The sequence below is a fragment of the Acanthopagrus latus genome, chromosome 8 (genome assembly GCF_904848185.1).
Source record: "Acanthopagrus latus isolate v.2019 chromosome 8, fAcaLat1.1, whole genome shotgun sequence".
Taxonomy (NCBI): domain Eukaryota; kingdom Metazoa; phylum Chordata; class Actinopteri; order Spariformes; family Sparidae; genus Acanthopagrus; species Acanthopagrus latus.
The window spans coordinates 7,856,768-7,928,856 of record NC_051046.1 but is presented as its reverse complement, the minus strand read 5'-3'; the positions used below and the strand labels follow the sequence as shown (position 1 = coordinate 7,928,856).

The window sequence follows — 72,089 nt, the reverse complement described above, 5'->3', positions numbered from 1 at the left end:
GCTGGAAATAGACAAGCTCAAAAAAATGATGCCAATTCGCTCCTGTGACATTGTACATTCCATATATTAGTCTTTAGATAGAGTATTTTTACGTTAAAGTTCCCACACTGACCGCAAGATTTCCATGTCTTTTGATTATAAAGCTGGTCGAGGTCCTATATGAATAATGTGAAAGTATCAAAACACTTAATCCATGGAGAAAAAGCACACAGCCTATATTCAGAAAATGTGCCTTTAAATGAGCTGACAGGACTTCCGTTACATTGCGATGTCACAACGAGACAGTCACCGCCCTCAGCCACGCCACCAGCATGGCCGTGGTTCCAAAAATACTTGCGAAAATAATGCAGGATCAAGGTGGACTGTCCCTGCTCAGGCCTGCGAGAGCTGACCAACCAGAGCACATTGGCTTTGAAGCCTTAAAGAGACAGGCACTTAAATGGAGCTTTCAGACTGCAGGTGAATAAAGGTGAGGCAGCAACGCACAATGTGAGAAAACTAATTGGATTTTTGAACATTAAAGCATGTAAACATTTTTCAGTAGACAGCCTTAATAGAGGTATGAACTTCAATATGAGCATGATGTGGGGCTTTTAAGTGATTTTTGTAATTACATCATTGTAAACTGGGCTCTGCGCTCCCTCAGAGAGCCTTTTTGCTGATCGTAAACAAACGAGGTGGGAAAAGGGGAAGGCAAAAATGTTTAAGAATGACATCAGAAATGATTATCCTTCTTAAATCGGCCGACAATATGATGCATTACCTCAATTAAGCTCATTTTGGGGGGTCGGATGATTCGCAATCCATTAAGCAATATGCAAATGGATGTGTTTGTTTGGGGAGGCTGGGGAAGGATGGAGGCAGAGAGGGAGAGAGAGAGAGAAAGAGAGAAAGAAAGCAAGAGAGAGAGTTAGACACGGGAAGAAAAGGAGTATTCGGTGTAATTGGCCAGGCTACTATCCTCCGCTGTGGGCCTAATGAGGTACACACACACACATATCGCTTGAAATGTCAGATATAAACTGCGATGGCTGTGGGCCCTTAAGTATGCAAAAATGCTTTTAATGTACAATCAATAAACCTTGACAGGGAAGCGTTTGAGGGTATCGAATCTGGAATTGTGAGAAAAAATATAAAAATTGCGTGTCTGTGTGTGGGTACATTAGGTGCAAGTGATGGGGACATAACGCAGCACGTCGAGGCCGACTTCTGTGTAACACAATTAATCACTCCATTCATGCCCCGACAAAGAAGTACAAGCCCGCAAAGAAAAGAAACGGTGCGAAGAGAGAAAAGAAGGGAATCAAACTCGATTTGCAAATAAAAAGGTCCCATTGAGAACATCACCTGGCCGCCCCCCTTTTGGACTCCCTCCCCGCCTTTTTGCGCGGAGCGAGTAAGTGCACGACCTGTAATGAGCTAATCCGTGTGCAGCCGTGGTCAGGCCTGCTCAGGGAGACTGTGTTCTCTCAGGCTGAACCATCATGGTGCTGTCGCCCCTCCAACACTTAATGACTTTCTGCTCCGTGGACAACTTGGGCCAGAGAGATTACACATAAAAAAAGACTGAGGGAGAAGGGGAGGACGGGCGAAAGACAAAGAGAACGAGCGAGAGAGAGAGAGGGAGGTTAGAGGGGTGAGCAGTGAAGCATGCCGGGTTCTCTGGGTGGTATAAATTGGTTCGGACGGCATGTTGATCTTGATTACTGATCGGTTCTGTTCTGCCCCCTGCACCGTCCAGCCAACAGTAAACTGAACACGTGGGCTAAACTTCATCTCGCCCGCAAATCGATATTTCGCACCTGAGAGTTTTCAGAAGCAAGTCAGGCAGGAGGGCTGAGCCTCTGTTGGCAGCGGCTCATAAATGTCAGTCTGCCGTGAATCTCCCAGAGCCGGTCCCAGGGAGCACGGCTTGTGTACATCATCATCTATTCATTTATGTAGGAAAAGATAAAGCATCGGTGCCTCTTCTGTGCCATTTATTATGCACAGGTCAGCCCGAACAGCTGAGAGTTGTGGAAGCAAGGGGTGTGACTTTAGGGCGACTTTTGTATGGACTCAACAATCGAGCTGTAAAGTCTTAATTAGCAAGATTTAGAGGTTGCTCGGAGGAAGAATTTTCGTTGACCCGTTTCCAGTTTTTGTGCTAGCCTAAGCTAACCGTCCCTCGGCTATGGATTCATATTTAATGGACACACATGAGAGTGGTATGATCTTCTCATGTAGCGCTTTGCTCTTGAGAAAGCGAATGAGCGAACCACGCACAATGTTGTCTTGGACAAGACTGTGACTAAATTTCTACACAATGTCGCTTTGATATGATATGATATGCAATAGGAGGAGCACCTGATGTCTTTAACAAAACCAACTATTATCAAGTGTTGTAGAGGTCAGGATGACAGTATTTTCTTTCAGCTGCTATGATTTCTGAAAGGCTTGGATGCAGTGTGAAATGTAAATGAAACGACCGATTAATGGCTGTAAAAAGAAAATGACACCATCTGCATAGAGATTGGTTCCATATCAACCTCGCTTTCACAGCGCGATCCAGCCTGCCCATCCAGCTCGGAGAAAAAAAAAAAAAAATGAAGGACAAATTCCGGCACAAAGGAAGCACATCTGCTGTTTCCGACCGAGACAGGAAGGGAGGCGGTGTTTTTTCCTGGTTGCTATCCTCAGGTAATAGTGGGACAACCAGAATAACTGTGGAAACTCGAGGAGCTAAAGAAGGCGGAAGTGATGAGTGAACAGACGGGCATTCGCTTGATTGAGTTTGTCAAAGTCTGTTCCCTCGCTCATATGTGTGTTTCCTCCTACCACCGGGACTCGAGATGGTTCCTACCCGACACTCTTTCTGCTAGATCTGTAAGTAACAAAACCTGCCGACTTATTAATACCACCAGGTTTTAAACTCTGCCTTGTCAGAGCACAACGATCAGAATTTTTTAGGTCAAATTGGGATTCTTACTCTGTGTCACCACATTGAAGCGCTCGGAGGGAGGAATCTGAAAAGTTCACCAGTCGCCCAAACTTCACCAAACTTTGAGAATCTCTTCCTTCAGCCTGTGTGATCCATACAGCGTGTAAACTGCAGAAAGATGAGGCGAGATTACACCAAATGTTTGTTGCCAGGGAGCAGGTCACAGTCAACAAGGGTCTCCTTGTAGTGCGGAGATGCTGCGGATGCGCTAGCGCTGTCGGACGGACGAGGAGGACTCAAAGGCAGAGCTGAAGATGTCAGACCTGCCTTAATGAATCTCTCCCCAACAACAGGATGCCAGCTGCTCTCAAAGTTCCCCCCGTTGTCAGAATCTTTTCACCGAAGTTTGCAAAGTACAGCGACTCCTCACAAAAAGAAAATATCTGATTCTCTGAATCGTAGGGTGCCGCCGTCGTGTGGCATCGCGTCAGATTAGAGCTCATAACCCCCCCCACACACACACACAGCCGACGCCGGTGTAATTTCAATATCAGATGGCTCGGTCTGATAACAATACCTCTATTATGCAAACAGATGTTCCTTACAGAAGTGGATCCAGACACAAGCGGCACTGTAAATGCAAACGCTTATGAAAATAAATAATATAAGTCGTCTCTTCCTCGCCGTCCCCTTGCCTCCTCTCGCCTCTTGGGCCAATTACGGGCCGAGTGGAATTTTTGTTCTATCTCGGTGCATCTCTCTTCCTCTGACCCCTGGGCTCATTCTCATGCTAAACTACTTTTCATTTGCTAACGACGTGGCACGGCTTCAGTCGGCCCGTCTGAATATGTATGGGGGCTGCGAGGTAGAGAACAGGTTTTATGGAGATGCGGTTCCATCACTGTCGCTCCCGCTCCCATAGTCTGCTCCATTACCGATGACCCCACATTCAGCGCATACAGTCGACGGAAAAGAGCGCGGTTGAGTTTTGTTTGCCGGCTCGGTGTGCGTATATGCAGGGGTCTATCTGAATGGGTCCCTCCTGTGTATGCGTGTGTGTGTGTGTGTGTGTGCGTGCACATGTTTGTGTGTGAACAATAACCCCTCATTTAGTCGCCCCTCATTCGGTCATTACATCCACTAATGCAGAGTATGCATGGCTCCACTCATAATAGCACTTCTCTGATATGCAAAACGGGCTCTCCACTGCACCTGGCATCCAGACACACACTTCGCATCAGCAACAGTCTCCTCACCCTAATTTGCTTCCTGTTCAAATGTAATAGGAAACCACTCATACAGGAAAATGGTTTGTTTTGTCTGCCTTGATAATAATGTGTTACGGGGGCTTTTTGCTGAATGTGGCAGTGCGTGTCTGTGTGGAACAAAGGCTTTGTTGAGGTGCAGACAATGGGGAAATTGGAAAATAGGAGGCAGGCTACAGATGGGGGATAAAAGTGTGGCTACAGGTGTGTTAAATTTTGCACATGCAAGCATTGGGATAATTATTATTATTTTTTTGCTTTTGTGTGTGCCGGTAATGAACGAATCAGTGTCACAGTCATGCGAGTAATGCAGGAGGATCTGCATGACAACCCATCGCTCGGGTAAATGTATTAACTTGGCCAAATCATCCTCAGTACATGTGATAATTAATCATCCGGCGACGTTTCTATTACCCAACACGTCTTCAAGTGTGTGAGTGTGTGTGTGTGAGAGTGTGTGCGCTCATGTACCTGTGTGCGCGTCTTTAGGTGTTTGTGTGGGCAGCAGATAGAACAGAAGGTGTGAAAAAGCGGATGTGACCGCGGGCTGCGGATTATGACAGTCAAGTCTGTCTATCCGCGCCTCCCTTTCTCTCCCCCTCTCCTCTCCTTGACTAAAATCTAAATAACATCAGTCGAGTGTTTAAAGTTTTTGGCAGCGGCCATGTCCTCATTTCGCCTCCTAATCGATTACTAATGCCTGGCAATAAGAGCTCCGCGCTGTGAAGTCGCACCTCGGGGGGGTGGAGAAAGGTTGGGATTTATTAAAGAGGACCGTTCAGATGAAAAGAAACATCTGAGTGAGGGAAGCGTGTATTACTCCAAATAACTCAAAGGGAAATGTTTTTTTAGAAAATTCAAATCCCCTTCAAGATTTGTTTAGGTTTAGCATCAGGTCTATCATAAGCCTGGGTATAAGTTTAGCTTGTCTCCCTGTGAATCCAGAAGAAGTGCGTTTAGGGTTTCTGGTTTCGCAGCACTGCATGCTCTCTACTTTTCCCCCCAATGAGTCTGTAACAAGGTACGTGTTGGTTGGTAGCTCGGCTGTATGTGTGTCATATTGCAAAGGAGGAACAAACCCTGCATACCTATCTAAAAAAAGGTTGGGAAGGGACACATCACCATGACAACACAGGGAGGAGTAGGACGAGCGCCATTAAAAAAGATGGAAGCAATGTTGTGTATCCTGTTATCTCATCCCCGCACAAAAACATACATTTGTGTGTATGGATAAAAAGGGGGGGGGGAGAAGAAGCGTGCACATGCGGAAAAACCACACGCGCACGCACTCATTATCCCTCTGACACACACACACACACACACACACACACGTTTTCTTTTTTTTTTTGCTAATCCATTTATTCAGACCTCGCCTAATTTGCCACAGCGATGACAAACTGAAGTAATTTCCTGCACATCTTTTTTTATTCCAGTTCAATGAACTCTTAAACAATTCGGCTTGAACTTTGATTACTTGCCGCTCATTTGCATACTCTTTAGCTTTCGAGCCGGCGTGTCCTCCTCGCGCCGGTAGTGGGGCCGAGGTGACCTTAGGAGGGGAAAAAAAGTAAGGTGAACAAGACGGGCACGCGCTGCACTTTCTTCATGAAGAGATTCAATTTGTCTTAATGAGGAGCGGCAGAAATCATCAACTGCTTTTGTTCTAATCACTGAAATCACTCATCATTTCACAGAAAGTTTACCTCGCAGCGTCGTCCTGTTGTTGTTTCCGGCACACACTGTGTGCCGGAAACAACAACAAGACGCCGCAGCGTGGCAAATTTGACGACGGTTATCAGTGTGAGCCAAACATGTCAGCAGAGGCAGTCAAAGTGAGATTTAACACACAGATAATGGTGACATCTGGTGGTCAGTCGGGAGAATCATGGAGCCTCGTGTGTGAAGTTGAGCTGACGGCGAGCAATGGCACCGCTCACGTCTCCGTTTAACAAGTTTGTTCCCCAAAGGGGCGCGCAAGACTGCTTTGGGGGTTTTTTTGTGTTTAACTGGCAGGCGAGTGAACCTCTGTCTCGATTTCACTACATCTTTTATCACTCCATGAACACAAACACATGCACACACACACACACACACACACACACACACACACACACACACACACACACACACACTGAGAGTCTCCAGCTCTGGGAATGCTGGCTTCCTCTGTGACATCAAATTTAGTTAATCAATCCGGCACAACCCCAGCTGTCCGACATGAAGTGTTTCCCAATTATCTTAATGTGATTTGCTCCCTGCTGTTGGCTGCGACACTACTGATTACGATGTAATAAGATGCTGAGTGTACGCACACACACACACACACTCACACACACACACATATATATAAAAAGATGTCTGTCTTCTGTACTCTCCTGTCATCGGATAGCCAGTGTAAGTAATGACAGGACAAGCTGTGACAAAAGGAGGGAGGGAGGGTGGGGGGGCATAAACCCCAGGAGAGGAGGGGATGGTGGGATGGAGGGACAGGATGGATGGAGGGATAAAAAGGCAGACAGACACAGAGCCTTTAGGCCCTGGTTGGAGCATACAGCACTGCTTCCACTGTCATCAAAACCGGCAGAACGGCAGGGCAGACATCATCCTAACTACGCGGTGACAGGGCGGACGAGACGTTAAATACACATTAGGAGGCGCGTCACAGCCCCTACAGGGAGCAGACAGACGGATGGAATAGGAAGAGGACAGAAGGAGATGACAGATAGGTATATCAGTGCCTCAGCCTCAGAGGTCTTATGAATCCCAGCAGACAACGCTCCCTCCCTTTTGGCTTAATCCTAAAAAAAAAAAGTCGGGATGGCGGAGAGGTAACGGTTCTGGCGCCTGTGCGACTTTGTGATGACAGTGTGAATAAAAGAGATATAACTTGGGAAGCGGCTGTGTCCGAGGCGAGGAGATGTGAACGTGCAGCGAGGAACAAACGGGCTGACAGCAGAGCAGCGGGTCAGCTGTCAGCAGGGCCACCTCGTGACGAACGAGGGGAAGGAGGGTTAAAAGAGGCGGAAAAAAAAAGAAAAAAGTTGTGGCTCCCCTGGGTGTTCTTTGAAGAACACAGCCCGGGAGATAGTCTGACCCCTGGAGCTGCAACCACCCCTCCGACCCCGAGCTTGTAACCTGGGCACCTGGAGGAGAGGGGATGGGAAGCGGTCGCTGCGGAGACGGATAACTTCGCGAAAGCTGAGAGCCTCAGATTAACTACACAACAGTAAGAAAAGGGAAATATAATGGAAGAAAGAGTTCATTCATCCATTATGTATCAGCCACTCTAGTGTATATGGTTATTATGCAGATTTAGCACAGCACAATATTATTAGTGCAGTGCTATTATTTGATCACAGACAGTACGCTTGTATGCCCAGGCTTCGTCTCTGCGTTACATTAAACTGGGGAAGAAGTAGAATTCTTTATTTGTGTGTGTGTGTTGTCCACAGGGTGCCGAAACCTCTGCAGCATTACGACACAAGATCTCAGCCTCGGGGGCTTTTGAAATCCACCAGACGCACTCCTTCACTCGGTTTGTTTCTGTATCTCTCTGCCCTCCATGCACCGGGCCTGTAATCCTCCTCTGATTTCGTCAAAGAGCTCGTTAGAAAAACCTCTTCAGTCTTTCCTTCTTTTTTTTTTTTTTTAAACCTTAATTATTTGTCTAATTAATTTCCGGCTTCCTTTTCTTTTTTTTAATGAAAACTGTGATTTGGTTAATTACCACCGCCACTGTGGATCAGCAAACAGCTTTTTTATATCAACCACTTGAACTTAAGCCACACTGTTTGGAGCATTTTCTGGATAATTGCCTCTTCGTTCAAGTATCACATATTGTATCGCCAAAAATGAACCACATAACAAACTCTCCTAAAAACATGCAAATGCGTACCATATAGCTTATTCCAGATGTTGAATTCTTATTGTCACATCTGTCAGCGTCGACGCTCACCTGATTCATCTCCTCCACATGTGTTGCAGATCTTGATTTGGGACTGCTTGCCGGTGCAAGGACTATCTGATCTTATGCCTAACTGCCATTATAAAGTTAGAGCTCTGACATTATAATGGTGCTCCTGTCCCTGTTTTCAATTTCACACTCAATGGCTTCCATGTGGTAGGGCTTAATTGGGGCATCATCAGGGGAGTCTTTGAAATTGTATGTCTGTGCGTGTGCATATATAGATATTGTGTGTGTGTGTGTGTACAGAGTCCCACTGTTTTACTGTCAAAGAAGCTTTGCAAAGAGACTTTAATAACAACCACAAAAGCCGGTCTTTTAAAGAGCTTTTCCCTTCGTGAGCAAACTTAGCATACTTCTGAAAAGACAAAAAAAAAAATTCCAACATCAGAGTCCTTGGATCAAAAACAGAAAACCCCTTTAATGAAGTAAACATCTGGAGGTAAAACAACAAATCAGTGCGACTTCAGCTGTAATATGCGCACCATTTTTAATCCCTGGTTATCAAGAATAATGCATAAATTCATATCACACTTTATAATCTGTTTGTGCGATATACTGTTTACTTGACACTACCACAGGTCATTCTGCAGCAAAAAGAAAGAGTGCAAGAGAAGTGAACCCTCTTCTAGATTTTTGCGAGCAGGGGGAGATATAGTTGACTTAACTGCTGCTGATTCTGTTTTCTTTTACTCTTGTGCAGCTGTTTATAGAGAGTTAGGTGTCTTTGGCTTTGCTTTCAGCGCAGGATGAGAGAGGGTATCAATAAAGTATGTTACAAAAGGTCAAGTTAATGGCCCATTTCTGCTGTCGGTGGCTCGGTGTGCGAGGAAATGTGTGCCGTCAAGTCAGTGGAGACAATGTGAAGCAGTGCACTGATGGGTGCTCTAGATGAAAGGGAAGCAGGAGAATAAAGGAGATATATTATGCTCACTTCAAGGTTCATAATTCTTAGGTTTACATGCTGTAGTTGTCAGAAAAGACGTCAGTTTTCTCACTTTGTCTGGTGCTGCAGCTCTGGATTCCCCCTCCGTCTGAAGCACTTTGTTTTAGCATCTGTCTCTTTAAAGCTCCTCCCCTTCTTAATACCCAGCCTGCTCTCATTGGTCAGCTCACACATGCCTGACCCAACCCTGCTAACAACAACAGAGTAGGTGGGTTAATTCATGTCTTATGTGTCAAGCCAGATGGTGGCTATAAATTATTCAGATGTGTGACATGGTGACATAGTGTGATGTCACAAAGTCACTGAATTAAAGGCGGGACTACTGAGGAGGTATTTTAATAAGGCAGAGGAGGAGCTTCTGTTGCTGCAGGCTCTCTAACTTTCAAGATCTTTTACATGCAAAAGAAACTATAGAAAACAACAAAGGAAATTAAAAACAAGAAAAAGCATAACAAGTGTTCTATAAGTTATACTTTTAATGGTGCAGTGTGTACTCTATCTAGAGTGTTTTAGTCACAGAAATTTAATATAGAATATAAATGTTCATTATTATGTTTTCATTAGTGTACAATCCCCTGTTATATGATAATGAACCCTTTATATCTACAGAGGGAGCAGGTCCTGTTCCAAGGGGCCGCCGTGTTTCTACAGTAGCCCAGAACAGACAAAAAAACAGCAAATCTAGAGAGACCCCATCATTTTCAGGGTGAGGGGTATTCAGTTGGTTGCAAGATGCCACTTATACACACTGGAGCTTTAAATTTTTAGGTAAATCTGTCATATGGTAAAACAGTTTCAGGGTTTTGAACTGCAAATGCTGGACCTTTTCACGCCCCTTTCCCCTCGGACAGCTTGAGTCCATCAGTGGACTTCAAAATGTACGGAGACAAACTTTTGCAGAAAAACTGACTAAAATATGTGCGTTTTATTGTGTGCGGTTTTGCTTTGATAAAACATGTATTCTACAGTGTTGCAGGTGTGCGCTCTGAGTTTGACTGTTTGACCTGCCAGACTCAGCCCAGCTCAAAGACATCAAACACATCAACCTGAAGCTCTATCACTAACTACACATCAAAAGGTCTCAGTTCTTTCTGGCTCCATCTGTCCTTTCATTCCTTCCAGTCACTCCCCGAGCCCGGAGGGACTGTGTCAGCTCTTTGGGACGGGCAGTCAACAGACCATTTCCTTTTAAAGGTAATAATAAAATTCACTGGTCTAAGGAGGACAGCGAGTCCATGAAAAACAGGTTTACAACATTCAATGATAGAGTCTACAAAATGGCTGCAGTTAAAGTCAGCAGGGGTGCAGCTTAGAGATTTTGTCAACAGCCCAGAGACAGAACACAATAGAGATCTATAATCCTCGACATTTCCAGCTCGGGGGCCCCCGAATCATTCGAGCGCACTTTCTCGTAATCAACCATCACTGCATTTCCCTTTGTTACATACAATGTAAGTGATGTCTCCTATAAAACTTTACCTGATGGCCATTTCAACCCTTAAACGAGGAAATTATGTCACAAACCACAGTCTTGATAATAATAATAATAATAATACTCAATATTTAACTTTTATGGCTCAGTTGTAAGAAATCAGAGCAGATGTGATGCGCAGACACAGGCCATATGGGCAGCCAGGTGGCTCAGGATTTATACTGTAGCCAGGGGCAAAGAGCACACAGCTGCTTTTGATTACCTTTAAAGCTTTGACAAATAGAACAGTGCAAAATAAACCAAGTCATCAAACTAAGAGGGAGTCGCAGCTTGTGTTGCTCACTCTTAGATATTATTTTTTAATTCTGCTTTTCTGTATCTACATCCATAAATGTCCCAGTTTGCAGGACTAATAAAGGAATTCTGATCTCTGCACTTGTAAATGCTACAATATATATATGTATGTATGTATTTGTATGGCTGTGGATCAGGGGTAGAGCCAGCATCTTGTTATATAAAGGTCGCTGGTTCGATTCCCCTTGTCTGCATGTTGAAGTGTCCTTGGGCAAGATACTGAACTCCAAACTGCTCCTGATGTGCTGGTTGGTACCTTGCATGGCAGCCACCGCCATGTATGTGTGAATTACTGCAAGTTGCTTAGGACAAAAGCATCTGATAAATACCTTAAAAGTAAATGCAAAGCTAACTCTTTCCTGGTTTCATGCTACTGTACTTATTAGTGAGTAGTCAGAAGTGTCTTATCTAATTCTTGCCAAAAAGGTGAAAATGTATTTCCCAACTTCTTGACCTGTTACTTTAACCCTAAGGTGCTGCTCATATGCTTGAACAAGCTCACACAGCACAAATTATGTGCTTGAAGTACGTTTGACATATTTTCACAGCATCTAAAAAAACAATGTTTTACTGACATCAGGCTGGCTGGAAGAAATTCAAGAGCGATTTAGGATTAGAGGAGTTTAGACAAGATGGCTTTTTGGGGGGGATTCGACCCATCAGTGCACAGAAAGGGTAAGTGACTAACATTTCATACATACGTGGTATTTTGACAGCGTGTCCCACACTTCCTCAGACCTGTACAAGAGCTGACGTTAATGGAGACGCTATGAAAACAGTCTGCTCCGTGACTTGGACTCTGTCACACTAAAACACACGAATGTACACGGTGGAGGGGTATGATGAAAGGAGGACGTGTCACATATGATGATACGGAACATTAACCGCAGCTACCAGCGATGTCCTCAAGGAAGAACCTGACAGAAACAGCTTAAAGAGAGGGAGAGAAGGGCAGACGGAGGGTTAGGGTACTTGAGAGTAAAGTTATAAACAGCGGGAGAGTGTGCATTTACAGACCTGCCGTGTTCTTTCATTTGGCCAATGCGTCAGTGGAACAGGTGTGCTGTATCAAGCTGTATGACTTAACATGACCGCTGCAGTGTAATAATATCCAGAGCTGTACCCTGAAAAATGCAAGCGTCTTACCCCTGCATGTATACGTGTGCGAGAGCATGCATGAGAGCACTCGTGTGTGTGTGTGTGTGTGTTCGCGAAGGCAGGAAGCTAATCAAATGAAATACATTCCTTATTAATGTGATTTATTACTGCTGTGTAGCCAAAAACCTGATATTGCCGACCGTCAGCAGAGGGAATGAATCTATTTCAATTCTAACTCGCGACACATGCCACAGGCCCCAGGATGTGTTGTTTTCCTCTTTGCTGACGGCCTGTGTTCTTGTGTTCTGCCCACGGGGGATTGTGGGATTGTAGAAAGTCTGCTCTAGTTTTACTCGGAGTGATAAATGTCGACACATAAAACAAAATATGTTTGCGTTTATTTAAGATTAAGAAATACAAAGCGAAGGCTCAACCATTTCAGCCTCATTCAGGCGTGATTCAGGTGGCCGCGTCATATTAAGCGTTTATGAAAATAAAAAACTAAATTCACCATTGAAAGTTGAATGTAGAGAAATCGATAGAAAAGTATGAAGAAACAATACTGAAATGATATCTAAAACATTTCACCTTGGTTCCCGGTGTTCCATTGTCAGACTGGGAATCTGGAGGAATATCAGCGCTGTTGGCGTTTGATTCTACTGCACATGGTTGTGGCGAGTTCAGGCTGGTGGCACGACTTGTTTCGTCCTCCCTGTGGCCCAATTTTGTAGTCTTACTAAGATTCTGTTTGCCTGTAATTTTCCCCTAAATCTTTGTGCCTAAACCATGGGTAAAAAGGCTATGTACAGTACTTAAATTATTTATTTTTATCTCTTTTTTTATTGTTTTATACATTAGGAGTCTGCACGAGCAACTAAATATGCTCTATTCTGTGTCAAACTCCCGTCAGACATAGACTAAGCAGAGCAGTGATAGGAGCAACTTCTGAAATGTGTTGTCTTCCGGCATTTGTAGAGAGCGGACACAATCAGCTCAGGCGGCAGTTGTGCCCGTCGGAATTAAGCCCTTACTGTGTCTACCTGTCAATCAGAACATTGTCTCTAATTGGACGGTGCCATATTGTCACCTTGCAAACAAGGGGTCAGACTAAATTCGCACAACGCAGCGATGAAGGTCATCTCACAATCACAAGATCATCAGGGAGGGTCACTCAAAACATGCTTCTCATAATAGGTTTTTCCTGTTACTGCATGTCAGTCATGATGAGGTTTCCTGCCCGGATGGGTCCAGATTTTAATGAAGCAAAAACTGTGCCAGTGGTTACCATGGCAACACAAATGTCTTATCTCATTGCCCTTGCTCTTTTACAAAAGTTGGAAAAGGTCAAATTGTACGTACGAGCAATTCCCAAAGTCAGAGATTATGTGAGATGTTGATATGATATGTTGGAAACCGTTAATGCTTTAAACACACACACGTACGTACACATGCAGAGGCGACCTCGTGCCAGACACCTCGTGATTGATTACCAGCCTCGGGCTATCCCTCTGTCTGAACTTCCTGGTTTTTAAGTCTTGTTTCCTGCGAGGATCATTGCTTTTTTTGTGATGTGATTAACTCAGCAGAATGAGGTCATGATTCATGCTGGGGTCTTCAAACAGGTCGAGGTTAGACCAGAGACAAGAGGCGGTATCCCAGGTGGTCTGGCTTACAGGGGAGAGGGGGCTGAAAGGTGGGGCTAAAGGGGGAAAGCCACAGGGTTTTATGTCACGGTTTAAGGTTATGGTCTGGTTTCGGGCTGGAGAAATGGAAGGCTGGGCTTTAAAGTGCAGTTCACGTTTTTTAGATTGTTTAAAGGAGCAACAAGGAACTTTCATTTTTGGTTGAGCACCATCAGCACTTGTGCTGTGATCTTAATGATTGTATCTTTTCTCAGCTGTGAAAGACCGAAAGTCATCCCAAGCACACCTTAGGACTGTAGGCTTTTTGTTTAATGGCAGAGATTTAGAAAAAACTCATTACCACTCTGTTACCACCACTCTGTTCACTAAATATGAAGCTTCAGCAGGATCTGGTTAGTGTAAGATACAAGGTTTGATAAAGCTCTCCTGGCTGTGTACAAAGATTGAAAAAAACAATATTGGCCTACAAGTGAACAAGAGATGCTGGTACTTTCACCAAGTTTCTGGTCTTAATACTAAGCTAAGCTAGCGAATAGGAAGGAAGCTAAGCCACCATCTCCTGGCTGTAGCTCCGTATATCCTCAGAATCAGCTTCTGTCTTACAGATAAACCGTGTGTGTTGGTCGACCACCACATGTCCGTCCATTGCTCTCTTGAAAACCAGTGCCCTCATTTGACCCTGTTAGCCTGCTAATTGAGTCTCTTCCGTTAACAACCATATGGCATTGGTTTCAGTTGCGCTGCTCCAATCTAATGAGCTATCCCATGTGGAAAAAAACAAAAAACCTTTCAGATTTATAACCGGCCCCTTCCAGTGATTCTAAGGAGTGACCCTGCGATTTGAAAGGTCAGAAATGTACTGCAGGCTCGCACAAACTCAAGCTAATGGCCATTACCGCAAATGAAAAGCAGATAAAGGGTTTCATTTTGCAAACTTTATCACTGCTTTACCCCTTTTATCCTCTCCTCCTCTTTCTCTCCTCTCTATTTATTGTCCATTCCTCCTGTTATGGGTGTCAAAGTCGGCCGGCTCAGCGCCCCCGGACTCCCAAGTGCTACACCACAACACACAACCAGTCTTCACTTGCGGCAAAAAGAGTTTTTCATACAGTGGGATTACAGTAATATGATTACAAAACAAGCAACTTTTAAAGAGTTACAGTGCCAGGTAAATAAACACCGGATTAAAGCGGGTCACATTCGGTTTGACTCCATAATGCACGTTGGCAGCGCTGAAGCTTTAGCTGTTCAGGTGTGTTCACACCGCATATTTTCGAATGGCTTTCCACACAGTACTCCATTCATGTAATCAGCCATTAGAGATTATTGTTGCATGACACAATTAGGTGTTACCAGCCTGTGACGGTGTTGCATTAACATGGAGCAACGGGTGCCAGACAGTGAAATTCCATATTTAAAACACCGGGCTGCTGCTTTTATCGCTCCCATACGCCGCCACACACAGAGAGACTTGGAGGCTACAAGTTGCTTCCTGTTTCAGCACCAACACCCTGCAGGTTAATAAGCTCCGCGGCGGATGGAAACCCCTGCCACTACTCCTAGCATATATCCCTGGCTTGTCCCAGTGCCACTTGTACTTAACAGTGAGTCATTGTACCAATCACTCCTCATTTCCTTTCCAGTGAAGGCTTTGGCTGTGTGGCAGCAGTCGGAGTGCAGTATCCAGCAGCATGACACAGCTCTCATTATGGCCTAATGGAGGTGAAGGTGTTTTTATGGTTCAGTCTGGCCTGCTCAGCCAGTCAGGTGCCACACAAGACTCTCTCAGAGGGCCTTATTACAAACATCCCTCCACATATACATACAGATACACGCATACATACACACACACACATACAGAGGCAGACACACACACACACCTGTAATTACTCAATCTTGCCCCTTGGACCCTTCAACCCTGCACTTTGTTATGTGCCTCCACCAGGGGCCCCTACCAAACCTCTCTGTAAGTGGCCTTACTTTTATTGAAACTCCTAACTGCTGCGAATTGTTTCCAATTAGTCTAAATTGGTCAGTTAAATCGCAGGTTTATAGTGAAAGTAAGTGACTCACTGAATCACCTCGGCTTGGATTGTGACCACATTAGCATTGAACTTCTCTATAATGATGCTGAGGTTCCTCAATAAGCACAATGTGTTGGTAATTGGGTGCTTAACTGCTCTTAATTGTTCTCAATTGTTCGAAATACTGTAACAGAGTGATTTATAACTTCCAGCAGGTCCAGCCAGCACCAGACATTTGAACGTTGAGCGCTCCCCAAAGTGTAGCAGCAGATTAAAACCACACTCGAGGTAGACTTTTGGGATATGGAAGTCACGCTCTACTGGCACGCACATTATCGTCAATACACTCCTCTGAGACCTAATGAAAGTCATGTAAATGCATTCCATTGTTATAATGAATAGGTGCAGAAATGCAAGCCTAATCATAACTGGCTGAATGGGGGAGTCAGTGGTGCGGTAAAGAAGATTAGAAACAACAGCAGAGCTGATGGTGTATCAGTAATTTGATCATATAGTCTAACTTTGGCTGCCGTATGTTGGCATGTCTCTTCTAACTTCCAGAGAGGGGATGGCAGACGGTGACGGAGGCACTTTAGCTCTTGATAATGTTAAATAAATCACGTAGTTTCTGGCCTATATTGACAGGATTCAACAACATGATTTTCTCAAGACAGAGGAAGCTCATTCTGATGGCCCTCCAAGCTGGAATGATTTTGTAGCACTTTGGCAAGAGCAGCGAGGTTATCGTAGAATCCATCTCCCTTTTCTATTTCGTGCTCTTTCCCCCCCCTCCCTCTCCGTCTGCCCCTACTCTCTCGCTCTTTATGCTTGAGTGACCACAATTACAAGCTGAAGCCAGCACAGGATGCGGCAGTGATTTAAAATGATTCATTTAGGGAATGCAGAGAGCCGACGCACCGACACACATACTCCCACCGCAGCCCCTCATCCCACCCACATGCACTAAAAAAAAGGCTAAACGTAGAGCTGCACTAAAACTGTAAATATCCACAGGTATTGATTGAGTGTGCACAAAATCTTCGCCCTTTTTGTTCCTGATTAACAATGAAATGTGAAACAGTTCTTGGTTCTCAAGGCTTACCACGTCCAGCCTCACACTGTTTACTCTGGCATGTCAAACGCTGGCACCATCTTTAAAGGCGACCTGTCTCAATGTTTGTGAATGTGGGACCACCCCTGGGGACGGACCCCCGCCTTCCCCAACCACCCCCGACTGAGTGAACTGTGATGTTTGATAAGCTGTGAGAACTCTGCGGTGAATTCGGCCTAGTTGGGCCACAGGCATCGCTGTGTTCCCATCTACAGTCCTTTCTCTCTCTGTCTCTCTTTCCCCCCTTGGGTTTTCTCTATCTATCCTACCCCCAGCGTTTGATGGCCTGAAAGTTCAGATATGAATCACATGTCAACAATGTAGCAGCAAAAAAGAAAAAAAAAAAAAACAAAAACGGAAAAAAAGCTTGTGGAGACGGGGAGAGAGAGAGAGAGTGAAGCCTAAGCGGAGGGAGAGAACGAGCCAACGGTCCCCACTGGCACACAACAATTAGGCCCTCTGACAGGAAGTGGAGTGCACATGCCTCCTGTCTCCGCTTCCTTTCCTTGCTGCCAACGTTTGACCCTCACTGATACCGACAGCCCCCCGACACGACCGGTGAATAACATCCAACGTCAGGGCTGTTGACTGAGCGCTCTGTGTGGGGCTCTTGTGTTTCTGCATCTGATTTATGCCATGTTGTGGAGGCGAAAAGATTCCAAAATCATGAGGCGCGTTGGAACGTATCGGCTGTCATCTTCGGCCAGAGATAATAGGATGAGCCAATGTTTTAACCACCCCGTAGAATTTTTGGATTTATTCTACACAGTGAGTAACAGCTGATCGCGGGAGGAGAGGCCTCCCTGATAAAACGACACACAACGCAGCTGTGCATCCTCACACAGACACACATATATGCTCACAAACTCACACAGGGTGGTGATCGTCTTGGTGGTGGGGGGGGGGGAATCTGTTAAACGTGTTTTGTTTAAAGACTCACAGACCGTCTGAGGCCGCACGTCAGCCTCCTCCCCTGCAAGTCTAATTTACACCTCTATCAGTCTCTCCTTCTCCTCTTAAGAAGTACCACTGGCTTATCCGATGAGATCCACAGATGTTTATTTCACCACGGAGGAATGCGAAGGCCCATCAGGATCTCAGACAGGACGTCAGCTCAGCTATTTAGTCTGGACACCACGCCAAAAGAAATGGACAGTTTTGAAGGGGTTTGTCTGGATTTGACCTGAAGCGAAGTACCTGTTTTTTTTGTTTTTTTTTTGACATGCTGAGAGGCAGTGTTCGGGGTTAACATACACCCTCGAGTACATCCACAATAGACAAGATCCTGTCAGTTCTGTGGAATTGGAAAAGCTTGAGTCAACACCTGTGATCTGTGAGCGCACCCCGTATCCCCCTCATGACTTTTCCTTTGAATAACTTTCATTTTAACCAGTCATGGCAAGATAACAACCGTCCATTTCCTAGGACAGACACTCCCTCCGTCATGATCGGTACTTTCCTCCTCCTCTCGGCTGCACAGAGAAGATAAAGTGATGCTGATGTTGGCAGCTCCTCACTTGGAACACTACCTGAGTGAGACATTTGCGGTTTCCCTTCGGTTATTTCCTGCGCAGAATCGTTTCAGACAGAGAAACAATTTCGACGTCTTTAGCTGTCCACAGTGGAATAGCTCGTTCACCAGCACAGACCAGAGATTTGCTAATGATTAGAAATAAGAGATGCAACAGGAGAAATAAGGAAAACACAGTAAAAGTCACATGTGTTTTTTCTTTCTTAGTGCGCTTTCCAACCACATCACCTTTAAAACAACTGCACTGAACAGGAAGTTATAGTTTTACAATACTTTATTCTTCTTGTGTGGGTAACAGGGATAGATTTCCTGCAATTTCTGTGCCTAAGTGTTTGATTTGAATGTTTTACTTTCTCTCCTTTTCCCCTCGAAGCAGACTTTTACATTTCACACAACAACACGCCCTCTCGACGTGTCACACTTTCCCCGTCCTTCTCCTCTCCCAGCTGCTGTACATCCCACCTGTTTCCACTTTCAGGTCACTTCACTCCTACTGTAGAGCTCGTTGCACCGTAAGCCGCAAAGCCGGTTGCTCCTGACGGAAATAAATAAATAATCCCACGCTCAGACACTCGACAATCACCAACAATCACAGAACATAAATAAACAAGATGGAGACACTTTCTCAGCGGGTGCTCGCTCGCTCGCTTCGCTACAGTCTCAGTCTAATGGGCCTACGTGTTTAGTGTTTACCTTTGGCAGTATGGCTTGGTGAATTTTTGAAATGTATGTGTTCGAGTGTGTGTGTGTGTTTATTTGGAAAAATGCAGTTAATTGGGCTGTGGGTTTAGTGTTTAGACTGTGCGAGCGCGATGTTTGAAGCGGTGACTGTTTGCCTCCCATTTAGTCGGGGAAACGCACTCGGTGGTGTTTTGTTTGGGTCACAGTGCGAGTATTAGAGGAGGAGAGAACACCAGATGAAGGCGACACACAGAATGATTTTTTATGCCTGAGATAAGCGGGTGTTTGTTTAAGAAGTTGCATAACTTTTGAAAAAGGTTTTGTGGGAAGTTACAGGGAGGAAATAAACAAAGATGAGGTGATAGAGGAAAGGCACTGCAGCGCATTTGTCGTAGCAGTGATTGAAATCGTACTTGAGAAGTATTTCACCGCTGGAAAGATACAAGGTGTTATTACCTTTTTTCTCAAATGGCACAAAACCATCCATCCATCCATTATCTGAAACCACTTATCCTTTTCAAGGTCACGGGGGAACTGCAGCCGTTCCCAGCTGACGTTGGAGAGACATCCTGGATAATTTTTCTCTTCAGTCGCATATACCACTAACATTGTAGTGATACAAAGTGGGTCATAAGTTGACAGAGTTGGCAGATGCCGCCTGTTTGAAGGTCTGTTGTATGGGACTTAGTGGCAACTAGCAGTGTGGTTGCAGCTTGAAACCAAATCCTCGCCTCCGATCCCGCCTCTCTAGAGCCAGTGTTTGCTGTGTCCATTCTGGGCTACTGTAGACACATGGTGGGCTACATGGACCAGGACCAACTCACTCTGCAGATATCAAAGGCTCATCCTGAGCTTATGAAAATGTAACAATTCTTATTTTACACAAAACTTAAGAATATATATTTATTCTCTAGACCTTATCTGGACCTTATCAGGTTATCTTTTTTTTGCATTTTCTAAATGTATTTAAGCAGTTTAATCCAGGAAGTGACTACAACTTTCAAGCAAACTCTGACACACTGTCTAACTTAAAGATACCTTTTAAAGATACCTTTATCCGTGATGCTGTACCAGACCTTCGTCAGGCATTATTTCTTCTTTTGCCTGATGAAGGTCAAGGACTGAAATGTTGAACAGTGTATTGTTGCAACTTTTGGTCAACTTGTTCTTCTCCTACGCACCTGGATCATGAAATGGGTAAATACAACTCTCAGATAAAAGTTTTAAAGTCAAAACTTGATGCTCTCACAAAGTGTGAATACCCCAAAAAGTACAAGCTTCTCTAAACTGTTAAACACATGACTTCATTTAATGTACTCTTCATTACAACTTCTGATGCTACACTTTAACATCATGGTGAGCATTCATCAAGACAAGCAGGGAGCATGAGCGGTTTGCAGCGGAGCGCCCTCTAAATCCACGCTGAGCGGTGAACACCCTCCATCTTAGCAGCCACACACCGCAGAGAGGCAGTTACAGTTGGATCTATATTTTTACACGGTGACACCCGCAGTGTGAAAAGCAGCCCGGCGGTGCTGTGATATAGTGCGCTGTACTAAAGATGTCCGAACGCAGGCCATCATTTAGAAGTATGGCGACAGCTGTTTGAATGTGGGCCATACAGTTTTATTGTGTTTGCTGTCATTCGTCATTTTCAGGGTACATTAAAGAGCTTTATGGTTACCTGTGTGGGAATCACAGCAGGAGAGGGGCTTAAGATAAGCCTGTGTATGAAGGTGTCCTCTAAAAACCATTCATACGCCACCAGACAGGGAAAGACACACAACCCGGTGAATAAGATGCACGACAACTTCACGTCGTCATCCACCTCCTTCTTTTAAATGTGTGTTCATTTGATCTCAGCGTAGGTTCTGTATGTTCTGATTTTTCTTGGGACACTCACAGTCCCTCCATGCTTGTTGACATGTCTAGTTGAGAACTAATTAATGATCCTTATCCCTAATCATTGATAAGTAACAACCATTGATAATTGGCTCCGCTCTGGTTGTTTTAGAGCACTACGAGCCTGGTGGCAGCTCATGTAATCGAGATTAGTTAATCAGTTCAAGTCTATCGGCACTAAAGCTTGGAGGCCTGCAAGTGTGTGTGTGCGTCCCAGGCAGAGTAGGAGCTCCCCTGGTGACCGGGCCTGGCTGACTGCCTTCTCGCTGGAGATCTTCACGATTACTGTTGGAAATTACTCACAGATTGCGCTGCATGCTGTACCCTTTGTGTTATGGTGCACAAGGCTCTCTCCCACATGAAAACCACAGGCATGTTAAAAAAAAAAAAAAGTCTTCTTTTTCTAAACAACTGACGACTGCGAATCTACTAATGGAACATTAATGCCCGAGTTTAGAAGGATTTCTGCTCTCTCACCTCATTTTCGCAGAGTCTTTCATCCTACTGGAGGCCATAACTTAACCTTCAGTGTTTTACCAACTGACAAACCTGAAGAAGATGGGACGGGGAATACGGACCCAACACTGTGAAGTGATATATTGGCCACTTACGTATCCCAAACACATCATGCACCAGTGAAAGTGTGCCCAATTTGTTAAGAGCTAATCCCTTTGAACGAGGGAAGGTTTTGCATCCTTGCTCCTCTTTGACTCCAGATAAGACGTCCTCCCTCCTCCAGCGTCCACCATCTTCCACTGTTTACATTTTAGCCACACTGTCACAATTCACGGGGGGGAATAATCAGCAGTATCCAAGATGGTGTATTCTCCTGAAAGCCACTCGCTGCTGATCTCACATTTCTGCAGCTTCCCACCTCATCCAGACTGAGCGGTTGATCCTCCTTAATGGAGGATCAACTGGATAACAACATTGTAGAAATGACTGAGGATTAAAGGGGCTATTCTTTGGTTCGCTTTATCGTGTCTCGCATTGCCAAAATCCTCTCCATTCACTCGCACTTCATATATCAAGGGGATACAGACAGGCACAACACAAAACAAGCAGCCATTTCATCAGGCGTTCACATGGGGAGGAAGATAATAAGCATGAGCGTGTTTTCCCATGTGCCTTGTGCACAACACTGTATATACATTCACACACATTCTGTGTATAAAGCTTGAAGCCAGAAAATTCACTTTAAAATGAAACCCTAGGTTTGTTCCACCAAACACTAAAATGAAACCAAACTACAGTATAATCACAGCTGCAGCTCAACCACGATTTTCATGTTGCTGTACGACTCTTCTGTATTCTGAGGCTCAGCGGACATTTTTTTTCTCTCGTCAAGGTTGAACTCGGCTCAACAATAGATGAGAGACAAATTTAAAATGTATTTTTGCTCCTGCCTCTAATTGGAAGAACGGAAGACTCGCTGGGCTGACGCGGTCTCTGCTCCTGATTTTTTAAATAACTTGGCAGCTGTGTTGGGAGCGTTGCCAAAATCTTCTCAAACTATTTGCCAAAAACTGTTTCTCAATTAACCTTCAACGAAAAGCAGACAGTGTTCTGGCAGTCAGCCGCACTCTCTCTTTAATTTAAGTCAAGGGTTTTCATTATAGTTAGTTAGTTGTTAGTTATAGTTGTGTTGTGATCACTGCTTCAGTCAGGCAGATTAACAGGAGTGAAGATATATTTCTCAAAGGTAAAAAGCAATTACGTTGTGCCACTTACGTTTAACCAGCCAACATGTTAAAGGGGTGAAGATGCCGAACATGAACTGCATCATCTCCAGTGTGACTCCACCTCTGTGCCCGTCTCTCTCCCTTATTTCCTTCCTCTCTAATTAAGACATAACCTCACTGCAAAAAATAATAAACATACTGTTGCTTTGCAGTTGCTTATTTTAAAGCCAACTGGATTAAATCACACCAAAAAAATGCTTAATATTGATTAATACACAAACGCAAATATAAGTATGTAATTGATTTTTTTTGTACTTTTGATACCTGAGTACATTTAATATCAGACACTTTAAGACTTTTACTCAAGTACCATTCATGTTGGTGACTTTCACTTTTGCTCAAGTATGACTATTGGGTAGTTTTTACGATGCAGCACACACACACACACACACACACACACACACACACACACACACACACACACACACACACACACACACACACACACACACACACACAGTGGTTAGCACAGCTCTCTGGAGAATGGGCAGGGATGGGGTGGATGCTGGACAGTGCACTGTTTTTACAAAATTTATGTCATTGGTGTTGCTCATCACTAATGCTTTTACAGTGTGTGTGTGTGTGTGTGTGTGTGTGTGTGTGTGTGTGTGTGTGTGTGTGTGTGTGTGTGTGTGTGTCTGTGTGAGTGTTTGGGAGTTGTCCTGAGGAAGTGCACACCCTGACATCGAATATCCCACTGGGTAGGGAGGACACCGTTTTAACCCGTTAACCTATAACCTAATCCTCTTAGTTACCTTCGAACTGGTCACATCTGCTGAAGACACACACCCAGCAGGAGCAGCAGGTTGGGTTAAACCACCACCAAGGCACACCAACACATATCCCATTTCTATTTCGGAGAGGATCTCTCTTCTGGGCCCGACAGCTCAGCTCTCATCTCAGCTGAACGCGCCCTCTGTGAGTACTTGGCTCTGACCTCTCCACAACTTCTGCTAAAGGAAACAAAAAATCTGTGCACACTTGGACGGACTCCTGTCTGTGCGTGCGCGAAGGACAACGCCAAAGAAATCTGTGTTTACTCCAGAATCACTGGGACCGCACGCTCCTGGTTAAAGGACAGACGGCCAAGGCATCCCACCCAGCAGGATCTGCAGCCTGAACCCAAATACAGCTGTTCTTTCCTCTCACCGGTGGCGCCCGTCGGGGAGTCTCAAAGGAGCAAACACCAGGTTCAAAAAGATGATCGGCCCTGGCCTCCTCCACACGCACAGATCCAAACAATCATTATAAGATTTCCTTAGTGCCAGGACACGCGCTTTGCTGATAAATTCAGTTTGAGTCACTCCCATTTATTGGAAAAGAAGTCATCCGAGGCTCTTAATCTCTCCACCCTATTATATTATAATATCCTTAGACTTATATCCAGGTGGCAGCTGGCGAAATTTTTCTTTTGCATTTTCATTATGTAAAAGTCATCTGTCAGATGGACGTGTCAAAGCACCCCGCTGGTGCACCGCACCGGTCTGTTCAAATAAACTAAAGTACAGATCCTCAGCTTGGAACAGTCGTATTGGTCTGATAAGGTTTTAACACAAAAAAGTATAATTACCACATTGAAATGACCCTCACGGAAAACTTTTCCATCAAAGTTTTCCATCAAGACATTGTACTTTAGATTCATTCTCCAGTCAGTGGCCTCGACAAAGACACTGGCTCACATCTGGAGCTGGAGCTGGTCCCCGGGCGATGTCGTCGGCTGACCACTGCTCCTCCGGGAGGTGCTAAATGCAGAACTACAGCCTGGAAGACCGTAAATGTGATAAAAATAAAGATTCTTCTTCTCCATCTTCTTCTAGTTCTTCTATTAAATCAAATCAAACTCAAATCAACCAGTGCACTGTGGCTTATGTTATCTATAACATTCCTGTCATGCTTCCACACCACTTTCTAATAAGACCTCCTTAATAAAGGGTTACAGACTGTAATTAATGGCTTTATTAAGGTTTGAACAGTAATCCAAATCCTCCTCTAGCATTACACTTTCTTTTTTTTCCATCTCTCATCAACCTCCAGGAAGAGGGCTGCAGAACATCTGGACCAGGATCCATTTATCAACAACTTCTAAACAACATTAACAACCGCAGACTTGACAGATTATCGTAAGCACGCCTTATTAATGCCTCTCTACCCGCATTTTACTGTAATCCCCTATATGCTTATCTCATTAGGACATATATCTACTTCTACTTTGTTGGTTTTTTTTGTGTAACATACACTGTTACAAAAACACAAGTGTGTTGGATGTGCTGTGACCTGGCTGGAGCAGATGCTGGGGGCCCCTCCCCTCCAGCAGCAGCAGCGTTCAATTGGGAGTTTGCCACCGGTGAGCTGCCACTCAGCTAACCAGCCATCCAACACACACACACACACACACACACACACACACACACACACACACACACAGAGAGAGACACATAGACACACACAGAGTGCACCGAGAGTTCAAGAGCGCCAGTGTGTGTTTAACTGCAATTAAGGGGAGTGGAAATATCTGGGGGAAGTATTCAGTTTATCCATCCGCTGTATAGGTTCTGGTCGGGACGCGGGTTGCGCAAGTGTCACAGCGCTGTCCGCTTCTCTCTGCGCGTCCGGCGAACAGAGCAGAGAGGCGCTGCTGCCCACAGCATGAGAGCAGGCTGCGCAGGTAAGAGCCAACTCACTCACTGCGATCTGCTGCATTCATGAACCGAGATTACTAAATGTTAGCGGCAGTTTGTTTTTTCGTCTCTTGTATCTTTTTCCACAAATACTGTCTTGAATATTGGGATGTTAAGTGTAACCGAAGAAGTTCAGAGGACAGGCTGAGACGCGCGAGAAGTTAAACACGAGATGATGCTAAATAAAGTGTTACATCTTCACCAGCTGCGTCTCAAACCTCTCCAGTGTTAGTTATACAGCCCTTGGAGACGGTTTGTTGCAGATTTACGCGTCTCTTTACGCATGCGTCCATCTGTGGTGTTTTTAATATTTCAACTTTCTCCCACTTGAAGTTGTGGAAAAGTTTTTTTTTTTTTCAAAAAAATCACAATACAAACTGCATGTTTCTTCAATACAAAGTTATTAGTCATCTTAAACAGCTTTTCTCGAGCTTTCACTTTACAAAAAAGGATTGCGAAACGATTTTAATGATCATATGAAGAATGTGGTCAAACCCATTAAGGGAGTGAAATCCACTAGAATCACTGGAATTGTAAACATGCACAGTCTCTGTGCAAACACTAAATGGATGATAGTGATAGTGTCAGAGTGAATAAAACCACATCAGTTATGATTCATCTATTAAAAGTGGACCTCACTTGTGCTCTGTGCAGGACAAACTCTACACTAAACTCATTTCTCATGTCGGTTTGCACCAACTGGACAATTTCTCATACAATTACACTGCTCATATTGTACAATGTTATGTATATATGAGTCTATTATATCCCCTACCTTTGTATTATAATGTTATTATTGTTTATTCTAATATTACTGTCCTGTTGCTGCTGCATGCAGTGCAGCTGAAAACCCAAGTCACAGCACATAACTGTTTTATTTTACACTGCTGAGAGATTCATAGAGTTGCAGAGGTATAAAGTAGTTTATATTGGGGGGAGGAAAGGGGGTCCAAGTCCCCTCAAATTGGATGTGACTCGGACTGCTTAATCAGCCGAGTCCTCATTCTGCGTATCCACTCTGCAGATCTACAGCACATTCAACATGTCGACGGTGAACCTACTTGTTTTTTATTTTTACTTGCGGCGCTCACTGCAGCGTTTCTGTCGCCTTACTGTGCCGGGACATTAACAGTCCTGCGGTGGGTTTAATAGTGTTCTTCGTTCCCCCTGCCTGCAGGTTTAACAGTCTCAAGGACCCGCTCTCCACTTACCGCGGTTCCAAAAGGTTTATCTAACTCCTTACAAGGAGCTTTGGGTTGAGAGGGTGCTGTGAGGGAGAGAGAGAGGGGAGGCAGAGAGATGGGAGTTGTGTGGATATTGATTTCTCTGGCTGTGTTTCAAGGCTTTTGATCATCAGTATGACTGAGGTGAATAAATTACACCCGCTACAGCTTAGTTTTAATTTTACAGCTGCTGTATTTTATTTAGTCTTTGTGTGTCAGATATCCTCGTTAGTTTTTATCATCCTCAGCCGACCTCCTCTTGTTTTTCAGTTAAGGTGAAGTTGACTGAAAGGTTCGTCTTAGTCAAGAAACCTGTAACTATTTTCGTCAAGTAGGAGTCAATAAAAAATATTTGATATACTCTTGTCTTTAGTCAGTTGAGTCCTCTTAAGTCATCAGGTTGCACAGAATTTTTTCTCCGTCAACCCAGTCTTCAGCTCTGGGTGCCAGGGTCTGTCACCGGATTGGAACATATTTGATTGCTCACTTATTAATTTTGGTTTCTTTTCACATTTCTGGTTAAGTTTCGTTTGGTTTAGACGACAAAGTTCTGTTTAGGAAAACTTGATTCTGGTTAATATAGACACTTTCACAATGATTAACATGCGTTGGAAATGATAGATTCTCCGATGTGCAGATTTTTCCTGTCTTTTTCCCTGAGTGACTAAACTATGACATTAAAAAGACATAATTGGTCAGTTTCATTGACTCTTGTTAAGGATGTTTGAGGACCAGTAACAACACGACGCTATCAGAAACAAATCAGGTGAAGTTTTCTTCTTTGAACCTACATTTAGGCCTAAAATGTGTTCATACTGACACATGCACAGTTTAAATATGTCTTCGTCTCTTCTTTGTTGTGGAAAAATATAACATATAAAGTCAGAGTTGTTCCTAACAAAACCCTCCTTTAAACATTGTACAGTTCTTAAGTCGCTGAGGATGTGTGTGTGCCAGACATAGTTAATGGAGTGTGCTATATGTACAGGCAGAAACAGGTTCAGTCGGGCTGCAGATGGGGCTGACTGAGAACTGCTGCTGAAATCACAGCCCGGAGACGTATACTTGTGAGTGCACTTCCGAAACCCATGCTTTGCAGATTAAACTGTATCATCACTCATTTATGTGAGTGCTGTGGTGGAGGCTGTGATTAGGAGAGTGGATTTGATAATATGTTATAATGTGAGACTGGTTGAAGGGCTTTTCAGCGGGCTGTTAGGGCTCCTTTGTTCGCCGTATCGATCAATTCAGACCCATGCTGTACTAACCCCCGAGCCTCATGGCTGCCTTTACTCGCTCAGGTTCTGTTTGGCGTGCCTGGACTGATCCGGCATTGCTCTAAAAATCACAGCGCCGGTGTTCAGCTGTGTTTTGAATGGCCTACAGCACCATTCCTGCGCTCCGTGACAACAACGCGCGGCTCATGTGCCGAGGCTTTTTCCTGGACGGTGATGAAAACTGAACACTGAGAGAGTTCTTTCTCAAAACTCAACAGGTTTTCGGGGTGCAAAGTGTTATTAAAACATACTTGTAGCCATGCTGCGTGCTAGTTTCACCTTATATGGCGATGCTTCTGGAATCCCTTAGCGCAGACGGACAAAACAGCCGGGGCACCTTTACTGCAGTTAGTGTGTTTCAGAGAGTCTACGATGGCTAGGTGCCAACGACTCGCAGACAGACGACCCGGCTGGGTGAGCCTTTCCTCTGCACTGTGCTACACTGCACTGGAGCCAGTGTGAATGACCGGTACCACATTACGAAAGCCTTTCCCGGGTCGGAGAAGGAACAATAGAGCTGCTGCCCACATTTGTAGAAGGCTTAAAATGCTCTTGAGAAGAGTCGGTGCATAGCACACATGGGTGTACCACTGTGTCCCCGGGACATCCAGAGACAAGTGAGAGCACTTACAACTGTCAGTTTTCATGCCCCATTGCTCCCATCTGCCTACCTCAGGCTGGTATTAGCTTACACGCACATATGCTCATACAGGCAGACTCTCATACACATTCAGAGCAGTGCAGGCGAGTCATGCCCTGGTCAGCACGTGTTGGGTTACTTGTTTTGTTGTCCCTGTCGGCATGTTTATCTATATGGCGTTGTCTCGGTTACACGGCTGCCGCTCTGTTTTGAACAGCCTCTGGACTTTGTTTCCACTTGTTGTTTTTCCGTTTCCTTCTCTTCTCCTCTATTGAAAGGAGTTAAAGCGCGGATCCAGTTTCGTTTCCCACGCCCACTTTCCCACCTTTTCCATTCACCTTCGGTGTGACGGCGGGCCTGAGCCGGCACTGTCGCAGCCGCGTATGGTTCAGTGGTCTAGCTGTGGGCCACGTCTCCCAGAAACTGGAGGATTAAACGGCGAAAGTTTTAACATTAAGCGAGTCTCCAACAAAGGCAGCACCAGCACCTCTGTCTGTCTTCGGTGTATTCGGTTACCATACCAGCAGTTGCGCAGAGTATTCCCTTACTGGCGTTTTCAGATAACAGCTTGGGGAGGGGACGAAACGTGGACAGGCAGGACCTCAGGGCAGGAATTTTATCCATCTCCCTTCGGTTTATCCCCGCAGACAACAACGGAAGGAATTCCACAGGAATGTCCTCTCGTCTGGGCACCGCCATTCACTGATTTCATGCAAAGCGTGGTTGTCATGGGACAGCCGTCATTTTTAATGCGGTGTTGTGAATGTGTTTATGTGATGCAAAACAGGGAGCGAAAACCCCATACAAGCACTCGTAGGAGGGCCGTGGAGCTGACTGTCAGGAGTCCACTGTTGTTTGGTTGTGTGAGAGGGGCTTTCTGCAATCAGGCGGCCCGTGGAGTTCTGATTTATTGGATTTATTAGAAGGCGGAGCGCTGCAGGAAACACAGACTTTCCTAATGGCGAGGGATCAAATGCTCCTTGCTCTAGTCCTCAGAGAGGGATCAGATATCCTTACCTAGCATGCTCTGTACCGTGCATTTATTCATTACTTCAGGGTTAGTGGCTGTGGCGTTTTCAGCTTCAAAGCCCATATCTGTCTTTATCACCATGTTTGCATGATTAAATTCGGTTCGTAAGGGGATATTTTGGCAATTTATTTTGCTTTGGTTTTTTGGAGTGATATGTAATTTCCCAGGAGATACACACATGCTGCGCTGATAGTGTTTCACCCAGATAAGGTGGAGTAATGTTTGTGTTTAAAATCTAAAATGAATCACAGCTTGCTGCCTTGGTGTTTACTTTATGACCTGGGTAAACAAATTACTGAAAAGAACATCAGTAAGTGATAATATAAGAGCTGCCAAAAAGGCTTTTTTAATGTGTAGGTTGAGTTTTTTAAAAATGTTTTTTATCTCAGTCCAGAACAATCTTACATGGCCGCGAGGATCACATGTTTCATATTTACTTGCTCTCTGGCAACAGTTAATTCTCAGTGTACAGTTAAACACGGTGAGATCCGGAGCAAGTGTGTGTAGTGTTAACGCCGTCAAGGCAAAACAGTTTAGACAGGAGTCAGAACATATAGACGTTGGACCCGTCAGATCAATATTGCTTGTGTTTATTAGTGGACTTTGGACCCGGAGCTGACAGTGCTGCTTTGCTTTGTTTCATCATGGAGTCTTTCAGCTTGTTATGCGAAGTTAAATATATGATCCTGTCTCTAAAATATACAGCACATCACAGTGCCAGGACTTAAGGAAAAAAGAATGGTGCTTGTCTGTATTTGAAAAGTGTTGTGTTTCCCCTTTATCGCCGCCTTTAACTGGAGTTTATAACTCTCAGAACAACTTTACAGTGTAATGCTCCTTGTGTCTGCTTCATGGTTTGTGTTTTCACCAAACACAAATGGTGTGTGACCCGCGGTGGCTGTCCTGTATTTTCCCTCTACGAGACGTGAACTCGCGCAGACTCACTGGGGAGTTGCATGCTTGCTTAAATGCAAAAAAAAAAGATGATTGACTGTTGCCAAGAAAAACATCTAATGTCTTGAGAGCTAGAAACAATTACCTATGTTGTTCTGCCAGGTCAGTGCCTGTGGTTGGGGAATAAAGACAAATAGCGGTACTAATGCACTCTGTCCTGTGGAGATGGAGGGCTTTGATAAGAGTGGACTCTACAGGGCACCTGGGTGTTGCTAAATGCCTCATTAGGGGTGGTCTCTGTGTGAGAATGCCCGTGGCAAGAGCACTTCTTCACCATCTGCTCCTGCCCTCATGTTCGTTGACGACTTCTAAGTGAAATGCGACGTCTTTGAAAAAGTCCAGCTGCTTTTGATTTCTTATGGCAACTTTAATTTGTATCAATTTTGGACCGTTGTTAATTAATAGCCGCTCGTGAACGGATATTTCATGGCGCGCCGCATTTGATGTTGAGCCCAAAGCCCCTGTATTTTGAAGAGGTGACATATTTAACGTGCTATATGTTGGTCTGAGATCAGAAGCCGGCAGCACCATGTTGGCCAGCTAGCTTTAAATCTGTCACCAGCGCCATCAGGATTGTTTCCCATCACCCCCTGCTACGTGTGCCGGCCATGCTGCCAAAGACAACAGGGACTCTGGCGGCCAGGAAACAGGGGTGTTAGCTTAACCCACATGGCACAAGTTGTCTGTTTCTTCTCTTCCTCACCTCTCCCTCTCTTTTCCCTCTATCTCCCTTGTTCACTCTTTCCGAATTATTGACTGAATGGCGAAGCATATTTCGCCTTTCAATCTCCTGTTGTCATCCGTCTTAACAGATGGGGGGTTCTTAATGCCCCTCTTGTCACACTTGAGCTTACTGCTTTGTTTGCGCTGTATCCTCCTCGAGGAGTGCTTCACAGGCCCGCGCCGCTGACAGATGTGGGCACTCGAGCGGCGCAGAGAGATACATTACCCGAACGCGACTCACATGGGTGAAATCATGTCACTGTGCCCCTGCAGATACCGCAGGGAGGATGAGCCCCACCACCAGCACTATCGCTGTCGCTCAGGAGGAATGCATAGACTGCACGGATTTAAACCCCGCTCGCTCTCTTCTCTGATTGCCCATCCATCACACACAGCTCCATATCTGTATTTCTAACCCCGAAGGTGTGAAGGTGCCTCAATTTGTCATCTTATTTAAACAGCAGCCTGTTTATCGGCGCCTAATCCTCTCTAGTTTAAAGCTACAGGGTGCTTGGATGGGTGCCACTCTGCCCCGATTCTCAGTAATGAACTCGATTTTCAAACAGCACATGACAAAACCGGACGGGGAATAATAAATGAAGTGAAATGAGGTGTACATTTACAGCTTGTACCTGTCTGCCAGCACGGTTGTTTTTGCATTTAATCAAAGCAATAATGAATGCACATGCTCAGAATGTCGCCTTGTATCATTTCCCGGGCGCCACAGAGGCAACATTTGTCCCAAACAGTGACCGTGTCTTCACCGCAACACGCTTAGTTCCAGCATGAGAGATATGTGAGAGTGTGTGTGTGGCACACTGGATCTATTAATCTAGGCTGACACTGTTTATGTTGTCACAAGACAGGTTGATATGTGTTATCTGACATGGGGGTGGAAGGAAAGTAATGAGGGAGAAGTAGCAACAAGGGGGGGGGTGAGCATTCTTTTGATGCATTCATTAATTTCTTCATCGATTTCCTGGTTAATTATTCGCTAGACGGCGGTGGAATGTGCAGGAATGCAGGTTTGAAAACACTGTTGGCACTCAGTCGGTACTCGTGTAGGGTGATGCTATAATAAGGTTATCATGAGGTAAAGATGCATTGCAAGTAACAACTTGGCACGATGCACCATTGGCACAAACACACCGCTAATAGGCGTGTAATTGTGCTGATTAACACCTGATTCAGACTAAATCAGGAGCAATTGATTAAAATGAGTACCCAGAATGAGGATTCATTTCCTGCAAATCACTGGGTATTAGTTGCTTGGATTAGTATTTTAGCTTTTGTGATTTTGAAATGCCAGATAATCCTTTTTGAAGTAAAGCTTTTTAATTATTTGTTCATTAAGGCCTCACTTCCAGTTTCTTGGAAACTATGCCTCTCATGCAAACCGTGGAAGAAACATGTAATATGTAACATTTCTGCTGTAAAAGTGTCTGAAATTAACTTTGTTGTGCTGTGTTTCCCCGAATGTTTCCAACAATGGATAAACCCAGAGAGAGTCAAAGTCTTACTCTAGTTAACGGTTCATTTCATTTGCCCGCCTGCTGTCACAGCTTCCAGGGAAACAGGAAGATGATGCGTCAGACAGTCGGGGAGGAATTCGGAATATGTGACTAATCTAATGTGAATAAAGACCTTAAAGCATTACCTCATCCATGAACAATTCCATCTAGAGTCACATAACCTGTTTTTCACTGGTTGTTTAACACTGAAGAAAACAACTCCCATCATCCCACACTACCAACGTCTTTTGTCTTGTTTTGACTGAGAGACCTCTAGTGGCAGAATTAGATTCTGTCCAATTATAAGGTCCAGTGTGTAGGATCCATCTAGCGGTGAGTTACAGATTGCGACCAACTGAACACCCCTCACCAAGGCTTTAGAAGGCTCATTCTAAGGTTACCAAAACACAACAGTTATTAGTTTCAGATGAATTTACACTGACGAAACCATCATTTCGAATGTTATTTTCCATTTAAGCCCCTAAATCTCAAACACTGGACAAGGGTCAGCGTAGCTTCATGCAGGCTCATTTCAGTAGCATGTTTGAAGCAATGTAGCTACACACACATCACATGTTGGTGCTATTGGAAAGTAGGATTAATGCAAAACTTTTCACTCCCAGCTGGACGTCCATCATCCCAAAATAATCGCAATCGGAAACTTTGTCACATTCTGTATGTTTCCAACGTGCAATTGTGTCAGGTTCCCTACTAAAAATAACCAAACACATGTCAAGCGTCTTCCACTTTACTTTGTCCCGTGTTCAATAAGCGCACATCGCTCAAGCTCTCCTCGCTTGTTAGCGACGGACTGTTCCCATGACTGTTCCCTCATACGTCTCACTTTGCACTGAGTGCGAACCAGTGTCCGTGCCTCAGGCCTCCTTAATGCGCTGTCAAGTCCCAGACAGGACACAGGCCATTTTTTTTACAGGCCATAAAGGAGGAGCTGACAGGGTCATCAGCCAACGCTTAAACTATTGGCGAGTATCATTTAAGCTGAAGAATTAAACAAGTTATCAAAGTCAAAAGAAGAATGGGGGAGAGTGAGAAACTGGAAGGGGCGTGGCGGAGCGAAAGAAGGTTAGAATGCGACTGTTTTGTCCGCATGACCTTTGTTGTGGGCAAACAGATTTAGAGGCGACACAAAGGGAAGGCCAGTGACGGGCAACAGCTGATGTAGGACGGGTAAAGAGAAGGGGACATGCCTGCAGGGATCCATGGTGAAACAGCTGAATAGCTCCAGCAGAAACCTGTGTACATATCCTGCATGCAGTTGAGATGAGACTGCACACACACACACACACACACACACACACACACACACTCTTATGATTGCTCCTCCCTAGCTTGACTCTTCTCTCCGGTCTCCCTCCAGGGTTGCAGAAAAGGACTGAGTGAAAAACAGAACGAGACCTCTCCTCCACACGCCATGAAGACGGAGGGCTCTGTAAATCAGAGTGTGAATGAAGCCGGGGCTCTGCGCTGCGTGCCTGGCAGTAATTATGGCAGCGCAGGGAAGAGGATTAAGGTACGAGCCCATCCCGGGGTCCCATTAGTGGGATTGATGTTGTTGGCCACCCTCCCTTTTGGAGCGAGCATCAAACAGAGTGTCCCCAGGGTCAAACTCAGCCACAGAGGTAAGAACTTGAAATGTTGATTTTGATTAGTTTGATTAGATATTTACATTGACTTTGATAATTCCGTATTTTTACAGTATGTGACTGAAAAGCAAAATTAGGCCTGTGTAATTTTGGATATTTTATCTCATGCCAACAACCAACATAAATTTTTCCACCCATTTTTGTCTGGTAGCACTTAGCTGTTCCTTGTGCATCTTGTCCTTATTTCTCTTGTAACTTTTTTTTGCACTCACAGTCGAGAGAAAAAGTGAAAAGAGAGATTGGTAGACTCAGCCGCCCCGTTAAAGTAAATGGCCTTAGAAACATCACCGTAAAGTTTAGTGAGAGATTTAAGACTCGCTGACTGATCCATGAGTCCGCTTCGTAATTCGTCATGAGTCCTTATTTTGTAAACCTGCAGTCAGTTTTAATAAATACTGCATTGATGCTGTCCGGTCTTATATGTCTGATTCACATGTGGAACATACAGTACATGTCAGGCTGATGCTCTTGGTCCATAGGAGACTGTCGCTCAATCTCCTGTGTGTATATTAGCCGATCCCCGGCAATATGCAGTCTGTCCATGTGTTTAGTTTCGCGTCAACTGACTCTGTTTGCTTTGTGCCACCGGGGGGAAAGCTAAATTATTGCTCCCTCTAAAACCCATTCTAAACTCCGGCGCAAACTTTACTTCAAAGTCTCCATCCCTCATGCAATGTATCAGCTGCAAGAAACCACACAAATGAACTTCAGTCTTGCTCCATAAAATTGAATCCCCGCTGTGACCTAAAAGTAAACTCGCTCCGACTTCAACCTCCAAAAAGCTTTTTTTTTTTCTACTGGTGAAAGGCTTTCCAAAAGCCAGTATGGCTGGAAATAGATACGCATGCATGTCCTGAGTGTCCAACATAAATATATGTAAGTAGCTGCAGGAATAATGATTGCAAGGGACAGTGTTTACTCAGCAGTTAGGCTAGTATTTAGTTCTATGGTTTGTCTTATTTTATGTTTGTTCCAAACCAACCAGTTGATAAAATAAAGCAGTTCATCAGCCCGTAGATGATTGCATTTTAATGGGGCCATATATCTGAGATGACTTTTTTTCATACTTCATCGGGGTGTGTCTCCTCGAGCGCGGTCGACCAAACTTTACTGACCTCAGGTTAACAACAGCAGAGCAATGCCCATGTTTGGCCCTCTCAGTCCCGAATGAATGAAGCAAAGAAGACTCCATCAAAAGCAAAATCACCTCCAACCCAGTGCACACATCATGCACACAGCTTCACCGGCGTCACTATGTCATCAGTGCACACTCTTCAAAAGCAACACCACCCAGCACTGATGACTCTTCAAACATCACATCGCATCACCCCTCCCCGGTGAAAGGCCGGCTCCAGTGAGTGAAGGGTGAAGTGATCAAAGTGAAATCATCCCTGATTGAGCGAACACCTCCAAAACAACAGCCCCTCCGCTCCAAAACCTACGGACTCCCCCTCTGAAACTTCAGGCACAAGTTCAAGTTTCACCCAGAGTCAAAACATAGATGGTGTTGCTTTCTGGCAAAAGAGTCGAATCATCTGGTCATGATTTATTTGTTTTTCTGGCTTTGTCACATATTAAGATCGTTGTTTTGCCTTTGTTCCAAAAGTGTAACCAAAATGATTAAGTTCCACCACATGCATTCTGTCCACGTCTTGTTGCCTTTATTACTCATAAACCACAGTTTATTAGTCAAGACAATTTACAGGACATTTTTCTTCCACTTGTTGAAAGGCTCTGTACTGTACCTCCCTTTGGTGAACAAACTTGCTTAATATAATTTCAGTAAATTAAATCAGGCTGTCCTTGAGCTCTTTTAGTCTTTTTTTACTTAACATTTGATACTGACTGTGTCGTTGCTCTCTGTATCTTGAAACCTTCAATAGAACATCCTTCAATGCTTATTAATGGCAGAGAGAGGCTCTGATCATCCAACATTAAGCACCGCTAGCTTAAAAAGTAGAGTTCAATGATCAGCAGGTTACCTCGAATAAATGTTCTTTTAATTTGTGCTTAGATAATGTGACACTTGTCCCAGTGCCTCCATAATGCAGATTCATATACAGCATCCCTTACTAGGGTTGGGTCAATTTAAACATTTTCAAAATGGTTTGACATAAGTCTGGACAGGTAACACTGAAATTATCCACTAGATGTTGAGATGAGACTCAGCCGCTTCCAAGAGGAATAAAATGAGAGCTGATTAATGAGACTGTAGCACTACAGTCCATCAGGGCAACTGTAACCTATCATGTTTTCATTTCTCATAACAACTCAGCTTCTCTTAAAGTCCAACATCAAAATGATAAATGAATTATGACATGAGTCTCCCCCAATATGTTCCTGATGAAGTATAGAAATTAAGGGTAGACAGGCTTTTACCCTGAAAGGAATACAGGAAGTGTTGAGCCACATGCTGCTAGTTCTCTCCACTTAATGTTAACCCTGACAAATATTGTTTCAGTCGGTTGGCACAAAATCAAACCGCTTAAAGCTCTTGTACCATACCGGCAAAACCAGGAACCTACCCAACCATAACAGCAATCAATCTCCACTGAGGAATCTAAGCATTACTTCCCACCTTGTGTTAGATGATCTGCTGCACTTTGACAATGACGGACATCATAGATTTATAGAACTTAAATCTATTCTATCAGCAGAGCCTGAACCTGATGGCAGTGAGCCAGCATGGCGATGCCTTACTCAAATAAATGTGTGGATGAGAGTGCCCCAGAGCTCCAGCAGAGGAGCTAATCAGGAGTTGTTTAGGGGGTTTGAGAGCGCTCTTCTTTTGGGAAAGGTGTGCAGCACTACGCCATGCGGCAACAGCTAAGCAGGCTGTTTCAATGGGCTCATAGTGCTTTGTGTTTACAGAACAGATTAGCGTTAGCCAAGGGCTAGCGGGCCTAATCTCTCTGTAGGGTTTAGTCCGCTTGGGCCACGATGTGTGTGTAGGGGTGAGAGATATGAACATGTGGGGGTGCTGTGTGTGTGAGCTTGTGTATAGGAGGAGGTATTAAGCAGGATTGCGTGGTGTGGAGGGGTCTCAGAAGTTCAAATATTGAAGGTTGGCGACCTCTCCAATCCTTCACACCAAGAGGGTAATCACAATGTCAATCCTTTCAGAGTGACTCCCACAGGACTCCCCCGCATTGAGCCCGTGTTTATTCAAGGCATGTTGCTATACTGGTGCACTGAAAAGACCCTGGTGATTGAAGAGATTTCCTCAAATCAAGGAGATCAAGGACACAGTTCTGAGCTGAGAATGAAGTCAGTATTCAGCTCCCAGACACACATTATGCCTTTGAAATCCAAAGACGAACCAATATTAATGCAAATATTGTGTAAACAGTATATTTTAACTCTTTATTGTCACAGTCCATCACAAAATTATGCAAAAGCAGACAGGCAGTATAGCAAGCTTCATTGATAAGCTGATGACCAAAGTCCCAAATCCTAAAATTGAGAGTCCTAAAATCCAAAGAAGAAACAAATGGCAGGCAAAGGAAAGTCCAAGGAAACATCTGAAAAGTAAGCAAGACATACACAACTGAAGACAAAACTGAGGAACAAAGTGGGAACACAGGGAACACATGAGGAGCAGGCAGACTCAGACTTAAATACACAAAGGCTAATGAACAAATGAAACACAGGTGTAGACAGAAGACGGGTGGGAAAACAGACAAAGACAGGAAGTGGAAAGTAAAACATGACACTCAAGTGTACTGTCTACAAATAAAACAGATCCCCCAAATCCCAAACCATTGGGTTGTATGTCTGTCAACAGCAAGCCATCATCTAATGGGTGAGCAACAAGTCATCCAACTGCTCGTATGATCTCACCTCAGATTGCTCATGACAGGCATATGCTTCCCACAGCTCGTGTTCTCTGAAGAGGTTCAGGCGTCAGCAGAATGAGGTCTAGTCAGGAGAGATCCTTTTCAACAGCTGGATAGAAAGTGAGAGATAAATGAACTGAAAATACCGTGATTAAGATATCCGACAACACATCCCCCAAAGAGGCGTGCTGTCGACTTCTGTGCTACTGTATCTCTTCTCTATCAGCATGTGTGGCTAAGGTGTTGAACCACAGAGGATTAGGCAGCTTCAAGTCAAGCCAAGACACGTTTTTTCTCTTGGAGAGGAAACCCAGTGCTTGTTTTGGGGATTTCGGCATGAGTGAGTTGAAGAGAATAAATTCATCTTGACATCTTAATCCTGCTGAGATGTTTTTTTTTTCTTTTTCCCAACGTACTGTAATCCAATGCTAGATGGTGCGTTATGAAACATATGCCGGGATTCATTAATCTCTTTGTTTGTCTCCTTATCTTGTCTGTCTCTCTCTCTGCGGGCCAGAACTGCTGCAAGCCGGCAGTGTGTCTCTGTTCCTGGGCCCCTCCGATGGCCTCCACTCCCACTCGCTGCTGCTGGACGAGGAGAGAGGTCGTCTTCTGCTGGGAGCCAGGGATCACGTCTACCTGCTTGACCCCGACAATCTGGCCAGGGCCCCCAGAAAGGTACAGTATGTTTGTAAAGACCACAGATGCACAGATCAAAAATTAGTTTCGTGCAATAGATACACAGCCATTTTTTTTAGAACTTTTGTAGCTATTCAGGCCATTAATTATACTTGAGAGCTTGTTTAGTGGAGACGTTGAAGTGTTTACAGCCCTGTTAAGAGTCCCCGCACCTTCTGACAGGAGGAGAGTGCTGGAAGAAATTCAAGTTCGAACAGGAGATGGTGTCTCCCAATCCCCCAGACATGCAAACTCATGCTTGGAGTCACTCGAGACAACCTAATCACCTCTGTTATTTGCTGCGAACGGCTCATTATTGTGGAGAGAGAGTCATTTAGCCTCAGCTCGTGATGCTTATACCTGTCTTGCCATTAAGTGGGGTGATGTAAGGTATTATTTTTCCATTACCGTGCAGCTAAGCCGAAAATGCACTCAGCCGTGTATTGTTTTAGAGAAGAGCTCACCTTTCAGTCAACAGCGGCCCGACACTGTCTGTCTGCTGAGGTCAGGGACATCGCGGTGGAGGGCACGCGCACGAGTGTATACACACCTACGGAGCTCACGCTTGCACATACGCACGAAGACGGGGATGCATTTTGGACGAGTGCCACATGTTAAAGTTTGCAGACGTGAGTGTGTGTTTATGCAGCTGAGGCCGATATGCTGGTGGGACGACGGCGTGTTTATTTGATTTTTATCTGGTTGTTTTAACTCTTAGACTTGCTCTCAAAGCGGTGCCTTTTTCTGTTGCCTCTCTGGTCACTGATACCGATGCTGGCGTGATATGCATCCAAAGTCAAATTCTCTCTGCCATTTGGGACCGGCTGTCAGCAGCGAGTAAGGTCGAAAGACGCAAACTCAGGCTTTATCAGTTAACGAAGAGGCATACCTGGAGAGGGACCCCTCGGGCTGCAAACATTCCAGTTGTTTCGGCCTTGATTTTCAGGAGATAACTTCTATGCCGTGAGCATTTTTACCACCGCATTTATGATCTCTATACGCTGTAAAAACTAGGCCACTTATTTCAGTCATTCAGCGTCTCATAACCAGTTTAATCCCGCACAGGCCACACGCTGCTCAAGTTAACAGATCACGTTGTAACACTGGTTTTCTGTATGAACTCCTCGGCGGCATGCAATGATTCAGAATCATGAGATGCTCTAATATTTGCGCCGGTGTGTTTACACGCGCTCTGAGGCGCCGTCGACCCATGAATAAGTGCGGCGATAGCTCTCCTTGGTAGGATTTAGGGGAGGTAACACGCTAAGCACATAAGCCTGTTATAACACATGTGTGAACATGCTGGGGTACATTGAAAGGACACAAGATGCTATACACACACATCGCTCTCTTGTACCAGCACCCGAAGGTGTTAATGATCATAAAACTGAGATCAGGTTTTTAAAAATTTCGCAAAGAGAGGCGAGGAGCAATGATCATTAAAGTTCCCACGCAGCAGCTGATGGAGTGCTATTCGCTGCTTGTTAATATAAAAAAAGGCAGAAGCTAATAGGAATGTAAGTCATGCCCCATCTGACAAGCGAACCAGCTAACGGCAGCTAAAGTTACATTTAGCAGCAGTTAGCATTTACTTCAGCAACAAAGCAACCGTTATCCATCACCAGGAAACTCTTTTCCCAAGGCTACATATAGCTCGTGGTCCGGAGGTGTTCAATAAGAAGCTGCAGGTTATCAGAATGTTTTCTACAACTTGTCTACAACATGACAGTTTCACCAAAAGTTATTTTCCTACGAGTTATAAATAAAGTTATGTTTTTGTACAGTGGTCCGTGAGGTTCTGTCCTGAGCAGTGTATCCCTCTGGTGGAGTTCCTCTTTTTATACATTAATGGCAACATCATGAAATAAAGAAAGTGTTCGTCGGATGAAAAATTTATATACGCCCCTGAGTGCAGGATGAGTCATCAGCATTTTTTAATGATTTTTCAGGAAGTTACAAAGTCTGAGATACCTCTGAAAATACAGTCAAAACCGTATTTTCCCCCACTGTTTGGACTGATACTGGTATATAGGCAAGATATGGAGGCAGATGTGGAAAAATAAACAAACACTTCAATTTCATGAGAACTTCAGTAATTTAATTTAGACAGCACTTTTCAATGACCAAAAGACTGGGCAACATATTGTGCCTTTAAAACAGCTTTGATACGATAAAGAACTGGTCAGCCTGATCTTCTCTGACAGTTTGTTCCAGAGTCGAGGGCACTGATGGCCTAAAGAGCCACTAAAAAATCCTTCTGGGGGATCTCAGGCTGCACTTAAGCTCCTATCAGGGTTAGGGGATCAGGAGCTTAGTCGGTGGAACCCTTTAAAGTGATCCATAAAAGTTTATATTCGACTCTAAAACGCACAGGAAGCCAGTGTAGAGATGCTAAAACAGGGGTATGATGCAGTCGTCTTTCAGATATTGCGAGAGGTCTGGCTGCTGCATTCTTAACCTGATGAGGCTTGAACACATTATATCGTTATTTTATTGATTCAACAGCTATGACTGCAATCCAATAATCTGGCAAACATTGAATACATTGAATGAAAGTGTAAGGGACAGTGGAGTGGAGCTCAAAACTTTAAAACTTGAGTCATAGTAGCATATGAAGGAAAAATAAGGCTGTTTTATGGATCTGAAGTAAAAGACTCACCTACTACATTCTCATGCATTTATCTGTCATTAGATCTACTGGCCTGCTCCCCGGGACCGAGTCGAAATGTGCAAACTGGCAGGCAAAAATGCAAATGTAAGTGCCTCTAAAGCATCCATAAAACCTCGGTGAGCTTTGATGCACCATACACCCGTTCAACATGAGCTCACCCTTGCTCTTTTTCTGTCCCGGCTTATCCCAGTTGGAGTGCGCTAACTTTGTCAGGGTCCTCCACAACTACAATCGAACACATGTCTACGCCTGTGGGACGGGAGCCTTCCACCCTACCTGCGCTTTCATTGAACTAACCGGCCACAGAGAGGTAAAGTAAAGACTTGAGTGAGTGAGGAATAGTTTTGGCACGAGTTCAGGAGTTGGATTTAAATTTTTTGAAAAGAGTAATATAATCCTCCTGTCCGTCTCCCAGGACGGCGCGTTCCAACTGCTGTCTACCACAGTGGAGTCTGGCAGATTGAAATGTCCTTTTGACCCCTTGCAGCCATTTACCTCGGTCCTCACAGGTAAGACGAGCCACCACTCGGTACTCTGGCAGTCCTCTCCCCGCCTTATCTCCTGCGCTACAGAATTTTATTGCCGCAAAGCACCATTCACCCACAGACAAATTCTCCCTTAGCCATTTGAGTGAATTTGTATTCGTGCAGTATCTGCATCTGCAGCACTTTTCTCTGCAAATGATTTGGTCAACAAGGAGGCAGGCAGACATTTCTCAGGCGCCGATAAAGTCACTTGGCAGAGGACGGTAAACAACGAGTGTTTCTGAGCCTTATCGCTCTTTCATATGTTTGTTTCTTGAAATGTTTCTCGGTCTGTGTGGGTTTGTAAAATGGGCTCGCTGAGGGAAGCCAGAGAAATTTGAAAAAGCTAAATGATCTGTTTGGTGACGTGTTTTTACAATTGTAGACATTATTTGACTTTTCATGTCCAAAAATGTACTGAGTGTCTGTCTCTGTACCTGGTCCAGATCAGTACCTGTACGCGGGCACATCTTCGGACTTCCTGGGCAAAGACACGACCTTCACGCGCTCCCTCGGCCCTCCGCCCGACCAGCACTACATACGCACGGACATCTCCGAAGACTACTGGATCAACGGTGCGCACACGCTCCACACTGACAAGTCGAGTGCACTCAAAACTTGTTATTGCTCTTTCTCCAAACTTCCAGCCTCTCCCGTGACACAAAGAGCCTCTCTGTGCCCTCGGGATGGTTATTGGCATTCCGATGCAGAGGAAACAGCCCACTTATTCATTTAGCTGGAACTTTTATATGAATGCCATAGCTGAAAAAGGGACCACACCTACAGGGGAATTTACAGTGTGCCACAAAGTTCACAGTCTTAGTCACACAACCGCGTAGCCACACTTGCGCACACACTCACACACACACACACACACATAAGCATGCACAGTCATCACTAGGGAAGGAGTCTTCTCTCTCTGTGTACATCTCCGGGCTCCAGTGTTTTTGCAGCCACTGATGGGTTGTCGTGTATCAACAGTTGTCACAGGCGTCCAAATCCTTACACATGGTCTCCACATTTCACAACCACACAGTCAGAGATGTTTGGAGTAATTACGTCCCTCCCCGTCCCTCTCTCTCGGTGTGTGTATACAGCATGTTGGCGCAGGGCAGAAGGGGAGAGAGAGAGTGAGAGAAAGACAGAGAGAGAGAGAGAGGGAGAGAGAGCACATCGCCTCTCGCAGCGTTTTCTGTTCCTGCGAGCCTGTGGAACATCTTTCCAGTGCCGCAGGACTCCCAGTGACCTTCTGTCGAGCGTGTTAGCGGTCGTACATTAAGCTGTTCCAGTCGGGGAATCACCCTCTGGTGGTTGGCTCGGCTTCTCGGGGTTGAGCTAATGTTGATGTAATGTCACTGCAACACTTTAGCTTTTGGACTAGTTCCCCTCTGAATCAGGACAGTGATGGCAACATGCTGTTGATAGTCCCCCCCCACTATTTCCTCCACCCCGTATAGTTTCTGCTTTCCTTATTTAACGTCACGTTTGATTCTTTTTTAAGGTCTCCTTTAAGATCTTTCCTTTTTGATAGTACTGACATTAGTAGAACAAACTTTTCCACATGCAGTGTATGATGCAAACATTGGTCCATGAGTCAGTTCACCGTCTTTTTGCTCCAAATAGCTTTAACCAACCTCATTTCCAGCTGCAGCAGACAGTTGTTTTTCTCCACAGAATGCTAAATGTCCGGTACCAAACGTCAGACAGTCAAAGTTAGCGACTAGCTGTTGAGCATAATGGAAAATATTGCAGCTACAAACAAAGCCAGGTCCTTCGCTTGTTGTCTGTGGAGACCAAAACGGAGCAAAAAGAGGACTGATGACCGGTCTTCTGTTCACTGTGTGTACAGAAAAACATCTCTAAGCTGCTCTGTTTCTGCCTGATGGGAAATTTGTTTGCTGACATACTCAACTTTAAAACTCTGTCAGCGTTGTGTTGACAGCTCGGTCAGCGTGCCAAAAGCTAATCCAGCTTTAGATGCAGGAATTTTTCTTTGTAATTAAATACCTATATAGTGGTATTAGTACTTTTAATTAAAGGATCTGTATACTGTTTCATATGTGATTAGACTCGATATCTGAGCCTGGGTGTTCTCTGTGCCACGCTGCTGCCTAACAGATACGGCTAGACAGGCTGAAAATCATCGCAAAGTAAACAGAACTGCTTTTAAACTAACCTAAATATCATTGCAATCACTGTGTCACCCATTAATCCAGCTGAATGGCACCCCAAAGATGTATGTGCAGCCTCAGCTCTAGCTTAGTAAATAGTTATGGTAGTAAATCAGGCCTTTCTGTGGAGATACATAGCAAGACTGTAAATAAAACCTGCGCTAAGTGTGGTGTTAATGCCACAGCGAGGCTGCAGCGCATGGCAAAGCCATTACCGGACTTATTTTAACACTCTCCTCGCTCTCTCTTTCTTCCTCTCTGTGTCTTCAGAGGCCAGGTTTATATCTGCACACCCCATCGCAGACACCTACAATCCCGATGACGACAAGATATACTTTTTCTTCCGGGAGGTGTCGTGGGAAGGCAACGACAAGAGCATCGTGTCCCGGGTGGCTCGTGTGTGCAAGGTGAGATATTACAGAAGAGAGGTGTGGAAAGTGGGAGGTATAGCGACGCATGGAGGGAGGATATAGATGGGTGGGCAGACGGGAGGACAGAGCGAAGGGGATAGAAGGGAGCAAACCCCGGCTAGGATACTATACATGACCTAGAGCATTGTTTTGGTAATAAAAGAAATGGTGCTTCAATGGAAGATTAAGATAAAGTTTGTGCAATCCAGAGGGACTATAGAGAAAGACGGTAGGAGTACAGGACCTCTTACAGTGTGTGGGAGCCATAGTTCCTACAGTGATGTGATCGGATAAAGATCTTTGTGTCGGCCACTACAGAGGTGTTTTATGTTCCCCAGGAGGAGGCCTTCCTGATACATTCTTCTTTTGTAGTCATCTGAAAGAGTCTGTCAGGGCCAGTAAATCATGGTCGGAGCCCCTTTGTGTTCTGCTGACAGGGCATACATAGTGCTGCTGCCTACGTCGTCACAAAGGTCGATGTAGTTGAAAGATCTCCGCGGCATCTCATTGTCGCTGTTAAAAGTGATAAAGGATGTTTTGTAGCAGTGCAATTCAAATCTCAGAGACAGACATCGCACATGTGGCACTGATACATTTGGGAGACGCTTTTATCCAATGCAACTTACAGCGAGGACATTGAGCCTAGACTTGCAGCCTGTTCTCAGCGACAATGTGTCAAATTTGGCAGCCTGGCCCACAGTGTTTCTAAGTTTTGAGGCTGTAGGTATGTCTCTTGTGGAACTTCTAGAAGCGTCCCTCCAGTGCTGCAGTGTAAAGGGCGAGTTAAATCCAAGTCAGGAGGTGATTGGAGGGGTTTGAATCTTCATAGAAAGGTCATGACCATGTGATGATACTGTATGTGATCTGTATGGAGGTCGCATATGACATATTTATTGCTCACATGACAGCAGAGCCATTCACATGCAAAACATCCTGGACCTAGAAGTCATCATTCACAGGTCTATTGTTAGCACAGTCAAACTCCACTGTCATCAATATTGGTATTAATGACTTAATTAACTTAAAAGGGACGATGTAGAGCTCAAACATAAATGTCACCATTTGATGCACCATTCCAGCATCAGTAGTCCTTTGGCAGGTCAGAGCAAACAAACTGTACTACTCATATGCACATCACAAATGTATGCTTGACATTCTGTCTTAAGGTCTTGGCTTTTTTTTTCACAAAGTCAGTGATGTGTGGAGCGCCAGGCGGTGTGTCCGATGATTTGTGTCTTCTATAGAGAACATTCTGGAGGATGTAATAGGAGGCGCACTGTGCAAAGAGCTGTGTAGTGTAGCACGGCTCAGATCTGAGATGCGAAGACGTTTGAGGAGCGTATTGCGTTTCGGTGCCCATTAAGTTCTATTTGACAGCGCGTCAAAACAACTGTAAGCTCGGACGGCGCTGCACAGCTGACTGAGGACAGAGTCGGGATGGATGCGCGATTGAGGGACCTTTTGTATTCCACACACCGCGCCGTTAGTCATTCCAAATGGGACTAGCCGTCACATCAGTATGCTAGCATTCGCAGGTCTGTTGCTACATTCTTAGAGAAAAGCTTTCAGCGTATTTATGACTTGGGAGTAAGCTGTAAGACAGACTGGAGGGAGATTCCTCCGGATTACAGCCCTCTACTTTTCTTTCTCTTTCAGCTATCTCTCTCTCTCTCCCTCTCTCTCTCTCCCTCTCTCAGTCTTTCATTATCAGTGTGTTTTTTCCTGCATGTAAATGGAAAGAGGGCACTTCACTTCAGTCCTCTTTGAAGATTATCACCATTGTGAAACATTGTCATTAAGTGCTTTTCCTTTTTCCTTTTTTTGCCGTCTCTTAAAGCACAAGTGTGTTTTTGTGCGAGTTGACCCATAACGGTCTTCTCTGTTCCACTCGGGCCAGCTTTAATGGGGAGGTTCTCTTAAGTTTTCCATGCATCACAAAGAGGTGGCACTGGAACGCTCTCCACGCAGCACAATCAAAGGTCCCCCACTTAAAACAGCGATTCATGTGCTAAGATAAAACCCTGCATTGATGATCGACGGCCTCACTTGATTCCAGTGCTCTCTTCCCACATCCTGCACGTCCACTTGTTTCTCCTCTCCGTTCATGCTTCCCCTCCTCTGTCTCCCTTTCTCCTCCCTCTCCCTTTTCTCTTACACCCGACGCTCATTATACTAACAAGAAGGTCTCCTTTGTGCTGGTCAAATAAGCAGATCCATCCTCGAGGCACGAGGGTTCACCTGTTTATTTTCCTGATTAGAGCAGGAAATCTGACTCAGACTGCGATTCTCTGCGCCGTCTCTGTGTCTAAGACCGTGAGACAGATTACGGTTTGGATTGTGGTAAAGTACAAAGTACGTGTATTTTTAATTTGTGCTTTTCCTTTGGCCTCGTTGGACTGCTTGTGCTTACCATGCGTGTGCTTGTGTTTCAGAATGATGTGGGTGGGCTGAGGAGTCTGACCAACAAATGGACCACCTTCCTCAAAGCCAGACTTGTGTGTTCCATCCCCGGGCCAGACGGAGTGGACACACACTTCGACGAGCTCCGTAAGTGACCGCAAGAACAAAAAAAGTGAATATGTGGGTCTGTAAATCCTCCAGAAAGTACATTCAGAGTGCACATTAGAATGGGATGGAGTTCACAGTCGCAGCAGCAGCAGCCAATATTAATCCGTAGCTGCTGCTTCATAAATAAGATGGAGATGCAACGGAACATTTTCTCTGCAGCGGAAGGTAATAAACACAAATAACCTTTATGTTTCCTGTCCTTTCTCTTATAGAGGACATCTTTCTGCTTCCTACCAGGGATGACAAAAACCCTGTAGTGTATGCAGTCTTCACCACCTCCAGGTGAGTCCAGTATTCATCATAAACACCGCCCGTGCTCTCTACTTTTTCTCCCACAGCCTTAATCTGGTCTCTTGTTCCCTCTCAGCTCCATTTTCCGCGGCTCTGCAGTGTGTGTGTACAGCATGGCGGACATAAGGGCCGCCTTTAACGGACCCTACGCCCACAAGGAGGGGCCCGACCACCGCTGGGTTGAGTACGAGGGGAGGATACCGTACCCGAGACCCGGAACGGTGCGTTCCCAAACTGAACAGACATGGAGACAAACTGACAGCCCTGAGCTGAAGATGATTTTCTTCCCGCAGATTGGATGAATAAAATCCACAGCGCTCTTGCTAATTACAAAATAATAAACACTGCCTAATTTATATTGAAAAAAAAAACGTGCTCCTCAGTGGATTCGAGGGTGAAACGTTCAAGACGCTGCAGGGTAATGCTCACATCTGCAACCCCATAACGTATGACACAGCCTTGGCTTTGATGAGGTCACTCGACATGTTAATCAGATTCTTGTTTGTTTAAAAAAACATAATCAAGGGAGAGAAAGGGATGCGGGGAGAATTTAGTGTGTGTGCTTCAGGTGAACAGCTGAGTGAGCGCTGTGTTTGAACCATAGCGTGCTCAGAAAAAGGGGGAGCGAGGGTGACATAAATGTTCCAGATGTGCTTCGCCTCGTGCTGTTCTTTATTTGACCACCAGAGGGAGACATGCACCAGCAGATTGTTGGACAGGGACCGGCAGTCAACTTCTGCTCCAGATCGACATTTTCTTTATTCTGTCCTTCAGTGTCCCAGCAAGACGTATGACGCGAGGATCAAGACCACCAAAGACTTCCCGGACGAGGTGGTCAGTTTCATCCGGTTCCACCCTCTGATGTACCGCTCCGTGTACCCTCTGACCGGCCGACCCGTGTTCACACGCGTCCGGGTGGACTACACCCTGACCCAGATCGTGGTGGACAGAGTTCTGGCAGAGGACGGTCAATACGAGGTCATGTTCCTGGGAACAGGTGAGATGCACACCTCTCCTCCCAATTGTCTCTTGAAATACCATATTTGACCAGCAGATGGTAGAAGATCACCACGATTTGCTGTCAGCCTGAAATACACTTTGCTGATGCTGTTATTGTTTTAAAAAATAATAATAATAAAAGTAGGGCTGCACTTGAATCCTGCTCGAACACATATTGTTGAAGAGTGTCGAAAATGTTGTTAGAGAAGTTTGACAGCGTCCTCCTCTCAATTTTTATTGGATATGAAAATACCTCAGAACTCATACCTGCCTGGTTTACATTATTCACTCCTGAATGAAAAATACATGCAGTGTGTTTTTTTTTTGCCTGATTCTATCCCAATCAACCCTCCTCCCTCCCTCTCTTCCTCCCTTTCCCTCCTTCCATCCCTCCTGCCTCGCTCTCTGTCGTAGACGCCGGCTCGGTTCTGAAGGTGGTGAGCATCACTCAAGAGAATTGGTCGACGGAGGAAGTGGTGCTCGAGGAGCTGCAAGTTTTTCAGGTTTTTGTGCTCAATTTGGCTACTCGCACAAATTCCGCACATCCACAACACAAGCACACACAGTTTCAGTCGCTGTGTTGCTTCTCCGGGCGTGAAAAATACTCATCATGCCTCTGCTGCACACAGTTATTGTAGCTATTAATCAGCATTTTGTTGTTTTTACTCCAACACTGCTCCGATAATTTGCGCTCACCGAGGTGTTAAAGCTGTTCAGCTGAGTTTGTTTGACTTTTTTTTCTTGCAGGTTCCAACTCCTATCCTCAGTATGGAGATGTCATCGAAACAGGTTCGGCCTCATTCTCATCCATTTTATTCCCACACTCCCTCCCTCCCTCCCTCCCTCTCATCTCCTTTCCTCTCTCTCCCTTCATTCATTCCACGTACACTCATTTGTGTGCATAATGCCCGGTGTGGCACAAGACATACTGTTTTTATCCCAAATTCATTCATGTATTCATTTTTCATCTCTGTCTTTAGCCTCCCTCGTTTCCTCATAGCCCTCTCTCGTCCTGCTGCCTCATTATCTTAGGGTCAGGGGTGTCAGTAGACACTTCAACCCCAATCACAGCTTCCATTAATCTCCAGCAGTGTTTGACCCGTGTGTGTGTGTGCGTGTGTGTCTCTATGTGCATGCTCACTGGTGTTTTTCTGTTTTTGAAGTTCTGTGTAGGAATCTCTTTGACTTCAGACGAGTCAGAGCAGATCCTTTGAGTCACATTTGTTAAAATTCCTCACGCTGAGAAAGACTGTGGTTCGTTTCAAACGCCCAGCTAGTGTTTCTGACACTTTAAATCAGTTATTCCTGAGTTTGAATCACAGTATCAACCCTGAGAAAAGTTTATTCGGTGAAGAGTACATGCATAAGGAAAACAATAAATAAACAAGTACCACTGCAGAAGTCTAAATGTTCTTTTTGGACAAACCATAGATTGAACAGTTTTATAGACTTCTTCGGTTGCTGCTCTCCCCTCCATGTCTATCTATATACATGTCTAGTGAACTTGAACATGAAATTGATCGCATGTCCCTAAGGAGTTTTGTGTGTGTGTGTGTGTGTTCACTACAGCAACAGCTCTACGTGGGCTCAAGTGAAGGGCTTGCCCAGGTCTCACTCAGCAGGTGTCACCTGTACGGTCACGCCTGCGCCGAATGCTGCCTGGCACGGGACCCGTACTGCGCCTGGGACGGACACACGTGTGCGCGATACATCCCTGCGTCCAAGAGGTACGCCGGAGGATCGAACACTCGCAGTGCCGAGCTGATAACTGTGATGATAAATGACTTTCACTAAAATCGTACACAACAGTAGTGTTCTGCCACACTCCAACATGCACATGGATGAAATATCAGTAATTACTTAATAATAATAATAATAATAATAATAATAATAATAATAATGAGTATATTTTGTCTGTCATATTTAAAGTAATACACCATGTTCAGCTAATCTACAGGGTAATTTAATTGTAGACAGCTTCATAAAACTCAATACACAGTATGACTACTTTTAATAGGCAGAAACAATGTAAGATACAATATGAATATTACAAAAATGATACAATTCTCACACAAATTTGTATTAGATACATGAACATTTGCGTGAAAATGCACTTCCTGCTGCAGATTTATGTCTCCGGTCCTTTCATGAGGTGTCATTCATTAGCAGCTGTTTAAGTTGCATAAAGGGAAATGCCAGTTTAATGGTTATTTTCTAATTTCATTGTCCTACTCCTAGTAATAAAACTGTATTTTGATGTTTGAGCTTGTTGTACAATGGAAATTGAATGCAGAACTTTTACTTTGAAGGCTCAAAGCGGCCTCTGTTTGCGGTGCTTTCTTTTTTAAATGTATTACTTGCCCTTTTCGTGGCTTCATTGATAGATGACAGGAAACCGGATGAAAGAGAGAGACAGAGAGACAGAGAGAGAGAGGATGACATGCAGCCACAGGTCGGACTTGAAACCTGGGCCGCTGCAGCGAGGAAGCAGCTTCTGCTCTACCAACTGAGCTACTGGGCCGCTGCAGCAGGACAGGTTTACTCCGTGACAAAAGCAAAGCATTAATCTCATTTAGACAGCACTGGCTGTTGAAGAACAAGCTCGCATGAGTCACAATACAGCTGTATTACCCCAAGTTGGACAATGAAATTAGGAAATAAACCCTAAACTGGCATTTTACATTAAAAAGCTTGAACAACCGCAAATTAATTATACTTCATACACTGACACATCTTGGTAGATTTGTTTAAACATTGTGGCAGAGTAGATTGACAGTTAGAAATGTGTGTGATCCAAATCTAGAAAAGATAAAAATTGTATCTATAAACTGCTCTGACCCTTTGTTGCCCTACTTCTCACTGCTCTGTGTGTGTGTGCTTGTGTGTGTGTGTGTGTGTGTGTGTGTGTTTTCCCTGGGCTGCTTCTTTATTCTTGGACTGTTAGTGCAGAGTTCATTGTTCTTGCTAAATATGTTTTCTCTTTTGGTTTCCCTTCGCCTCTTCATCATTTCTCCGTGCCAGAGGGTATCAGTCGGTTTGAGGCATTGATTAGAGATGTGGCTCCTCCGCTGATTAATGCGACTGTCATACCACACCTCCAGAGTGTAGTCCTCGAGGTGTGTGCGCACGATTGTGTGCGTGTCCGCGTTGGTCCTTGCTAGCAGCAACCAGGCCCTACAGAATCCATACCCTACAGTTAGAGGTCACACTGTCAGATTATTGGCCAGCGGGGAACGCTGTTATGGTTTGTGGACTAGTGAAGGCCCCGCTTTTGGTCTCATGGGCTTCTTTGAAAGCCGATCTTCATAGTGTCAGCGAGTGTAGGCCACAGATGTCCCGTCACACGGGACTGACAGGAGGCGGAGGAGTCGAAATGAACACAAACTGAAGGAGCCCAAGTGAGCGACACCCAGCTAGAGGCCAAAGATACTTGTTTTTTTTTCATTTCCATTTAAACATGTAGGTAGGAAAACAAATATCAAGCTTTAAGCAAATGAGGAGTTTTACTTTCGACACAGTTTCAAGTGGTTGTGAAAAACAACTGTGGCTGGAGGAGATGGTCGGGCATCTTCTTCACATCTTTTTCCAATGTGTGCAAATATGACATTTAATAAAACAAAACAGACCTTTTATTAACTTCTTTGCTCCACTAATTTCTCATCTGAAAATGTGTGTTGTTTTTGTTTAAGAAATACACAGGCTCGGTTAAAAAAGGCACAGACAACAGAAACTGAAATTGATATTTGATATTTAATTGATATTTGATTAAATACAGTGGTTGGCATTGTGCTTTATCTAGTTGTTAATAACTACGTAAGATTTTATGACATTCATGAAGCGATGCCTGCAAGCTCCACTGCTCTACTCTTCGCAATCATCCACCAAAACACACACTCCCAATATGATGATTTTAAACTGCTAAACTCCGACTGGGGGAATCAAGATGTTCTACTCACCACCCCAGAGTTGGAGGAAGTAAAAATGGTTGTTGGGCAGTAAAATAGTCCCTGTCAGTGTAATGTGTACACCTATTTTTTTCCCAGCTTTGTGCCATTGCATTTTCATCTGATCCAAGATTTATTTAAGGACTTAATTTATCCTAAGAAGGATTTAATCAACCTGCAAAAGAGATCTTAAGTATTTTTTTGGCCTTTTGGCTTTATTGACAGGACAGCTGAAGACTTGGACAGGAAACAGGATGAGAGAGACAGGAGAGACACGCAGCAAAGACCCGGGCCGGGAGCTGAACCCGGGTCAGCTGCAGCGAGGACAAAGCCTCTGTACATGGGACGCTCGCTCTACCCTCTAACTAAACTAAACTAAACGGCGCCCCAGCCCTTCTGTTTTTAAATTGGGTTTTTTAGATTAACTTTCAAAATGACTAAATTAGGTAGACACGTCGTTTTCACTTGACAGGAAGTGTCTGGGGAATGATGATGTGAATGGTAACTTTCTGAGAAACAATGTAGTGGAGTAGAAGTATAAAGATAAATAGAAATGAAAAAAAAAAGTATCTTGAATTTGTTTTTAAGTGCTTAAGTCCCTTTAAAGCACCTTCCATGGACCTGTAGTCTTAATCAACTGTGTGTTTGTTCTCCAGGCGAGCCAGGAGACAGGACATCAAGCACGGAGACCCTGCCAGTCAGTGCTGGGACACGGAAGACAGTACGTACGACTCTATTCCCTTCAGAAGTGCGTCCTGTATCCGTCCTTGTAAAACAGTCTGTTCCTCTTTTACTTGCGAGCTGTAAACACACATCCAGTGAACAAATAAATAAATCACTTAAGTGGACACCAGAGGGAAAAGCTGCAAGGAGCAGAGCAAAAAGCCTCGTGGATCAATGACGGTCTTGTTTTCTTTAGGTGTTGTCGGGGGACGGGTGGAGGAGAGGGTCCTGTTCGGGGTGCAGAGCAACTCCACATTCCTCGAGTGTATCCCCAAATCTCAACAGGCCCAGATCCGGTGGTACATACAGAGAGCTGGATCCGAGCGCAGGGAGGAGGTCAGAGAGTCCGCTCGTCTACACACACCACCTGAACATAAATTACCTCACACGCTCTCTCTTTCCACTCCTGCTTTTCTCTGTCTTTGTGGAGGCGGACCTTGTTTTTGCTTTTCTTGACTTTACTGTACCTGAGGGGTCACATTTCTCACATGCCAGGTCACGAAGCACGGAAGTTAACCGAACCCAAGAGCATTTATTTATTACGCAAGTACTTCAAAAGAATCCAAAAGCACCATCCTTCTACTTCACCGTCTCCGGCTGTGACTTATGAGCCTTGAACCCATTAGCATCTGTTGGTGCTGCAAATCACGCCGCCGCAGGTCCTCCTTTTATTGGTGAAAATAAAAAAAAAACAATGGTTGGGCCCGGAGGACAGAGTGGAATGCCCAAAAGTCTCATCTGTTGGGGAATTATGGGCAATACAGGACCAGTCCAGGGTCCAATGTAGTTCCTTGAATAATGTGATTTTTGATTAAGTTTTCGAGGGCTTCCTGAACCTTCCTTCAGCTTCTTCTATGTCCAGACAGACCTGAGGAGATGAGGACGAGACAGTAGTTATGTCATATGAAAAATGGGGGGGGGGAAACACAGATTCCAGATTTTTTTTTTTGGCATTTTCTCATCGAACAGACAACTGCTCTCCCCTGTTGGCCACCATAGGCTCCTCAAGGGAGTCTACATGTTCTCCTAGTTGTTTTCTGGGCAACTCGACACACCAGATGGTTTTATTCCATGGAACCATCTGAGAAGTCATCCTTTGAAACTGTTTAAAAAATAAAGGGCAGGCGCAAAAATACTTGGCTGGTGATTGGACAAACCTTATCTCCATTACAGTCTACTGTAGGCCAACTTTTATACAATGACATCAAGAGGAGCCAGTGGAGCCAGTTGCTAAATCAAACTCTTGTCAGTTGGGAGATGAGCCAAAACATTGCTATCGTCAGGGAAATCCTTCCTTGCCATTTGTTGCTCATCTTTCAGTGAATTATACTGTTTTTGTTCTGATGTATCTGTTGCTGGTGGAACATCTACGGCAATTCTCGAGGAGCCGCCTTTGTTTTTTTTTCTTTTTTCAAACGAATAGTGTCTGACGGTGCAGCTGTCTTATGGAGGCTACTGCGGCACCTTCTTGAAAAATGGCCCGATGCCGTTTGTAGGTTTTTAATATTAATTGCCTTTTCAGATGCTGATCAATCAGGAAGCGGTGAAATTAACACAACTTGTCAGATTCCTTACGTTTACAAGACTTGCAACCTCTAACACAGTAGTATGATATGCTAGCTTCCAAACCTGAGCATGAGGTCATAGGAAAATGGGCGTCCTGGGAATATGTGAATATGATCCATTGAGTGGGATGATCGTCACTGTAACAGTCAGATTCTGGGAGACAGGATGGTGGACAAAGGACGACGTGCAGGGACACAAAGGTAAAGTGGATGCGCTTGAGGCGGTGAAAGAAACTCATTGATGATGACATCCGTCTCCTGAACGAGACAACAGAGACCTGCTTGCTCAGCACCTCGGCGTCCTCCCTCCTCTCCTATTCAAACATACGAAACCTTCCTCCAGTGGGCTCACCACTCCATCCTCCTCCTTTCTCCCTCCCCGCTTCCCACTACACTTATTTACTCCCACGACCGGCCCCCTGTCCCCTCTCTCTGGGGTGAATGTAAACACACTGACAGGTGCAGAGGTCACTTAAGACCCATGTGGTCCTTTACGGGCCTGCGTGGCAGAAAATCCTGTGATTTCCTCTGTGTGTGTGTGTGTGTGTGTGTGTGTGCGTGTTTCTTTATGATCCCCCTACAGCAGAAATCATAACAGGGCGCTCCCTGGGGACAGCCATGTGTTTTGGGGTAATGAACACAATGGGGTGTTTTCTGTGTTTGTGTGTCCAGGCACGCAATGATATGTGACCTATTGTACCCTAGACAAAGTGATGAAGGAGTGAATGCAGGAGTTCTTCTTCCCTCGGGTTTGTTATGCGATGGAGACAGAAGCTAAACAAATAAAGCAGAACATGATGGATAATATCCGTCTTCATCACCGTCTCTAATGGTGATACGTACCCCCAATAAACAACCTTAAAAACACAGCTTTAGTGTTTGAAGAAAGTCCCGACGTAAACCCTAAAGAAGCCAGATGGTGCATTATAATTCCAACAATGTTTTAGGAGAACAAACATGAATATTTTACAGGGACAAACACAGCTGTATAGTACAACAGCCTTTACATAAATAAATGGATGTATCTCTTTGGCATGGCAGCCAGCCAACATTTTAAATTTCTGTGGACATAAATTACCCAAGACGAAAGGAAACCCCGGCTGAGATGGTCGGACTTTTAAGTAACTACACGTGGTTGAGGGACAACTTGCGTCTACTAATGGGCTAATAAATTCAAATTCAATTAACATGTCAGACTGCAAACATGGCTCTCAAATCGAGTTGAGTCAAATACTTTTACAATCTTCAATGTGCCCACAGGCAACTTGTGTCTAGCTGTAAAAAAAAAAAAAAAAAAAAAGTAAGCTTATAGCCTTTTGCAGTCCTGTTTGCTTTGGTCTCATGTGTTAATGTTTACGATTTAAGCACATGATTAATTGTTTTCTTGGCTGAACCTCAGGAATGCTGCTATGCCGAGAATCGACGAAAGGTAAAGGGAGTTCAAGAGAACCCCACTGAGCTGGAGGTCAGAGGAAAAACTCTTGTGAGATTAGTTATGGCGTGTTTTTCAGACTTCCTTGGTGGAAGTCAGCTGATTTGTTTCCTCGTCTCTATGTGGAGACGTGACTTCACCGTCACTGTTGCTTTAGTTCTTTTCAGTACCTGTCGTTGTTTTCTCTCCTTCATTGTAATTACAATCCATCGCTAATGTTACCTCTACTAGCGACTCTGTAAAGAAGCTGAAGTACAAAAAAAAAAAAAATCATGAACTTCATTGGCTACAGAATGTTGAAACCACACCCATATTAGACCAGGCATGTGTGAGCTGACCAATCAGAGCAGACTGGCTAGTCAGGAGAGTGTAGCTTTTAGTTTGACCCAGGAGTGGACAACAAGGCAGGGGGTTGAGTTGAAAGGAATTTATTGAAGGTTCACAGGGGCTGATTGATGAGAGACTCCGGCCAGAGAGGCGAGGAGAAGAAGAGGTAGCTCACGGTGGCGCTGGTGGACAGTGTGAAGTGTGTGTGGCTCCGGAGAGCTCGGGGCCGGGCTGATGGCTGCAGAGGTGCTGAGGGGCAGGGTCACTGGACACAGAGCCGCTGGTAGATGGAAATGAGGGCAGATCACTGAAGGTGAAAAGCTAGATCTCTTAGAGATGGGCACAAAAGACAACGAGAGGAATGCCTGAAAGCGGCATGTGGTAGCAGGTTGCATGAAGAACACGGCTTTTCAGAAGGTACGGATTGCCAATCTGCTGCAGGTGTGTGTGTGTGTGTTTTAGCAGCTCTGGTGAGGGGAAACCCTGCCCAGTCTTTCAGTGTACCTCTGCAAGCACAACAAGCACAGAAAGCAAAATGCCAAAACAAATCCACCATAGAGACATGACTGCCTTAAAGAGACTGGAGCTAAAACAGAGCATTTTAGAGAGGGGGGGGGCGACAGCGCTGCAACAATGGTCAGGATGAGAAAACATGTTTTTGAGCGATAAAGCATTTAAAATTATTCTATTAGTAAATTATATTAAAACCTGACAAATGAGCATAATGTGTTCTTCAAGATTAGTTTATCACATGGCCCTAATTGTGTGACCTTTGTAGCACAGACACATTAGTTGTGAACTAGATGTCTATTGATTTGGTGGGTTCCACCTTGTAGCCGCGCCTGGTAGGTGGATGTGTTGTTTGTCAGGATGGTCTACCAGCTCTCACAGCTGTGCATGTGGCGCTGGAGCAGGTGATGCCTTCAGTGTCAGGTTCATTTCAACCTCTCTCTCTGTGCTGTTTTCTTCCCACTCTTGTTTCCTCCTGTCTGTCATCCCTCGTCCTCTTCTGTCCCTCAGCGTCCCTCATCAGTCCCACCTTAATCTGTCTTCACTTAATTCACCGCTTTCACGCTCCCTCCTCCTCCGTCTGCTTTGTTTCCTCATACTTTTTCCCGTTGTCTCCACAATTTCCCACAGTCTCTTCCCTTCTGCGTCGCTCTCTCTCTCTCTCCACACTCTCTGCCTCCTGATGGGTTTTGATAAAGGCATCTTCGACCAGCTGCTCGCAGCACCTGCAGCCTGCGCCAACACTTATTCTCATCCTGCGCTCGTACGCACACTCCCATTCTCTTACACGCTCGTAAAAGGTCAGCCATTAAAGATGTGAGCTGGAAGAGATTCCTCTGTCTCCCTCACAGCATGTGAGAAAGTGTGTGTGCGAGTGCCTGTGTGTGTATGTGTGTGTGTGTGTTCACCACCTGGGGCCTGGAATGCTGGCCCATTAGGTAATTTCTAACAAGAAAAGCATGGATGAAGTTGAACCTCATCCATGGTGTTCATTAGAACAGAGCGCAGACTTCCTGCGAGCATGGGAAGCTCTTAATATGTCAAACTTTGAAAGTACCTACCCACACTTGAGATTCATCTGACCATTAAAAAAGTTGTGTTTCACTGGGGTTTCTCAGCATGCACGCAGTCTTGTTAACACATCCGAATATGCATGCAAATGTCCCTGCTAACACAGAACTCCAACTATATGCTTAAAAGCTTTGTGTGATACACGGACACACAGGTACACAAATGAAGGCGGACCATCTGGCTGACTTTGAATGTCTGGCATTGCTGTGTAGTCACAGATGCCTTGATTTCGGATGACGGCACACAAACAAACACATACATACTTATTGACTGATTTAAAAAGACTTTGCATACCTGACATTTCATGTTTTGAATATACATGTCCCACTGTGTGTGTGTCAGGTCAGTCAGGTGTGTCAGGAAACGAGTATGTGGTAGGAGACAGGCTGGAAGGCTTAATGTGGGGTAAGGGTCAAGGTCCAACGGGCCTCTGAGGCCTGAGGGTCTGCCTCTGGCTGGACGACACATCATCAGTGTCAGACCTGGAAACCACACACACACACACACACACACACACACAAGAAAATATTACTTCTCCATGAAGTTTTTCCCCCCCGGCCTCTTTCGAGCTTTGTTATCAGTTGCACCTCTGGGGGGCCGGCACAGGCCCGTGGGAGGTACGCTTTTGAAGCATCCACACATGCACAGACACACACACACACTGGACACACTCACACACACACACACACACACGCACACACGCTCTTTCCCTGTCCTCTGAACACAGCTGTGTTGTTTTAGGACCTGACAGCGGCCGTGCCACCTGATGAATCATGGCGGATGCTAAGTGGAAAGAGCGGACCACAAACATTAGCACACTACTTACCCACACACCTTAACATCGAACACACACACACAGAAAAAAACCCTTCTTTTGCCTCCGCTGACTGCTGACACTCATCACGCAATCTAAAAGATCTCTCCACACCACATCTTGACCCCGTTGGCCCCCACAGCGCTGTGGGTTACCGTCACCGCACCCAATTCAATGTGTTTCCTGTTTCAGGGGTCATTACCATGTTCAATGCACCTTGGATACAAACCAAGCATGAAAATATATGTGTGTAAACAGCTTGGCAGGTACGAAGCTGGTGTCATTCTGATAGATTCATTGTTTGGGGGAGAGACAAACAAAAAAGTGAAGACAGCCGTTCACATGTTTCTGTCTGTCTCTCAGGTCCGGCTGGATGATCGCGTCGTACACACGGATCGAGGTCTCCTGATCCGCTCCCTCCACAGCTCCGATGCCGGCGTGTACGTCTGCGTGGCTCAGGAGCGCACGCACTTCGCCCGCACCCTCCTCCGTCTCACCCTTCAGCTTGTTACGCATGGACAGCTGGACGGGAAGCCGAAACCCAGCGAGGACCCCGTGGTGGACCTACGCCACGCCGCCGAGTCCCGCCAGCGTTACAAAGACTACCTGAGGGTGATGAGCTCCCCCTTCAGCTCGCTGGAGGAGTACTGCGACTCGCTGTGGCTGGAGAAGAGGCCGTCGAGGGTGCGAGGTCGAGGCTTGGGAGCCGGCAAGTGGAAACACATCCAGGAAATGAAGAAGAACAGGAACAGGAGACACCACAGAGAGACGGAGGAAGATAAACAGGGGTGGGTGGCGAGGACAGTAAAGCAGTGAGGTCAAAATGAAGCAGGATGATGAAGCAGACGTGACACAGAACTGCAATGACAGATCAACTCAGAGCTAATAGGTCTTGAAAGACTAACATTAATATACAGTTCAGGGTTTCAAAATAAAAGTTTATACAAGCAGTTTTAATATTTTTGGGTTGTGAATATGTAATTACTCCATTGTGAAAGAGCATGTCAGTTGTTTCAGAGGAGAAAATAACTCATTTTGTAATTTTCTCGGAATCTCTCTTGTAATTTACAAGATATTTAAAAAAGAAAATTGTTCAAACTCCTTTGAAGCTAAAGAAATTCTGTCCGATCTGCAGATGACATGATTCCAAAATGCCTAGTTGTCCACAGTCATCCGTTGATTTGATGAGCTGACCAGATGAAGCTGATCTTCCTACAGCATTCACTAACAAACAGTACTGACAGTTAACAGATTTCATGATACTGAAACCCATCAATGGTCAATCAGTGAGTTCGGCGACAAAAAAACTTTTTTTTAACTTGTGGTGATGACAATGCATTCATGTTGAATGACTGTAAATATGTACAGGATGCTCAGTTTAACCTCCTTACCGATCTGTATAATTCTAATGATCATCGTGTGTTATGTTTGAGATGACAAACAATATATTTTTTTGTACAAACGTTTCACTCATATGTACTGTAGGATGGATAGATTGTTTTTCTTATTGCTGTTTTGGAGAAGTTATTTAAATAAATGTGTCTCGGAGCCTCTGTTCTCTGCATGGCTTGCTTACGTGAAGAGATAAAAAAACAATATGCAGGAAATCTACACGGGGTACTGGGCCCTCGCGAGCAAACGGCAGACAGGTTTAGGACGGGTTTGGGTTTTGTTTGGCCGAGCCTCTCCTGATATAGTAACACAAGTCCCTGTGCTCTGTATGCAGATGTCAGAATGATTCAGGACCAGCTGGCTTGTGTGTGTGTGTGTGTGTGTGTGTGTGTGTGTGTGTGTGAGAGAGAGAGAGAGAGAGAAGGACAGCATCTTCAGAATAAAGTGATGAAGCCATGACGACAACAACGTCACAATACAACACAGTGTGTCTGACCTCTACAGTAATTTTAGGCTTACATAATAAGGAAGATAGCGTCATACACGGTGCTTAGATGCAGTGTTCAAAGAACCCAACATGATAAGAATCTCTCTGTGAAACACATGATGAGAGTCATATGAGTCTAACATTTAACCTGACAGTCGTGAGCTGGGTACACGTGTCCCATACAAAAAATGTAAAGATACTGAAAAACATAGTCCTCAATAGCCTTTTTAATTCTTTTTGCTCTCATTTACAGGCTCTCCTCATTACACAGCTTTTACGGCTTTACCTTGAGCACAGTGCCTCTCTTTACATGCCCCCAATATACATACATATATATGTACAGATGAGCAGTGTTCAGGTCCCCCATTTTGTTTCTCTCCATGGTGATTTCTTCATGTGTCTTGTAACAAAGACAATAAATATTTCAAGCACTTCCTCCTCGTCTATAGTTTATTTATCAGTCAGTGGCAAAGAACAAACTACATCTCCCCAAAAAGGGACACCAGAAAATGGACTAGAACAGGCTTTAAAAGGGTTGGTACTCCACAAAACTAATTCTTAAACCCACTTTTGTACATCGTAACCACAGTTACAAAAGCAAAAAAAGGTATGTGTTTAACTGAAACAACCTTTAAATCGTCAAAAAGCAGCATGTTGGATGTTTGTGTAAAACAGCTCTATATTCCAACTGTTATAGAGTGTTTGGTCAGCAACACATGTCTCCACTCCAGCAAAAAGAGAAAATAAATGTTGTGGTATCCTTGCCCACTTTATCCAATCAGGACGGAGAACTCCATAAGGAGGCGGTCCTTTCTGCTCATGAAGGTGCAGGCAGCAGGATGCTCCTGTTTGCCACTATGGATGGCATGGATGATTACCGCTCCGCGTCATGTGGTGACGTAGAGAGGAGGTGTGGAGGGGGGATTGCTTACTGCACAACAGATAGGAAGTCAGCTGAAAGAGTGCCAATGCTCACGGCAGCTGTAAATCACACAATTTTCCAGGTCCTGTGCGCAATTTCCCCCCTCTGTCCCCAACTTTCAAGGGTCTGAAATGCCATATGGTAAGAAAGCTAGCGCGAAATTCACAGGAAATAGCTGGCAGCAGGTCACGAGTGACTGACTACAGAAGAAACTACAGTATTTTGGTAGAGGGGGGGAACAAAAACCTCCTTCCAAAATGTATGCCTATGAACATCAATTGCCACACCCCATTAACAGCACAATGAAGCAATGTAAAGGTTTTACCAGACTGCGTACAAATAAATGATATGACAAGAGTAAATCATTCTTCCTGCAGGTTACTTTTCCAAGAATCTAATACATTTGACGCAACTGTCCTTTCCTAAAAAAAAAAAAAAGATGTTAAGGAGCTCTTCATGGTGTAGACATGGCTGTGCGTCAGGCAGTTAACCTGACCTTCACATCTGGCTGGAGAAGAACCAGTGAGTAAAGATGACTTACTGCGATAGACACGCAGACGGAGGCAGTGGGGGGTCGAACAAGGAAACAGAATTCAGGGAAAGAAAAAACAGATTTTTAAAAAAGGGAGGAAGTGCCTAATTTGATGTGATTGGTGTAATGAGCATGCAAGTCTGCCCCGGGACCCCTGTGGTCTTACAGGACATTCACACATGGATAAAGACACATGCACACAGTATGCTTCTTTTCCACATGGCTCCGTTTTAAGTGGTTTCTTGTGTCCTGTGATCATGTGTACATGCACATCAGTAATCTGGTTTGAGATGCATCCTGTTTTTAAATTACATTCGGGCTATGGCACTGACATGGAACATAAGTTCTTCATATTCCTGTTTATGATCATAACAGTGTCCAGGTATGTGATCATCTGCCTGCAGGCGCGTCTCGATTTCTCATCATCTCAGCCACTATGAGATGGTTCAGAAACCAGGATAAAGTGTTAACATGTCAGAGTATCCTAGTTTCTATCCATCGCATCCTCACATCTAAACGACTGAACAGGTCCATCGCCAGTGACTCCCAAAACAACACACAGTAATATCATTGTTCCCAAAATAACTATTGCAGTTCATCAATAAAAAAAGCATCCAAACGTAGACACAGAGGCAGGCGGACAAGCTGATAACCAATGTCTAAAAACCCGCAGTGCAAAAAACAAAATGCAAAAGTCCAAGGAAAAAAACTCAAGACACACTACATGCCATGGGGAACAAAGTGGGAACACAAAGGACACACAAGGACCAGGGGACCAGGCAAAACTAACAAAGAGTAAAGAGAAACACACAGGAAGTGGGAAGCAACACATGACACCTGTGGATAACCTGTCAACATAAAAATTGCGATGATGGTTGTGTTTTTTCCTATTTTTTGTTTTTTTTGGTTGTGTTTCGTGCCTGTGTTCTCTGAGGTGGTTTTGCAGAGGCTGGGCGTGGCTCCCCTGGTTGGCTGGAGCTCCTGCCTCTCACACCACCTGCAGCCCATCTACCTGTCAGCGTCGCTGGTCTTCTCTCCGCTCGCTGACAGAATGTTTCCGCTCATGACTGTGGTATTTACGGCTAAACAACTAGAGGTTTTCCTCCGGTGAAACTTTGTTTGAACTGCATGTCTCATTTCTGAAATCTCCTCCACCTGTGCCACAAGACAAACACCTCTGTAGATTCACCTGTGTCTCACTCACCTGTGCCTCCACCTCAGCTCCAAGGAGCCCTGAGCCCCCAGCTACACCGCCGGCTGTGCCACTCACCTGAGCCATTATGACCTGCCCCTTCATCTGAGCAAACCAATAAATTCCTATTCCTTTTAAACCAACATATTGTAACATAAATAGGAAAATCAACTGAAAATTGACAAACCGTTTTTTTCTGGGCGTGGTTCAAAAGATACAATTTCCTCCTGCATCAAGAGTGCTGTGCTGTAATATTATTTTCTATAATATATGTGGTCCAAATGTATTGTTACCAAAACCTAGAGGATAGGGGTTGCAGGTTGGGAAACAAAAGCACTGCACAAATCACAAAAGGCGCAAAACAATAGACGAACAAAGAAACAAACAAACATAGGACCCAAAAACCAAAGGGGAGGTAGGATTCACCAATCAGGGGGGAAACAAAGTGTACAGAACCCAGCCAAAAGAAGAAGAGAGCCAACTGATGGCGTTGACTCTCTTAAAAAACATAACCACTGGAGCAGGGGAAATGCAACCCCTGCATATAGACCCCTGGCTGACTGATTGGAGCATGTGAGGAATAAGATCACAGGTGAACCCAATAGCTTCTGATCACCTGTGAACTAGATCTTAAGAAATCCCTGTTCACTTCAGGACCTTGGGGAATCTGGGATCTGTCCATGACACTGTTCATTGGTCATATGCCTATATTTCATTGGATGCATCATCTAGAAAATACATAGTGGAGTTGTGAAAACATTTCATTGTCTTTAAAGTGATTAAAGAGCGGCTCAAAATTCAAAAAATGCCTTTGAAAACAATTATTGATTGTTGGATGGCACATCCACCAGCGAGCAACATGACCTAATGTTGGGTTTATGCAAGTGTTCCCAGGTGCAAGGATTTAAAGCGAAGGTGTTTTCCAATAAACACCGTCTCCGCGGAAAAACCTGCACTGCGCTGCGCCACAACTCAAGATATCAAAAAAACGTGACAGGAAGACTAAAGGGAGAGAAAAAGAGAAGAGCGGAATTAAGATGTCAGATCGCAGAGGTGTTTCTGCTCCTATATTACAGGGTATTACAGCTGTGCAGATGTGTGTGTTTATCAGGCGTTGACATTGAACCTCTGGGCCTCCGGGTGGAGAAAGCTAAGTGTTGTACGAGAGTTGTCGGGCTGGGCGGTATTGATGGCCGCCTGGGGGTGATGGAAGGCGAGTGGTATGTGCGTATGAGCTGGAAACAGTTGTTCCCTCGGAGTAATGACTACCTGCGCTCCCCCTTCCTGATTTATGGACATCCACGATCCCTCCTCACTGCTGGAGCTGTGGCAGGACGGGCAGGATGCAGCGAACGTCCTAACCACACCCCGTGATAGATGTTTTCATTTGCTGAGTAAATGGCTGCTTTGAAAAATCTGTGTAAATGAGACGTCTCCTCTGAGCGCTACTTGTCCCGTCGGTCTCCCTCGCTGTGGAAAACGCTTCGGTGTTCCTGCGTCAGCCGCGCAGGGGTGGGGGTGGGGGTCATCGCTGCTGATTGGATATCGGGCGTCGTTTGGCGTCGCGCATCCGTCCGTATCCGCTTTCACGGGGGGTTTTGATCAGGGCCCATGTTCTTCTCATTAGGGGTCAGGGGTTACATGAGAGGCGGCCTGGCTCAGACATCTCTGGTATCAAAGTACCAGAGTTCAGGGAACGCTCCTTTTAGATTTCATCAACAGTGCTTTTTAAAGTTAAAAAGATCCAAGTAGCAGCCGTTCTGATTGCACTCACATGTCTTTGAGTATAATCTGATATAAAACATGTGTAAATGTGGCTAAATCTAGTGTCTGTGACAGTTTAAGGTTCGTCTGGCCTGTGGTTGTATAATTCACTTCAGTCTTTCACCCACTGGGACACGGGACAAGTTTCTCAATTCATGTGGCACAGACATGTCATTCGCTTAAACACTGGGACAATTTCAAGCACAAGAAAATGTTCTGATTACACAACCGCTGCTGTGATGACACCACGACTGCTGCTGGTGGGATTGCTTTGGTAACAGCTGTTGGATAAATTGGGAATTACCTCTACAGATCAAGGATCAATTGTTAAACCAACAGAGCTACTGAAATGTGTAACATGGGAATGTGTCTGATCTGCAAAGGGGAAGATGATGGTTACATTCTATTAAAAAAAAAAGTACTTAAAGCTGACCTTTTAGCTGACCTTCTTGTCCATTCTGCACACTCACACAAATCCTTTCTTTTGTTCATAGAATACCTTTTTTTTTTCATGGCCTTTTATTAGCCGTCACATGGGTATGTTTCTCTGCTCTGCCGTTGCTGGTGCAGGTTACTGAACAGGAGGATCCTCCTCGCTGCATGTTCTCTGAGCTGACAGGACCGCCTCTTTATAGAGGTCTCTGTCCTGATTGGACAAAGTGGGCAAGGATACAAGAAAATTTCAGTGATTGCCGTTGGAATCCAGAGCTATTAAACATTTATTTTTCATAAAATCATATTGTTTAAAGTGAATTTAATTCCGCCTCCACTTCTTAATAAGTTTATTTATGAAGGCGTCCGCCTTCGCAACCCTCATGCTACTGACATGTGAAAAGGATTACAGAGGAGCAGACCTCCACATGTAGTGATCAGGTTTCTATTTGGGCTAATTAATTAAAACAGCATCGCAATTATAGTGTGAAAATCCAGTGATTGAGGTACTGTATCCATCACCAGTGTAAATAAATACATGGCTTGTTAAATAAAGAAGAGGCTAATTCCCTCGAGGATTCAGTCTGATGTTTTATGATCTGGGGACGAGGTTTCTGACCTTCTTCTACAGGTGGTCAGACTTTCACATCAATGCTGGACAAACAGAACCTCAACATCACGACTATGACTTGTCTGAGAAAGTGTAAACTGAAGATGAGATACTGTACAACCGCTCAATTTACTGGGATGGTATGATACACAAAAATGTATGAGCAGTCGCTGTCTAGTTCTGCTACCTTGCAAGAGGAAGCAAGTACTGAGTTTCCTCGAACACTGTGGTGCTTTTGGTCAGCTGATCAGGTTTATATAAAGTCTGCTGGATTCCAGCGTTCAACAGGTGAATTTTGAACTCTCCTCACTAACCCCTTTGAGGCCTTTCCATCTCTTCACCTCTCCTCCCATTTCCTCGCATCATTCCCTTCTCCTTTTCCATAGTTTTCCATGCATCTGTAGATTTATCTCTCAGGCTCTGGGGTTTTCCTGTGAGAGTTAAGAGAAATGGTGAATGAGGGTGGAGAGAGGCTGGACAAAGCACTGTGCACGACTGGCAACAACCTGCAGAACGCAGCCGTCCCTCGCCTGCCCTATATTGTGGAAACCTATTCCCACAAGAGAACACCTTCAGCCATGGAAGGTTAATGAGCTCAGTAAACATGGAAATCTTCCAGATCATTGTGGGCTAAGCAGGATCTTTAGCTATTTTCCATGCTTGGGTGTGAAGAAAGCGCTCTCATTTCAAGCCTGATATTGTAGATTAACAGTCAAATAATCGCCCTTATTTTCTCCAAATATCCACTTCAAACAGCCTCAGGTTACCGTGATTTCCAGTGCGGTTCTAAGCATAACGAAGTCAACTCTGTCAAAATATACGCGGTGTGTGAGTGTGTGAGTCAGATTCTTGGAAATTTCACAAGATATACTCAAACACATTCCTGCGTTATGTTGTAGTGTGCTACAATGCTGTGTTGACTTAACTTTGACCCACAGGGTTCACACTACGGTGTGGAAAATATGGAGGATTAAACCCGCCTGAAAATAATCTGAAAGACTGTTTGAGCAACGTTGAAAGTTAGCTCAGAGTGTATAAAAATCCTCCTTTTGTCTGTTTTTCAGTTTCACTTTTCAATTGTTTTTACATTTTGTCAGAAAGAGAACATGTTTGACTTGCTCAAGATGTATTGGTGCAACTAAACCCTTTCAACAAATAGTCCTCTGCCAAACAACCAAGTTTGTGAATTATGTGACTTTCACAGTTATTTGAAAGCGATTCCAAATACTTGTGAAATGTTCCACAAAAGAATAATTATCTCCCCTTTCTGAACACATACAAACTAAAATTTGTATCCTACTCTTTGACAGTTTATGTATTTTTGTTTGTAAAATACATAAGAAAAGACGGGGAGTTTTGTTGTTAACCTCATATAAAAAAGATCAAAAACTGTTTCCTAACTGTAGAGAAAGTCATCAAATGCACACACACAAAAAGATCTCATCTTACAGCAAACTTACATTTATCTAATATTCAAAGGTGCCATAGATAAGAATGTTTATTCAAAACATTTAAAAATTAAAATAACTTAAACAACAGTAAACATTGGTCTTACTTTACAATGCTGGAGACAGCCTCGGCAAGCAGTGGGGTGAAATTTGATGCCATACAAGTAATGTTTCTTCTAGACTGGTATTAAGCAGCTGCTAACGTAAGGCTATTAAGCAACAACATGCAAAGGTATCTAGCTGTATAATGTTACTGACAACATTAACACATGTGCTAAGCTAAGCTAAGCTCAGCACTCTATATGTTGAAAGAAAAGGCCAATGGGAGATACTTTGCTTGTCCTCGTTTCAACATTCTGGTTACTTGCTGAGTGAATTTGATATGTTGCCGGTTCTTACGTACAGCCCCTTTAAACAAACACATTGTTCTGCATGTACCGCATCTCCTCATCTGGATCCCTCAATAGTGATGCACTTTAATTACAGTAATAAAGTAGTAAGTACAGACTGTTGTGATTTACATGACGAGGGCTGATAGTGTTGACAGTGTGATTGGTAATTACTCCACAATTGTACAGTTTGATGATAATAATTTTGAACGAAGTACACTGAATATCTCAAAGGAGAAAGGCGGTAACTGTGTCTGGATTTTAATGTTGTTTCACAGTTCAGATTCGCGATATGTCTTTCAGCTGGAGCAGAACGTATATAGCGACAGAGTGACTCATAGGTCTGCAGACAATGCTCTGAAATTATCCAGCTAATTTAATGTACTTAATGAATCGGCATATCCAGTTAAATGTCTTGCATCAGCCTGAGCCTTATTGCATTAGGGATTACAGTGTGTTGAAAAAACTGGATGTATGTATGTGTGTGTGTGTGCGTGTGTGTGTGCGTGTGTGTGTGTGTGTGTGTGTCTCATATTGCTGCTGGCATCCACAGATCCCAGGGGCGAACACAGTGTGCATATCCATGAAATAGATACGGCTTTCAGCGGAGTCTGATGCCACACCTCATTGACCTTTAGCCTTCCAATCGGTTTTTCCAATTGGTCACATATCTTTACTTTATCCTTGCTGTGCTGCGCGGCCACGTGGACTACGCTAATCTCATTTGGAAAATACTTCCCCGAATCAAGTTTCAGATATCAGCCGTACGTGAAGGAATACCATACCATATATATTCATGTTCAAAAACGAGTGCCTTCACAGCATCACTTCTTTTTTTAATCATTTTTCATTGGACTCCTCGAGTGCTTTGACAATGTTGGACGCTGTTGAGAGTCTGTAATCAGTTCAGCCCAGTCACCAGTATAAAATGCAACATGCACATGTTAATTTTGTACTTTTCATATACTTCACATCAACATTTGTGCTACACTCAGGTCATGTCCCCAGACTGACTTGTTGGAGGGGATGGTGGTGGTGTGACAGCTGGATGAGACGGATGCCACGTAAGAGAGCATTGTCTCGCCGGGACAAGGGTATTTTCAACGAGAGGTCATGACGATGCTGAACACATTTTACAGCACGGGGACAAGGGAAGCCTAAACATGACCTTTCCTTGACATTAAAGGGTTTATGACATTCAGCCACTCAATGTGGTGCTCCATCTCCCCCCTTTCCACTGCCTTCATGCCACAACACTGCTGTTGTTCGATTCAGCTGCCCCCTCAAGTGCTTGCTGCGCTAGCTATCTTTAACGTTGCTATCACTATCTAGATAATATTAACTAGCTAACGATGGCTACCATTAAGGTTGCTGACAATCTGTAGCTAACATTGGGGCTCGGTGCATGCTATAAACTCATCTGTATCTATCAAAAAATATACTATTGGACCACAGACCTCCTTAGAGGCTGGAACCAATTGTCAGAAAAAAAAGAAATTATTAAACCACAATCACGATTAGGAAAAGAAGATAATAGATAAGTTTATTTTGCAGCTTTCTAGAAGATCTGTAGATGTATTATCAGAACAAAAGACTTGTCTACATGAAAACATTCTCAGTATGACCCTTAAACCTAACCTGACCTTACACACTGTGTTCTTGCACCATAAGATTCAAAATCGAGCATAAAGAAATGTAGATTTTCAGCATATCCGTTGTTTGTGAAAGCATACATGTCTAACACTTATTCTACCGGTTTGGTCGAGCAGTTCACCTACTGGAAATTACATTGAGTGCTCATCTGTCCCTCCATCCAAATTAAGGTGACTCACAAAAAGTAATTTCTCTTAAGTCCCTCTGACAGATGCAGGGACTAATAACTAGGATGTAGAGATGGGCCGACAGAAAATGATACTGAAGTTAGTGAAGTGAAGTGTTAGAGGTTTTCATCATATTGATCTGAGACGCTGAGTAGGATACTTGGCAAGTGGTCAGGGCTATCAGATGATAGGGTGAGGAGAGGGAGAGGAAGGAAGCAGCGGAGAGGGAGAGAGAGGTGAGAGAGTGGTAGTGTCCGTCTGCAGCCTGATGGCATTTGGTGGCATCTCCTCCTCCTTCAGTCACACAACATCACATCATGCCACTAAGGATTTGGCGGCTTAAATCGAAAAAACCTCTGCAACGCTGCCCTCAGACACGACTCCCTCCGCTTGATTCCAGGGTGAGAAAAAATCCTTTTCCTTTGATTGTTTTGCATTATAACCAGCAACAATAGGTCTTAGAAGCAGTCACGGTCAGACTCTTGCATGTTGGGATCACTAATTCACTTGCTCATTCACTATAAACTGCGTGAGTGTGCGAGCGCTGTGCAGGGCAGCCTGAAGCATGCAGCTATGTGGGAGATTTCTCTTTTCCTGCGTTTTTTTTTACCTGACTTCAGTCGATGTTGTACGTATGTAGAAACCTATAACGGATGGCCTTCCATACATTGTGTTCTTACTGGTGCTGACTGATTGTGATATCTTAACTTATTACTTCAGTGACAATATGTGACTGGATTATTATATCTTTATAAAGAGAATAAATTGATGAGCAAGGAACAATACTGAAAATGTTTGATAGATTTTTTTGTGCATCATTCCTAATGTTTGAGTCATTTAAACATACAATATGTAACTTCTGCCTTGGGTGGAGCGAGCCGGGTGCAGAGCCGACTCTGGAGAATAAATACCAGGAATCACATTGAATACTCAGGCAACACCTGATTTCCTATACTTTGTTCAGTTTCTTGAATATGAGATCATTTTTCACCGATTTGTAGTTTATCTAAGGAAAACAAAGCATGCACACCAATCAGTGCTATCAAAACACATGGCCTTGGTCGTACACCTGTGCAGTGGGCCTGGATGGGCTTGATGCAAACATTTCCCCCCTTAACAGCTTAAGTTAAACTTGTTTTGATTCTCCTTCTACAATTATCAGCTGCAGTAATGAGCGCGGTAATGAGATAAACACATCTTCCCATTTCTAAAAATATAACAGATCACAGCAGAAGGTGCGACGGCGCGGCTGGCTCAGAGAACAGGGACTGTAGCTGTGTAAAGGTATCATGGCCCCGTTTAACACGTTAACAGACGAAGGTGGTGTAGGGGGCTCATGAGCGCCTTAAAGGACTGTATGTGTGTTACCGTGTGTGTGTGTGTGTGCACTCCTGGCACGCTCTAAGTATTTTCCAGAGGTGTGAATGGTGATGAGTTGCCAACGTCGGGAGATCAAAAGCTCAGATGAGAAGTTTGTCACTATAACAGCTGCAACACGGTGGATTTCCACTTGATACTTGTGAGCACAGGGAAAGGCTGCGGGCACCCCCATTCTTATCTACACCCTCATTCCTCTGCTGGACGTGTCTGTTCTCTCTAACTCGACACACATTTGCTGAGACATTTGAGCATGTTTGCCCTTGTTCGTCACATTTTACAAGGTCCGCGTTGGCTGTTTCGCAAACAATCTGTTGTTCTTTTGCAACAACAACACACAATGTTCCTCTGTGTTTTTGCTGTGGATGACTTCCAAACATAACCATTTTATTAAGACCAAGGGGTATTTGATTTAAGTCCCCAGGTGCCTTCGCCAAATTCACAACAACATTGCATAAGACAGAAATCTGGACAAAGTTTACTTCCAGGAGAGGCTGTAAAACGAGGAACTATGGTTACAGGCTGAATAATAAAATAAATCCAACTATTAAACCCAGCAGGAGGATTTGTTTTGACCTTAAGAGATACTAACCCCACTGCATGCAAAGTGCAACATCATTGCCAGACTAAGATATATATAGACAGGCATCTGCCGTGTCACATTTCTTATTTACGGTTGCTAACAAGATTTGGAGCTGGCACCCCCGGTGAGAAACAAGACACAAGCAGAGCAAAGGCAGTAAGTACTAACATTCTTAGTGTTAATCAGTTTCATCTGTAAAGATGAATGGAAGGGCCGTGCTCCTATTGAGTGAAAACTCCCCTCCAGATTCATGGCCATTCAGATGTCCCGGTAATGAATGCCAGTCATCAGCAG

At 44.5% G+C, this 72,089-nt stretch overlaps 1 protein-coding gene across 2 annotated transcripts; it reads left to right on the top strand.

Moving 5' to 3' along the window:
* The first annotated feature begins 24,933 nt into the window (after positions 1–24,933).
* On the top strand, positions 24,934–60,400 carry sema3d (sema domain, immunoglobulin domain (Ig), short basic domain, secreted, (semaphorin) 3D). Of its 2 annotated transcripts, XM_037108276.1 has the most exons (19): positions 24,934–24,957; positions 25,163–25,278; positions 34,028–34,289; positions 38,667–38,827; positions 41,520–41,582; positions 41,689–41,808; positions 41,914–42,007; positions 42,469–42,597; positions 44,464–44,600; positions 47,036–47,150; positions 47,384–47,453; positions 47,539–47,683; positions 48,237–48,459; positions 48,876–48,964; positions 49,209–49,250; positions 50,031–50,188; positions 53,062–53,126; positions 53,325–53,464; positions 59,211–60,400. In XM_037108276.1, exons 3-19 carry the CDS (start codon positions 34,082–34,084, stop codon positions 59,661–59,663), a joined length of 2,412 nt encoding a protein of 803 aa, XP_036964171.1. In that variant the 5' UTR covers positions 24,934–24,957; positions 25,163–25,278; positions 34,028–34,081; the 3' UTR covers positions 59,664–60,400. The 2 variants fall into 2 exon arrangements, with proteins under 2 accessions (XP_036964171.1, XP_036964172.1); XM_037108277.1 differs by lacking the exons at positions 24,934–24,957; positions 25,163–25,278; positions 34,028–34,289 and adding an exon at positions 38,469–38,489.
* Positions 60,401–72,089: the final 11,689 nt, after the last annotated feature.

Coding starts and splice junctions, on each gene's coding strand:
- sema3d (XM_037108276.1), top strand. CDS start 34,082: ATGAAGACGGAGGGCTCTGTAAATCAGAGTGTGAATGAAGCCGGGGCT. Junction 38,828..41,519: donor TGGCCAGGGCCCCCAGAAAG/GTACAGTATGTT, acceptor ATCTGTCATTAG/ATCTACTGGCCTGCTCCCCG. Junction 42,598..44,463: donor CGAAGACTACTGGATCAACG/GTGCGCACACGC, acceptor CTGTGTCTTCAG/AGGCCAGGTTTATATCTGCA.